This window comes from Melopsittacus undulatus, chromosome 5 (genome assembly GCF_012275295.1).
Source record: "Melopsittacus undulatus isolate bMelUnd1 chromosome 5, bMelUnd1.mat.Z, whole genome shotgun sequence".
Taxonomy (NCBI): domain Eukaryota; kingdom Metazoa; phylum Chordata; class Aves; order Psittaciformes; family Psittaculidae; genus Melopsittacus; species Melopsittacus undulatus.
The window spans coordinates 22571548-22643636 of record NC_047531.1 but is presented as its reverse complement, the minus strand read 5'-3'; positions in this window follow the sequence as shown (position 1 = coordinate 22643636).

The following is a 72089-nucleotide window of genomic DNA, read 5'->3' as shown; positions in this document are numbered from 1 at the left end:
ATGAAGTGGCCATATGGTCCTAGATCCTCCACAGATTGCAGTGAACCTCTTCTTCCGTGTTTGTTCTACATGACTCCGTAACGTAGGTTAACCTTGTGAGTCAGCTGCTGGTTAACTTTATGTTTTCATGAGAAATAAAAATTTCATTTTAGATTTTTCTCCCAGTTTCTATTTATTTGCATTAAATTACAGTACCACTTATAAGGCATTAAACAGACAGCCGTAAAGGCAAATAATACTACTTGCATCCTTCTCCTTCTAATTCCAAAGAAGGAATGATTAGAGTAGGTTGTAATTTCCAGTGTTTACTGCAAGAAGCCCTCTTGCATAGGGCAGGAAAATAAATACAAGTATGGCACATAGCCATGCCTTTCTTGATATGGAATTGAAGCATAGTCTGGCTGACAGCTGTGTTCACAGGAACATAGAGACATTCCTGGTTTAGTAGCTTAAATTCAGTATCTACCTACAACTGCTCCATTTCACTTTCTCTTCATGTTTGTTCTATTTCAGTAGGAAAAAACACAGAGAACATCAGTTAAAGTTCTCTGGATACAATCTCTGCATGCTCTAGAGACTGTCACACTACTAGTGCAGCTGCAGTAGCCCAATGCTGGCAAGATATCAGTAGCTTGCTTGCTTTGCTAAATCTCTATTAATACATGATTTTTTAATTCAGACTACAGATTTCCCAAGCCTGCCAAATGTTTATAGCATTTAATTTTATCTCTAGCTTTAATGTAAGTATATATATAAACTGAAAAATCAAACCTGTTTCTCCCCCCTCATGTTTTTTCACTTAATGGCTCTAGCAGTAGAAGATAAGGTAGACTTCATGAGAATTTATTGCATACTTCATCCAAACAAAAAACACATGTAGTTTTTTTTCAGTTAATTCTTAGACTTGCCTTAGATTTTATATGAATCTGAAACATGGGCAAGTACAGAAGCAGAACTTTTGTACTTAGAGTAGATATGTTTTTCATTCTGGAAAAGTTAAGAATAATAACATAATAAAAGAGGTACATTAATTTCTAAGCAATTATAATTATTTTAAAATAGGCAGTCTAGGTAAAAGGAGGTCCTGTCAGAAAGACCTGGCAGAATATACAGAATGAAGTTTAATTCTATTTGGACATGTTACATAGCAATAACCTACTACAGGATCTGACAATCTATACAAATTGACGTTTTGGCTAAGAGGATAAAAGAGCATCTAACACTTCTCCACACATGTGTCTCTATAGTTTCATTGCCTAGAAAAACTGAAGGTGGATCTTTTCAAGTCCCCAGAAACCTATTCCAGGCTGCAAGGTCTGAAAATCATTCTGTCAGTAGAAAATTTAATAAAAGAAGTGGGAGAGAAGGGGTGATCAGGAAACAGGAAGCAAGAAACAAGAACAATATAAAACCATATTAGAGAAGGAAGTTGAAGAGAAACCTTAAGAAATGGATACAGGTCAAATATAAGGAGAATAAGGTAAAAGCTTCAAGGGCAGAATGGTGAAATAGGTCTAATTTGCTAGCTCACGACAGGTACCTAAGCTCCATGTGTATTTATATATATATATATTTTAATGTGAAGTGACAAGCTGTTACTACAATGCTACTTAGGCAAGGACAAAAGTTTAGCTCCTGCTAAATAATATTTCTCTGGTAAAGGGTTCAGACCAAGTGGGTCCAGATCAGACACATATAGTGCTAGAATAGTAACATCTCAAGAGTAACGCTAAACATGCAATTGTAGAATCTGTATTCTCTTAGAAGATGGATAGAGGAGGTGGTGGGACAAGACATTGGCAGTCCCATTTCTTTAAACTAGCTATGTAATGGGAATCTTTGCCTAAGATACAGGTGGTTACATGTTCCTATTTCTCTTGATTTTGTTTCTCTATTTATCCTTGTAATTTCCTTTTTTTTGCAGACTTGCAGACTTGATTTCTAGAGACAAGATCCTCCTTGTTACTCAGCCATGTCTAAAGATAAAGTCAAACCCTCTGTCCTACTGTGTATAAACACACTATAAAGTCAATGTCCTCCATTCTCTGTTGAACCCCTGAGATGTTGCAATGCAAAATGTAAGTTTAAGTAATACAGTACCACAGTTAGAATAATTTCACTCATTGCGCAACCTATCTTACAAATCCATTCCTTTAGTTATGTTTGGTTAGGTTAAATCTTTCATGGGGGGTGGCACAGAACAGGAGGTTTGGAAGAACATGCTCTGCTCAGGTTCATTCTTTCTTCCTATTTTTGCTGCTAGAATGGCTTTGGTTAGATATGGGTTTCTGTACTACAGTGTGATGCTTTATCAAAAGACTGATCAGAGAAGAAAATTCAAAATTCACTCTGCAGAATATGTGAGGTCCTAAATTTAGCTGTTACTTTTGTTTATCTCTACCACTCTTGGGCTAAATGCAGGTGTTTCCAAAATCACAATGTATCTGTGTGCTACAGAACTGAAGCACATTCTGAGACATTTCAACCTTAAAAGATGATTTTGAGAGGGTTTTTTTCACCATAGAGTTCCAACTGATTTTATCTGCTTACTTCCAGAAATCCCACTGTGGTGCAGATCATCCACTGCCTCTGGTTTCTGGGAATCTGTATGCCTTAGAAGTCTTAAGCGCATGAGAGATACTTGAGCTACTTTAAACTGCCATGTCTTTTATGACACAGTACAGCTTCCTGCAGAGGGTCCCAGGAGCAATATAGACATGTTAATGTAGTGGTGTGCTGCATGAATTTTCTTTCAATGGCTAAGTAGCTGTGAAGATTATTCTAGTCTGAGTGCTTCTTTGACATAGAATTGTAGAATCATTAGGATCATCCACTTCCAACCCCCATACCATGGGCAGGGACACCTCCCACTAGACCATGTTACCCAAGACTCCATCCAACCTGGCCTTGAACACCACCAGGGTTATTTCCATTGTTGGTTTAAACTCATTCCAAGTGTGGTGCTTCACAGTTCCTGCCTGAAATCCAAATGTAGTCAGTGCCTTCTGTTGGCACATTGATAAGTTCCTTCATCCAAGAGCCCTGGAGCCTTGGCAATAGGTGCTAACCAGTTAGGTGTTCCACACATGATCTCTGCCAGAGCATTGTTAGTGCCCTGATCCAGTCTATTAATACCTTAACTGACAATAGTTTTCAGGGTTCTGAATGGCTTTTAGTTATATAGTAGCCAGGAACACTAAGGTATATACCCTTTATCACTAATAATTTTCTCATGCCAGCAACAGGAGTGAGGCTGTTACCAAGATATGCCAAAGGAGCTTGATGCCAGAGCAGGGTTAGCATCCTTTGCCTGGTTGTTTCCATGAAAATATGAGCTGTGGTTTTACAGTCCTTTCTCATTGCTGTTTGTTTGTAAAAGAGGATCTTCTCAAATGTTTGGTAGAAGACTTCATGATATTATAGAATAGCAAGAGCTGTAAAATGCATGGTCTGGATTATACACGGACTGTGATGGGAATGAGACATTTTAAAGAACTAAATGAAATAAAGAAGCAGGTAAAGTAGACTACTAAACTAATGCTTTTATCTGTAAGACCCTTCTGGCAATGTGATGCTGCCAATTTTTCATAGGATGAAAAAGAAGAAAATCTTAAATCTTAAAAAAGGAGTGACTCCATGACATAAAATTTAAGTAGTAGAACATGATCATTCAAATAAAACAGAAAAGCTATTTCAAAAGCTTCTCTTATTACAAAAGAAAGCAACAATTTGCCCTAGAGTCTGGACAAACTCACCATGTATAAGTAGAGCAATTATCGTTTACTATCCATCTTCATTTGCGGTATAGGCACAAAGAATGTCATGCTATTGTATGTGACTTTGTTGATAAACAATGGTGAATGCTCTAGACACACCCAGGCTTTCAAGCTGCCATTGAGCCTTTGACATTTGTATTCCGATTTGTTCAGTCTGGTGTTAACAAAAATGGTTGGGATGACAACACACTGTAAGCAAAGCATAGGCTTTGGATCCCATGCAAATGTTTTGTTTGCAAATAAACACATAAGCCTTCCAGTGAATAAAGTCTTGCATCACTGAGTTTCCCTCCAGGAAGCTGGCAAGGCATTGACAGGGTATGGGAGCAAAGTCTCATTTGTAAACACTTGTATCTGTTACTATTTACATTGGAGTAAAATAACCATAATGGTTTAAGAATAGACCACTCCTAAGTACTGCATAGTATGTTTGTACAAGAATAACAGTCTCTGTGTCCTGATGTAGGACTCTGGGTTATATCTGAAAACTCACCTAAAACAACAGTGGAAAGTTACATTTTCCATATGTTTTGGGTTGGGCTATCTGCAACTCAGTGCTCCTGTTACATCAGATGTATAATAATTTGGGGTCAAATGCCATTTGGAAGTCCTCAGAGTATCTGGCAGTTTCTATACCGAAGGGATTCTTGTGTTGATAGCTTGACAGAATTGAATTAAGATTTGGGAGGATGTTATCTACAGCCTTGGAAACTTCATTTGATTTTGTTACCCACCCTAGGAGTTATTTAACAGCAAGGGTTTTTTTTTGGAGGGGGAGTGACAGGAGGCGACAGGCTCTAAATGCATACATTGCTTTCACCAAGCTATTTCACAGGCCAATAAATTGAACTGCTCTTTTCATGACTTCTGACCAACTCCAATGACAAGAATAATAGTGATTGATTGTTTATTAAGATCTCGTATTGCTGCTCCTTAACAACGTTTCAATATCGCAGGAAAGGAAAAATCAATCCATTTTCTCTTAGAGAAAATGAGTGATGACATAACTACAGGATGAGAAACAAAGTTTCTAAGGAACAAGAAGGAAAACCTGATTTGAAAAGGAATGTTTTCAGAACTCCACTTTGGGAACAGGTTTCAATTCTAAGCTGGTGTCAGGCTTTGCAGAAAAATCCACATTTAATTAGGCTGCTGCTGATTACTGGATTGGAATCCAGCCACTCACCATTTGGCCACTGTCCATTTTTTTCTTTCATGTCGCACACAGTTACTGAATACTAGCAATGAATGTTTAAGGGATAGATGTAACATTTTGATCAGATTTATTATCATAGAGCCATTTGACAGTAAGTTTGGAGACCTGATTTGGATTAGTATTCAAATGAACTAACGTGGAGTTGTGGAACTCACGTTGGAGGCTTCATGAAAACATTTCCTGATTCTTCCAGTATTTTCTGGCTTAGGTCTATTCTGGAAATACTACAAACATAGTAATTTTTTTTCTTTTTTTTTTTTTCTTGCAGTATTGTATTTCTTCCTCCATTCCCAACTGAACATGGTAATGTTAACAAAACAGGGTGAGCCAGAGGAATATTCACCCTGACACTCACTGTAGTGAGGTAATAAGTCACCATGGTTGGAATTTGATTTTACCATGAAGAATCATAATTCAAAACACTGTGACTGTACTGAAAACTTACTCAACAGGCTTTTTCCCACAGTATTTGTTCTAGACACTAACTTCCTCTTCCCTATAGCTGCTTTTGTATCCCTTGTATGCAGGGTGGATCTCACCTGTTCCAGCAAGTCAGCAACTTTCAACATACCCCTAATAGGCTGCAGCTAGTTATCACAGGCTGAAATATGCAGCCAAACATTCCTGTGGTTTTTCACCTATCAGGCAAAGACTGGGCCTCACTGGAGGCCCAGATCAGGGCAGAATTCTGTGTGAATTTTTTACTTTATCAAGATCTGACTCAGCAGCTTGTAACATTACACACATTCTGAATTATTACTTTTTCTGGGTGAATCTAACAGATATAGGTCTCTATTTTGGTACAAGCTCCACACTGGTGGGGTTATTCTATGGTTCAGATTCTGTGGGATAGCAGCAGTTGGCTTTCTGATTCAGACTGAAGGGACTACTGTCATAAAAGGAAATGTCAACTCCCCAAGCATCCACAGCTACAAGACTGACCCTTCCCGAACACCAATGAACTTTTCAGTTCTTCCAGATGAGTACCAATCCCTGTGATGTCCCACTGTCATTCATGGCTGACATATGGTTATGCCCCATCCTCCTGCATGACTTAGCTTTCTTTAGAGATGTGGGAATCTGGTCAGGAAGAAAAATGTTCCAGTGGGTCCCCCTGTCCATTCCTGCAGGGAACCAGGCTACAGTTTAGACATAAGCACAGAGCCCAAAACCATAGCCTGTGTCATCAAAAGTTGTGGGGCTCTTGCTATGTAGGAAGATAATTTTTCCTAAAAAAAAAGCATCTCTAGGGCACCATTTCACCACCCCAGCGTTGTATTATTATTGTCTAAAACCAGTCCTTGCTTCTGAATGGTTGAACTGAATACAGTCAGCATAAAAGTACTTGGAATAGGTTCAGGTACATGCTGGAAACAAATAGCATCTCTTAGAGTTACTGCTGCAGTAGTATCATTTAATCACCTGTCTTTTCCATTGGTACCTAATAAATTTTTATACTCTCTCTAGTTATTTGTGGAAATACCCACAGACACAGTTCTGCTAACAATTCATTATTCACTTAACTCAAGGGGCCAACTTTCCCAAAAGCAGAACTGTCTTGTAGTAGATGTGCCTGTATCCTTCATTGCAGCATTGCCTGGGGGCTGTGGTTTGCCCAGATGAACAAAATGAGAAGGCATTACAATCCTCTGTTTTAAATCCTGAAAACCCATGGAAATAGAGGGGTCTTCTGCTCCCTGTTTTATGCACATCTCTCCTGTGCTCTCTGACGGTTTGTCTCTTTAACATGTAGTACTCTCAAGGGAGCCTGACTCTCAACTTGGTACAGTCAGGGAGAGAGAACAATATGATCAGTATTTATAGCATGACTGATTCTTCATGAGCCTGAAGCACAGGAACTCAGCAGACAGCTGCTGACAGCCTTACAGCATGGACCTTCCAGCAGAGAAGGCTTACTGGAGAGTTTATAATTAATATGAAGTAATCTCTTCTCACCTTTTTTTTTAATATATTTTATTTTCATCGTAACTATTCAGGATGAAGGATTTTATCTGAGCCCAGAAAAGCAAATGAGAACCTTTTGGTTGATTTTCATGAACTATGTTGTGGTTTGCTGGAGATGTACAAGAACCATTCAATACAACACTGTGGGTTTGTTTTATTTTCTTAAAATGAGTTCTTGAGGGTTTGGGTTTTTTTAGTAGCCCACTAACATTTCTAATTAGAGCTCTGCTTTCAAAATATAAAGTGCTTTTTTTCAGATCACCGTATTGGGTTTGGTTTTGCTGGCATTTCTGATATTTTTTTCTGCAATGTGACATCATTTGAGAGAAAAATTTTCAGTAGAGATATATCCAGCTGAATACCCAGCCAAAGAGAAGTAGATGTCTTCTTTCTGTGCCTAGCTACCCAGCAGAGAACATTATGGTATAATGTTTATTTGGGCTTTGACCTTTCAGAGATTTTCCTAGACAGTTGAAGCTATGCCTCGATACCTGCAAATATCCAAGTAAGGTTTAGGAGGGTGATGTTACAAAATGTTTCCATGTTTTGCACTTTAATCAAATATATTCATTTTTCCCATTACTGTAGATCTTTAATGTTGGGGGGGGGGTTATTTTTTCCTAAACTAATTTGAATATAACCTAAACCAAAATCCAGTGAGGATATTTTGATGCAATTAAAAGGTCTTATAAAATTATAACATCAAAACTGTATCTAAAATAATTTGCAGCAATAATGACTTTGTCAAGGCTTTTCCCTTTCTGATTTTCAATTGATCATGAACAGCAAGTTCCTCACATCTATATGTCTCATACAGTATTTATTAGATAGTTTCAAAGAATAATACTTAGGCCTTAAATCATGATGAGTTGTCTTTTTAGAGAAAAAAAAAAACAACCTGTTTTGTTTTTTTTTTTTTTTTCTGAAAGGGACTCTAGATATTTTTCATTGCATAGTTAAAGCACATATTTTGCTTTTCTGGCCCCTCATTAGCAGAGGATACGGTACACTAAGAGACCAGATTCTATTCCTTCTCTACATCTTAAATAGCAATCAAGAGAAAAATTAATGCTGAAAATAGTCACTGTGGTTTCTTCTTAAGCACTTTTCTGTGTTATCAAGTTTCTGTTTACTCAGTAGATGGTATCTTGCCATGGTCTGTTATTGTTAATATAACTAATATTATCAGGTGTTTTTCTTCTTCCACAGAAAAAGTAGTTTGTTGCTTTCCTTATGCACAATTTTGTTTTAGAGGAAATCCTTCTCTAATCTAGACGAGACAACCCTGTATTTACAGAATGAGAAGGTAGACACCCTCAGTTTGCAATATTATGTCAAAGGATATTTAGTGAAATGTTTTAGCATTCACCTCCTCCAGGGCTGTAGCTGATATAGGGATCATGGGTTTTGGGGGAAAAAAAACCCTTTTTACTCAAATGAACAACATTGGAGAAGGCCCTTGGGAGCATCACAATTCTTTCTGCTAAAGACCTCCCTATGGGAAGAGATAAACTGGGCAATGGTTAACCACCAAATTTCTGAACTGCTCTGTGTGCCCTTTTGAGTGCCTCACATGTTTCCACTTCAACAAACATTATGGCAGATAGGTGCCCCCTCCTCCCCAAATTGCACCAAACAAATATAGCTCTTTATAAATGAACAGGATTTATTTTAAACACATAATACTTTCCCTGTTTAGGGTGTAAATAAAGAACAGGAAGTTACCAGAAAAGCCACATTATTATTTTTATTGGAGCTGGTAAATCATAGAAGAGAAAGGGAAAGAAATAAAAATTCTTTTTTGCTAAAAAGGTATTGCATGAGGAGTAAGTAATATTTTAGTTATTCACAGAGTAATTATCATTAACTTAAAATAATGAAGAAAATTTTAAACTTATATTAAGAAAAAAATTCCAGAATTCATCATTTGGCCAAATCTACTGGGTGTAAGAGCTTGGCTAACATTATTCTGAAATGAATTAATTTTTTGTTAGAATTTCTGACTGAAGGCCTGCTGCAGGAAACTCAACTTCAAAGGGACTTGGTATATATATTTTCTTATTTTATCCTTAATACTTGTACACTCTTTTCATTTGTTCACCTTGTTCATTAAACTATAATAAACTGATATTGAATTATGAGACATTTTCAACTGTATTGATAATAAATCTAATTGTTAAATTATACATTATTCTATTCAGACAAATGTATAGAATTAGTGGCAGATGTTAGCTTTACCCAATGATGCCTGTCAATAACCTGCTCTTACCAGGATCACAGGCACCCTGATGTGATCACTATTTGTATTGTGTTCCAGACAACTCTTCCATGAATTTCTTTTAGAATTAAAGAGCGCCTATAGGAGTGTGAATGAACCGTAAAGATCAGGCACAAGTCATATGCACTACTTAAATTGAAGTGCTCTATAAAGGACTGGAGTTTCATGCTGACCTCCTGTGTAAGGATGAAACAATTTTTGCAAACTGTTGCTTGTCTTACTCTAGTTCTCAAAATAGCTGCTGTGAAGGAGTAGCCCAAAGTTTGCAGTAAGCTCACCTCTATAATAATACATGTCAACAAGAAAGCACATGTGTATGCACACACATACATACAAATAAAAGGGGTCTCAATTTCAGCTCGTCTGGGGTATTTTCATACTCTATAATAAAAGTTACAGTTTCAAAGGACTTCCTTGCTTTTTTATTTTAATGGCAGTGGGTTTAAGTGGAGTAGTCTATAAATGAATCGGTGGTGACCAACACTGGGCACCATTTATTTACTTTCTGTTTATAAAATTTAATGTTTGTTTTCCATGCATTCTGCTTCATGAGGATGATCACTAAGCTCAAGAGTTCCTTTAAATCAGCAGTGACTGTGGTTTGGCTCTTCTTAACAATGTAAATTTAAAGCTTGTTTGAAGACATTCCAGACTCCACCGCCTAGTTCTTTTCTCTCTTCTTCTGTGCATATGTGTGTATCTTTATAGAACTGATGCTGATTTTGAGCATCTGACTTCAAAAGCAGGACAAAGTAAAAGAAAACAAAAGGAAAAAAAACAGGGTTTATGTGGCTTCTTAAATTCAGCATACAAAAATGGAGCAAAATGGCAAGTCACACTATAAAGAAAGATGTTGCAATCATTTGAACTGAGGTTTAGCTGGTGTCTATATTACAGATTTCAAAAAATATGTCTACAGAATAATGAAGGAAGAAAAGCACAGAATTTCTGAACATTCACTCAGTCTACCAAATTTCAATTCTGTCCTTTCTTGTTGACAGGACATTCTGACCTCTAAATCACCCTTCCTCTGTCTGGAATCACCCCTGAATCATCTTTGTCAAAGCAGTAGGTGACCTAACAATAAAGAAATGTTCTGTAGGATAGCTGTACACGTTCTAGCATAATTTTCAACAGCAGAACAAGATGGTGCAATTTCATAGTCGATGTTCAAAGCTTTGTTGATTAAGAGCAGGCAATGCGAATACTGATGGAAGGCAACCTAACCTTTGTCTAGGAAGACAGTGACTCAGAGATGGTCAGTGAAGGAGTCAGTAGTATTGGGGAGTCATAGAATCCTAGAATGGTTAGGGTTGGAAAGGACCTTGAGATCGTCCAATTCCAACCCCCCTGCTATGGGCAGGAACACCACACACTAGACCATGTAACCCAAGACTCCATCCAACCTGGCCTTGAACACTTCAGGGGATGGAGCATTCATCACTTCTCTAGGAAACCTGTTCCTATTCCAGTGCCTCACCACACAGTAAAATAGACAGAAGGTTAAGATGGATTTGTATGATCACTTTTCTCACTGGCGTTTTTTGTATAAAATTGAAAAAGTGCATTTTTTAATGAGTATCACAGAGGAAAGGAAGAGAACTCAGCTTCTGAGATCTGGGTCATTATTACCTGTATCAGCCTCCAGCTTGTATCTGCTGTTAAGGATATACCTGGTTTCCAAGAGAGTCTGCATGTTATGGGACTGCGTTAAGAAAGATGAAGTGCTTAAGGCAGCAGCCCTCAGACTCTCCAACACCAGTTGGGATGTCATCAGAGCATTTCTGCTAGCAAATTAGAGGATTTCAGCTTGGAGAGGGTTTTCAGGCAGAGAAGGATTTTTGCACCAACTTGCCATTCTACCCCACTCTCACTGAACGGGAATCCCTATCCTTTGAATCCTGAATATGTTATGCTTCTCTGGAGGCAGACAGAGGAAGAAACAAATTAAGCCCATTTTGTCATTCATCTGGATGCTCATTTTCTTACTTATTCATTTATAGCAGAGAAAAAATATCTTGGATTTAAACTTCCCACTTTCTGTGGAATGAGAAACTGGGTATGGACTGCAGCAGTGCAGGGAAATCTGCATCAAGTTTAGCACTGAAATACCTGCTGCAGCTCTGATTGTTTGTGGGAGGATGACTTTCAATTCAGGACTCACTGCTCCATATATTTAAAAAGCAATTAGCTAGTCTGTACTAGTCCAGTAGCAAAAGCATGGGCCTGTGTTAGTCCTTAGCTTTGGGGCTTTTGTCCCACCTGTCAGTTTTCACAAATGCTTCCTACCACAAAACAACCAGTGACACTGGACAGCAAAACACTGTAACTACAGTTGTCTAATTTGAATACCTCTGCAAACACACAGACATACAAGCCAGTAAACAAGGTAACAAGAGTGTCAGCTGACTTACAGTCACTATTTACACATACACTCTTAGCCTCTGTCAAATGCAATGTAGTACGAGTGATGTCAGCTCATTTCTTCAAGTAGTTTAAATGAAGCCTCAAGATCTGCCTAGTCTTCTTAGTAGAAAACTCTGAGTGCCATTTGAAAATGTTAGAGTGTACCTTGCTCTGTTGCTGTTACTCAGAACTTTCAAATGCTAGCTAAAATACCAAGGTTTAGGTACTTAGAATTCTGTGGCATCTCCGCTGCTGAATCAAGTACTTCAGCTGTTTATAGCATGTGTGTTGTGAATTCATTATTTAAAAATGGGAACTATAAAATTCAGGACACTCAAACAGCTGCCCAGACTATGGTGAAGGAGGCGTCGTAATTCTCAAACCACAAAGATGTCTCTGAGCCCGAGATGCAGGGAAATGCCCCTGTCCACTCAACATTCACACATTTGTAATATTTTTCCCCTTGAGTTTGGAACCAGAGCCAGACCTTTCTCACCATACTTGGTCAGACAAAGATGAGGCTCATTCAGACTATGTCAACACGAGCAGCTAGTGCAGTGCAGTGGATTTTGATGGGGAAAGAGGTGTTGCCAAAGCCCTCATAACTATGTTAAACATGTTTCAGGGATTTACTCTGGCCTGGCTGTTGCCTGGCTCTGGGTGCTGAGTGCTCATTAGTGGCAGCAACATGATGGGTATTGCCCCTGGGACTCATACAATCTAGTTTCATGTGAAGGAATCCAGAATATGTACTTTGAGAGAGTTTCATAACATGTAGAAAAGTATGGTGAAGATCATTGAGAGGTTCACTTCAAGAGCACAGCCCTAACATCAACTACAGTGCTAAGACAGGTGTAACCTCAGTATCCCAGTGATTATGATCAGCTAGCTTGAGAAGATCATACTGGGCTTTAGGTCAACATGAAAAAAAAAATAAATCCATCCAGAATCCATTTTCTAGCCAGTTTCTTCTTCCTGTTCACCAGAATTCCTTTTCCCTGAGTGTTTCTATATAACTGGCATTTGGTTGACAAAAGGGCCTTTGACCCCCATGAAAGTATAATTCCTTTTTGGTAGAAACAGGACATGGTACAAGTTCAGCTGAGGTCCAAGGCTGCCCTTGATAATGTCTTGGAATTATACATACATTGTTTCCGCATGGTGATGCCGATGACACCAAGCTGTGTGGTTCTGTTGATACACTGGAGGGAAGCAATGCCATCCAGAGGGACCTTGACACGCTTGTGAGGTGGGCTGATGCCAACCTCATGAAGTTTAACCATGCCAAGTGCAAGGTCCTACACCTGGGTTGGAGCAATCCCAGGCACAGCTACAGGTTGGGCAAAAAGGAAATTCATGGTAGTCCTGCGGAGAAGGACTTGGGGGTGTTGGTCAATGAGAAAATGAACCAGCAATGTGCACTCACAGTCCAGAAAGCCAACCGTATCCTGGGCTGCATCAAAAGGAGCGTGACCAGCAGGTCAAAGGAGGTGATCCTTCCCCTCTACTCTGCTCTCCTGAGATCTCACTTGGAGTATTGTGTGCAGTTCTGGTGTAGTCAACATAAAAAGACATGGAACTGTTGGGACAAGTCCAGAGGAGGGCCACGAGGATGATCAGGGGACTGGAGCACCTCCCATATGAAGACAGGCTGAGAAAGTTGGGGCTGTTCAACCTGGAGAAGAGAAGGCTGCATGGAGACCTTATAGCAGCCTTCCAGTATCTGAAGGAGGCCTACAGAGATGCTGTGGAGGGACTCTTCATTAGGGACTGTAGTGATAGGACAAGGGGTAACAGGTTGAAACTTAAACAGCAGAGGTTTAGACTTGATATAAGGAAGAAATTCTTTCCTGTTAGGGTGGTGAGGTACTGGAAGGGGTTGCCCAGGGAAGTTGTGAATGCTCCATCCCTGGCAGTGTTCAAGACCAGGTTGGATGAAGCCTTGGGTGATATGGTTTAGTGTGAGGTGTCCCTGCCAATGGCAGGGGGGTTGGAACTAGATGATCTTGAAGTCCTTTCCAACCCTAACTATTCTATGATTCTATGGAGAACTTTTCCTTTTTATGATTCTTCAGTTTTCATTGCATAATGCTCTGACAGAGAATTCTACCTTGTGCACATTCCCTAAGTTAGAAGAAAATTAATGTTTACAGTTGCGCAAAGTACTTCATAAACGGACAGTGTTTGTGAACACTAACTGTTCTATCTCTGGTGGGGTTTGGAGGGACAGGGATAGCACTGTGGTTTTGACCTGTGTTACAAGCAGCAGAGTACCTCTGCAAGGACGCCTGTGTTGGAATATCTCCTGCTTTCATAGCAGAACCCTTTTTTGCTTACACAAGAATCAGTGGCAGCTCCAAGGCACTTCAACAATTACAGTATTTGTGCTTTAACTCCTAAAAGGATAGACCATTCATTGAAATCCTCTACAAAATAAACCCCTCATCATTTGGCCTCTTTTTAATAATTTGTCATTTCTCCCAGGTCCTTTCCATGTCTCTTATGGAAGCAGATGGACAGAACCAAAGTCTGGGAAAGCTCTTGGCTGGATAGAAGCATGAAAATGTTATTCACTATACTCACCTATATCATCATCTCCAAGAAAATCTAGAAAACCAGCAAGGTAAAAATGCAGCCTGGAAGTACTTTATGAAAATCTGTGGAGGTGTGTTTGGGTTTTTTTCTATTCGCTTAAATGGTTGTCACTTTCAAACATCCCTAAACCTAGTTTTTCTGTAAACAAAATACAGTAGTTTTTACAACACTTTACCAGTTTTACCAGCTCTGTACTTATTGTTTACTTGAAAAGTCAGACAAAATTTTGATGCACCAGACATTATATTTTAATTTTTATTTTATTTTTTTTTAAGGAGGAAACTAGGGAAAGAGTGGATACAAAGAATAAAAGATTTAGTGAAATTAAATTATTAATAGTGTAATCTGCACATATTTTATTTAAAACTTGTAATTTATTTTCCACTGTACTAATAAACTAGTTTTATATTAAAGCTGATCAGATTAAGTGTGAAAACATTTATGTAACAGCATTTATGACTCTAGTTTAGAAGATTTCTTCTGTATTTATTATTGTGGAACTTCTCTCTCAGGAAATTAGTTGACAAGGCCTGTCCCTGTAAGTGTATAATCATGTACACAAAGATTGAAACATCCTGCTTTGGTAGGGTATGAATATATGAAATTTTAACTAAAACAATTGATTATCTGACATGCTGGTCTTGGTTTCCTAGAGGGATGGTTTGGGTGGAGTTCTTTACTTCTATGTATAGGGGAGTCACATGCATACATATGTAACTAAAGGAACACTTCTTGGCAATTTAGCACTCATCATGCTGTTTTGCAGACTGACACTAGATATGCTAGACATAAGCATATGTTACAAAATGTCAGTATGGAGTCCAAAGTGAAAATATGCAGTTCTTGATTTCTTGACAAATATCTGCACAGTACAGAAAGGAAAGTCAAGCTCTAACTATGATCCTGATACTCTGTGAATAAGAAGATGTTAATTTATGGAAAGGGTAAAAAGTTCAGTCTTTGTGGACTGTACTGGCAGCATGACATGAAAGTTCAAAATTTCCCAATAGATCAGCTGGCAAGAGTGTGTTAATGGTGTTGTCTAGGAAAAGTATAGGTCTCAGCTTCAATCTTGAGGCCTGGCTGCTGCAAAGGAAATGGGGTATGAGACATTCAGTATAAAATATTTGCAGCTTATTTTTCCAAGGCTATTGGTTGAGATCCATCACTTGTCATGCTGAGAAAATGTAAATCATTTTTTCCCAAGTATTGGCTCCATTCTGTCCCCTGCTTTTCACTGGCACGATCAAGGCTGTGCACAGACTGTCTGTGATATGCTGCCGCCTGGGATGTTAGTAGTTGGCACACTCACTGCACTGTGATGTGATGTCTTAAGAAGGTGTAAGTCTGTGTGCACAATGAAATTGGAAGTATTATAAAGGGAGTCATTATTTTGCTCATCATATAATTAACACTTGAAGTCTGTGATAAGCTATTGTGAAGACTAATATTTTCCCTATGAGACTCCAATTCTTATTCAGAAAAAAAGAAAAGGTATTTAAATGTATCATAATAAGAAAAGGAAAAATAGTGTTTGAAGTGGCAGAATTACAGGTACTGCTTATCTAGATGTTGCAGGGCACATCTTTAACAAGTGGAATTAGGGAAGAATTTTCTCCCTATGTATAGAAGTATTCCAGTAAACACGTTTCAGGGGTTACCTATTTCCTTGAAGCATCTGGGGTTTAATATTAGGAGGATACACGACTAGAAAGAGCATCCAGACACAACGTGTAGTGACTGGCAGGTAGAGCTTTTCATCAGATGTTCATACATTATTGTAACATAGCTGGCTAGGTTCTATACAAATTCATAAAGTATGAATGCCTTACAAAACAAACATGGAAGTATAAGGAGATGGGCTTTCCACCAGGAAGAGCTTTAAATACAAATGAGTTATAAACATTTCTGTTCGCTTTCCTCCTGTGTTTGGCCAGACACAGTGACATATCCTTCTTTCCATCCCTGACAGGTTTCATTGCAATAAGTGCCAATAACAATTATGCTGAGTTTGGCTGAATGCAAGCAGTGACTTTTTTCCCTCAGCTCTTCAGACTTTGACAACATTATCAGTTCATAACAGACCACCTGTTTATTTTGTAGTGCCTGCCAAAACACATAAGTGCTAATGAGGAAAGAGATGCTACTTAATACGTGTGTATATTTATATAATATACATAAATGCATACACATTTATTGTACACATTTCTTTCTGCTGAGGCAGATAGATAAAAGATAAACAACTTGATTGCAAGGTGAGGTTTGCGTTTTTCTTTTTTTCTTTAGTCACCTTACTGAGTTTACTTAGCATCAGGCTGCAGGAAGGAGAGGAAGTGTTATAAATCTTTTCATGCAAAATCGTAAAGGACTTCAGTATCCGTCCTGATTTTAAATTCACAGCACTATGATGTAGACAGAGGCATCATGGAGCAATCCACAGCTTGTATATCCTGCAGTCAGTGGAGCTGCATTATTTACAGCAGCTGTGTTATTTTCTCCATACATCAATTATATGCAAACAAGCATGCACACAACATCTTCATGAAAAAAAGTAGGGAATAAGTTCCTTTGTTTTAAAACATTACAAACAGCATTACAATTTTCAGTCTTTCAAGATATCAGACAATGGTGTGCACTGAGTGAGCCACATCTCTTCCAACCATCAAATCTTTCTCTTTTCTCTAGTTTGCCAAATGGCATTGCTCCTGCTGAGTATCTAGCATATATGTATTTCATACCTGACTTGAAAGGCAGGCAAAGAGAGTGAAAACCAAAATTTCCAAGAGCTTTTCTCCCTGTACAGGGTACCACATGTTACATTTTCAGAGGTTCTGAGCAACTCCATCTTCCATCTTTATTCTTACTTGAATTTAATGTTATGAAGACCGTTAATTGGAAGAAATTAATGGAAAATGGGAAAATAATAGGAAAAAGAATAGCTTCTTAATATATTTGATAAAAGAATGAGTGAAATTTTACAGGTAAAAGCAAATTACAGTAATTTGTTTGTAAGCAATAAGATAGATAAAATGTTTGTTTAAAAACTCTGCCCTTAAACCAAGTTCTGCCATGAACTAGTTAACACCAACAATTCTGATCAAAAGCACTTCCCTTGAGATACTTGGCTGCTTCAAGCGAACTCTTCTTTCTAATAGGCAAAGCCAAAGCCAACCACTCAAAACAGTGATGTTTGACATTACAGGGGAAAGCAATTTGCTTTCGGATGGGTTTCTGAAAACACAATTATTCTGTATATTCCTTTCTTGTGATACAAGTAGTATCTTTTATCCTCAGTCAGATTTTTTCAAATCCTACCAAGTTTGCCAAGTTTGGAGGCAGCTTAAGGACCAGGGAATAAGTAGGTAGGACCCCGGTTATTAATGGTTTGTGTTAATTCATAACAATTCCTAGACACAGCAGTAGATTTTGCACAGGCCAGGGACTGTTCACAACAGTTTGGAAGATAAGCAAGTAGGCATTATCATGATGAACTAGGGAATAGATTCTGATCCATAGTATTCACTAGTCCAGAAATAATACTAAATCACATTAGTGTTAGAATTTTACGTATCTTCTTTATACAAGTATTTCTTTCATCACTCATCAGGAAAGCATCAGAATGCTTAAGAAATATTATAATTCAAGTCTCATGATGGGTAGGATCAGGGTTGAATGCTGCACACACAGTATAATTCCCAGCTTGTTAATGTCTCTGGCAGGGAGACAGGGACAAGACTATTTTCCATACAGGTCTCTTCAGACTTCATAATCTCATGCTGTTGCTCCTTGCAACTTTGTTGTGAAAGACATGTTACCACATTTTGCTGATGTATTCCTGAGTTTTAATGGGCATCATGATCAAAATTACATGGTAAGCCTGTGGCAGGTATCCTGCTCTTTTATATTCTAGTCCAGTGGTTTGGCTGTCTTTCTTCTTAGCACATCTACCAAAAGTGTGGTAGTCTCTCTCCTTGTGGTGGATTGTCAGGGAGTCAGTTGAGATATGTTAATGAACCATTTTTGTTGGTGATTTATATTTTCCAGAATTGTATCAACCCTATACATCATCATAATATATATAAAAAATATTTCTATGTGCAGATGATGTTTAGTTGCCTGCCAGTCCATCTGTGGTCTACACATGTAGACTAGTGCTAAACAGAACAGATGTCATTGGAAAGATAAGTCTCTAAATATACATATGTTACATAGGCTTTCATTAGAAGATTGAGTTTTAAAAACTCTGTGTCTTTTCTTGTAACACTTTACTGAATGTTTCAGTCTGGATCATGATGTCCTTGATTGCCTTTGTTCATAGCAAGATCTTTATAAACTTCATCTGCCTGCTTAGTGGACCAAAGTTATCCAATAAATCTTCCTCACATCTTTTTGCCTCAGGCAATGAAGATAATAATTCTCAGACCTCTTACATTTAAGCCCACAAGGGGCACAGGTGAGGGCAACACATCCCTCCTCTTCATCCCTTTGCAGGGATCATTAGGATAAATTTGCAGTAAGGAGTAATAAATAAGGGTTATACACTGCACTTTATGTGAACTATAGGAAGTAAAGCTGGTACTGTATTTTAGGTACCAATATTAGGAGGTTAGTATTCTTAAGCTTCCTTACACAGTGGAGACCATTTGATCTCTCTAGAGGAATGTCTACTTTTCTACTGACTACCTAATGAAACTTAAGCAACTAATTGCCTAAATTTAGGCTTTCATCTTGACAAATAAATAATAAAGCTTGTATCTGCATGTCACATTGAATGCAGCTTTGCACAGAGACCTGAACACTAGCATTGATTTTACTGTTGCACGTTAGCAACTCATCACAGCTCATGTCATAACTGGTGGCTAGTTGGGGTCTGGATATAAGTCCTGTTTGTGCAGTGCTGCTACAACTAAGAACTGCCTCTCTTCAGAGACAAAGAGCTGAGCAGGACAACCATACTACTTTCAAGTAGTTTAGAAAAGGTTAGATATTCACAATCAACATAAATATGAAATAAATTTGAGAAAAATCAAATACGTTCCTAGCATATTCTGGGGCCTCAAGGTTTTGCACTGAGGTGGCAACTGCATTCTTTCTCTTCTGTATTTTAGAGCGATCTTGAGGGATGCAACAAGGAACAACAGCCTCTTTATAATCCCTTCATTTAGAACATAAAGCTCTACTATTTGTGGTATGGTTTTGTAAGAAAAAAAAAGCTTTTGTCAAATACCATAAAGGAGTTGAGAGAGACTGGCCAAAGTGAGGAGAAAAAGACTTATTTTATTAAGCTGCTTGTGCGACAAAAATATTGCGTTTACTATGGGTTTATTTATTAATGATCTATCTGAGCTTACAATTAAAAACATACATATATTGCTATCCTTTTCAGGGGCAGGGAAAATAAATTAAGCTTAACTAATATTATATTAGGCCCTCTCTTAGTGTGTGGTATTTTTATTTGTTATTTCTGCTTAGAAGCCCACTTGTGAGGTAACACTGAAACAAAGAACTAAAAGAAAACCTCTGCCCCACGGAATTTATAATCTCAATAAGAGTGCAAAGGGGCAGAAGTACACACAGAACGTGACAATGTGGCACAATATAAACACAAATGCAATTCTCTCTTCATTTAGGATTTGAGGCTATAAACACATTCCAAGCTTTTTAATTTCAAATGTTGTAATTCAGGTATCTAAACCAGTCTTCAACCTAAAAGGAATCCTCAGCCAGTCTTTTATACCTTACAGCTGGTAAGACAACAATTTTATTCTAATCCATATTATTAAAAAAACTGTCCAGGTATAGGGTATATTTTTAATGTATATATAAAATATAATCTAGGGATTTAGTAATGTATTTTAGATCTAAAATAACTTTCAATACATTTAGCCACATAGTGGTATGTGAAATGGATAAAATAGTTATGAGGCACATAGAATATCAGTCCCATATAAAGATATTTTAAACAAGGAGTAATAATTTCTGTCGTAGTGAGCACAGCGAGTTTTGATTAGACAATGGTTTGTAATCACATCTACACCAAAGGGCAGACTTTTACAGCTCCAGAACATGGCCATGTGAGCGATGGTTCTGACCCTGAAAGCAGTGGCCATTTGTGCTGTCTCGGGAATTCCAGCAAGGTCACTTGAGGTTTCCAGCTGAGACTCGGTACACAAAGGGCACTCAAATGCTTCTGGAGATTAAGATCTGGATTCATTTCAGGGATTAAGGTATTTATAATTTATAGGCACTATAGTGTCATTATGGTTCTAGATTTTCTTTATAGCCAGTAGAAGTGTATTAAACTGACACATTATTGAAACCCAGAGAACTATTTAGTTAATTTAAATATCAGTTGACCAAATGTATGTTTACTACAGAGTACTTTGAATACTGTGGATGCCACTGCATCAGCTAAAGTCTATTGACTATGTATAAGCTTACATACCATTGCCAAGACAACATTGTGTAGCTCCTCTGAGATTCTCTAGAGTACCCTGTATAGCCTATGGCTGCCAGTGCAGAAAACTATGAGTCACCTGGAGGTCCTTCATCATAATTATTGACTACATACGAATGTCTCACAAACCTTTGGGCATCGCAGCATACATTTCAGAGACTTCATTTTGGCAATGGAAGTAAACCCAGCCTTGCCTGCAATCTCTAACATCACAGGCACATACCAGTGGGTGTCTGAACATCCTTTCCAGAGATCTTACTGAATTTGTCTGAGCCCATGGTGAGGAAATGTAGGTGTTTAGCAGAGAATGGACAGTCAAAATTATCTACACGCATTATCTACACACATTATCTACAAATTATCAAACTATCTACATACACAGAGACAAACTTCTGCCCTAGAGAGAAATAGTCAGCAGTTAGACATTTACTAGGTCATAAACATAAGACATTATGGGTACCAGAATACTCAGACATGCAGTTCATTAGCAATATTATGTCTGTACGCATTTTTAACAAATTGTCTTTTTTAACAGGTATAGTTATTGCAATGTTAACATCCACTAATAGTCATAATCACACTACTCTGTCCCTCTCATTGAAGCATAGTAGAAAGTAGTCAAAGATTTACTAAGGCCAAACTGGCTTATCCTTAATATGGAGCAAAGGATACTCATCTATCACAAGGAGAATTTATGTCTCTATATGAAGAAGTAGTAATCCTTTGGGACAGGAGACTCAAAATCTCTGAATTCCATGTAATCCCACTTTTCCTCACTCATTTTTAATCCTTTCCATGACAATGAGCTGCATAACGAAGTACAGAACCCCTCTGAATCTCTCATTGAATATAATCACAACATGGGTGATTATCTTGGGTAAGTTTAGCTTTTAAATATACTTATATTTAATATATAAATTATATTAAATTATATATATTTAAATAAATGAGACAGAAAAAAATTCTCAAGAGTTGAGAAATCTTTGCTTTCCATTTGATTGATAGCAACTGGAGAAAATAAAGAAGTACAGATATGCTCGGAAAAATCTCTGATGAAGAATTCTGTCTAACAAGAGTGCAGATCATTGTATTTACTTTATGTCAGCAAAAATGTAAATTAATTCACTGAAATATAATGCTTTATTTGAGCATTGGATAGTAGTCTATCTGCTGCTAAACTGCAGCACATAGTCTACTATTTATACCATTAATTTATTGATGTCAAGCCAGACAAGGTTGTGAGTTTTCTAGAATATGTGTTTCCTTTTGCTAATATTTCATATGTGTTCTTATGACTAACCAGTTCTACCATCCAGAAAGAAAAAAAAAACCTCTGTATTTTCCCAGTACAGATGTATGCAAATTATTTCTGTTGAATGAATGTTCAGCTTTATTTTCTACAGTGTTTCACCTCAGTGCCTGTCAGCATGCAAATTTTGTTCTCAGTGGGATTGCTCAGAACTATGCTGGTAAGAGCTGTATTTGTTTATTAATTTAGGGCTCATTAGCCAAGACTAACTGGACAAGGATAAGAACAGACTATGGTGGCCCAATGTAGCTATTAAGTTTGTTTATTATGTACATATAATTGTATACTGATGTAATTTGATACCGTGCTACAGATATAACCTAAAATTCAAAATTTTCTGGTATCTGGTAACAGATCATAAAAACAATCATAACAATCATAAAAAAATCTGGTAACAACATTACATTAAAATAGCACAGAAGTGGTTTAGTTTCGAATGTGGTGTACTTCTCTGGTTTTGGCAATGGTAATGCATAATGCGTAGTAGACATAATATATAATATATGTAAATTCTAGTCTATATTTTGAAATAAGGTCATCACAGACTTTCTTGGCATATGCCTGTCTGGTTAATAAATATATATTTCAAAAATTTTATCACTGAAAAGATATCTAGCAGTGGTCTATGCACAAATTATGAAATTCTCAACACATAGTTTTAGACAGCACCAGTTTTGGGTGTTTTCAGAAAACAGCTGGGCTGCCAATGATCAAGGAACAGATGATATATGATGAGGCAGGAATTTTATTCAGATATTCAACTAACTTGAGCTGACATCAAGCATAAAATTACAAAGATAATTGGGATGAGGCTGGCTATTGGGCAACAGTATCTTCTTAAGGCACTCCTAAACAATTTCCCTCCCTGTCCTTCCACACCTTCTGTTGATAGTTGTTTCTTCTTGTGTATCCCAGCTTGTCACTCCCTGGGCTTTGTCAGTTTTGTTCCTGGGGAAAGAGGGAGGAGACATTGCTATACATCTTGGACAGAGGAAAAATGTTCTAAAAGTTTGGCCTTGAAAAGCACCAAAAAGAGAGAAAGTAAACCTGTGAGGGATACAGAGTGAAAAGGTAGGAAAAGTCTGTTTACAAGATAAAATCTACAGCGCGTTGGCTGAAAAGTACAAATAACAAAGGCCTAATCAAAAACTTTCAGAAATAATGTGAAAAAAAATTGAGTTTTTTCTTCTGATTTCTGGAAAAGCCCTGAGGAAGGATTTCCCACTTCCTGTATGACAGTGATTTAACAGGGAGGAGTTTAGCTTCATGTTCCCTCACACCATCATGCCTCAGAGAAATGTAGGAAATATTTTCACCAAGGCCTTCTACAAAACTCATTTTTATTTCAAGTATCTGATAACCTTTATAAGAACATGAAAATGTGATCTTCTGTTGCCTTATTTAAGCAAAACACTTCCTCAGAACCATAAACTTGGAGAGGACAAACTTATTTGTATTAGTTCTTTGCAGGAAACACTTGTTATTTGCTCTTAGCAAACAAATGAAAAACTACTTGTTTCCTGCAAAGACATCTGTCTCTGCCTCATAGCTTTGCAGCTGCATGATTTCAGTGGAAGCAGTCTGGACAGCATCAAGGCTGTACACAGGGATTCCTTCCAGTACCTCCTTGAGCAGTTCTAAATTGTTTCCTGTGTGTGCCAAGAAGTACTGTGACCAGAACAGAAGTGCAGGATATGATCTGAGACATTCTGGAAAAAAACAGAAAAAAAGGTCTACATACATACTGCTGGTGTACAGAGTGTTTGGCAATATGAATTCTTAAGAGATAAAAACCATTCAGGCTTCCCCTTCTGAAGTATTCCCAGTGTGAGGAATTATAACAATACTTTTGCTTTTAAACACACTTATAGGTGTACACTTAATATAACTGATGATGACTAATAGCCACGATGCTTCCGTGAGTGTGATTGCTCTTTTGCAATATACTGAAATTCTAAGCTAGTGCACAGTTTGAATGCTGAGAGCTATGAAGTGTTTGAGTGGTATTGTCAAAGCAGCCTCGGTAGGTTTTTAACAGTTCTGCAGAATTGTCTGGAATGTGAAGGCAAAACTTGCTTCCTTTAATGGCCTCAAGTACCCTCTGGCAACTTCCTTGCTATCAGAGGATAGTTTAATGGTGTTGAGATAGCTCTGACTGACATCAGTACCTTTCAAATAGCACTGAGGTAAAGTTGAATTACATGGAATTTTTTTGAAAGCTATTAAAACAGAACAATATAGTTTTCCTCTCTCAGTTATGTAACAATCTGGTTTTATTATTTGTAACTTTTCAAACACATATGCTGCCTTTTCATGCGATGTAAACTGAAGGAGAAACCAAACCTGGCTTCTGGAATTTACAGACTTTTTATTTCTCCTGATCATGAAGTTTTGAACTGAAAAATCAACATGTGTTGGCAACAATTGTACTGGGAAAATATTACTTTGACTACTTTCAATACTGCAGTAACATCTATAGTGTGAATTTAAAGCACACCACAAGCATATCGCTAGATACTTTTCTGTTCTTGTAGTACTTATAGTCTAATTTGGAATACAGCTTTATTGTCAGAGGAACAAATAGATAACGTTAGGAAGGGGTCCCTGATGTAATCCTCAGGCTGAAATTAGGGAAAGTGATCTGAAGAGTATTATTGTTAGAATCATAGAATCATAGAATAGTGTCCTGGGTTCAGCAGTAGCAGTCATTTTTCTCCTTAGTAGCTGGTGCAGTGCTGTGGTTTTGACTTTCAGCTTGGGAACAGAGCTGATAACACTGATGATTTTATTTGTTGCTCAGTAATGTTTACTCCAACCAAGGACTTTCTGAGTCTCATGCTCTGCCAGGGAGGAGGGGAGGCTGGGAGAAAGCAGAGGCAGGATACCTGACCCAAACTAACCAAAGAGATATTTCATACCACAGCACGTCATGCCCACTATATAAACTGGGGGCAGTTACCCAGATGTGCTAGATCACTGCTCGGTCAGGCTGGGTATTGGTCGGTGGGTGGTGAGCGGTTGTATTCTCTCCCCTTGTTATTTCCCTTATCATTTTTATTACTGGTGGTAGCAGTAGTGATTTGTATTATACCTTAGTTACTGGACTGCTCTTAACCCATGGCAGTTACATTCTTTCGATTGTCCTCCCCAACCCTTCGGGAGCGCGGGAGGAAGGGTGTGGAGTGAGCGAACGGCTGTGTGGTTTCTGGGTTGCCGGCTGGGCTTAAACCACAGGGCTCGAAGGGCTGAGATAACAACAGATCTGACCAGAGTGTGTCTAATCATATTTGTGATAAGCATTCATTGTTTTGGATTAATAGTCACTTGTCACAATGCTGATTTATTGGCTGGGTGGTCTTTTTCCAGAGGATCATAGAATCATGAAATAAGGTTGGAAAGGACCTTAGGATCATCTAGTTCCAACCCCTCTGCCATAGGCAGGAACACCTCCCACTAAACCATGTCACCCAAGGGTCTGCCCAACCTGAACTTGAACACTGCCAGAGATGGAGCATTTACAGCTTCCTTGAGCAATCCATCCCAGTGCCTCACCACCCTAACAGTAAAGAACTTCTTCCTGATATCTAATCTAAGCTTCCCCTGTTTAAGTTTTAATCCATTACCCTTTGTCATGTCACTACAGTCCCTAATGAATAGTCCATCCCCAGCATCCTTATAGGTCCTCTTCAGATACTGGAAGGCTGCTATGAGGTCTTCAAGCAGTATTGTTGAGTATAAACTGCTAACTGCCATGTCCTGGTGTGTCCTACATCATGCAATCACCATTAGCCAGAATCAAATAAGTTCAAAATTTTCACTGTTTAAATGGTTGTATGGATCTGATGGATGGACAACTCAGTGGATAAGGTATTGGCTGCATGGTTGCACAGTGAGACTTGTGTTCAGCGGCTCAATGTCCAAGTGGAGAGCAATGATGAGCGGTGTTCCTCAGGGACTGGTGTTGGGAGCAGTGCTGTTTAATGTTTTTGTCAGTGACATAAACAGTGGGATTGAGTGCATCCTCAGCAAGTCTGCTGATGACACAAAGTTGTGTGGTGCACTTGACATACTGGAGGGAAGGGAGCCACCCAGAGAGACCTACTTGGTCAGGCTCAAGAAGTAGGACAATGCCAGCCTCATGAAGTTCAACCAAGCCAAGGGCAAGGTCCTATACCTGGGTCAGGGAAATCCCAAACACAAATACAGGCTAGATGGAAACTGGATTGAGAGCAACTCTGAGGAGAAGGACTTGGGGGTGGTGATTGATGGGAAGCTCAATATGAGCTGGCAGTGTGCACTTGCAGCCCAAAGAAGCCAGACTTGCGCTGGGCTGCATCAGAAAGAGCATGGCCAACAGGTTAAGGGAGGTGATTCTCCCCCTCTACTCTGCTCTCATAAGTCCACACCTGGAGTACTGCATCCAGCTCTGAGGCCCCCAGTGCAAGATGTGGACCTGCTTGAGCATGTCCAGAGCATGGGGGCCTACAAGAAATCCGGAGAGAGACTTTTTACAAGGGCATGGAGCGATAGAACAAGGGAGGATGGCTTTAATTTGACAGAGGGGAGATTTAGGTTAGACATTAAGAAGAAATTCTTTACTATGAGGGTGATGAGACACTGGCACAGGCTGTCCAGAGAAGCTGTGGATTCCCCACCCCTGGCAGTGTTCATGGCCAGGCTGGATGAAGTCATGAGCAACCTGGTCTAGCGGAAGGTGTCCCTGCCCATGGTAGGGGAGTTGGAGCTAGATGGTCTTTAACCCCCCTCGAACACAAACTGTTGTATGATTCTAAATGGGAACCTACTTGTTAAACCTTTCTCCATTTCCAGAGAATGACATAGTTCAGTCTTTGGTTTGTTTTGCCATGAGTGGATTTTAATTGCTGGTGTAGTCACTTTTCTCAATATATAACTTATCACAAGGCCTCTAATGCTTTTATGATAGTCATCATAATTGCTGGAGATATCTTCAGAAGAAGTCATTCACATTCCTCTGAGCTGGAAGCATTCCAGAGTTTACATTTTTTTGCTGTGAGAATAGCTATAAAGTGTTATCTGCTGGAAACATTTCCTTCTCTGTTTGAACTTTAAAATTGTTATCTGATTAGCTTGCTGTAAATTGCAAAAGTAAATGCAGTGCAATGTGCATAGCACTCTGATCTTTAGTGGTCATTGGAATTACAAATGCACACAGTGCTGGTTCCTGACCCTACTGCACATCTGACAAATGGCTACTTGCTATTCTGCTTTGCTGATATCCCTACACTGGTATGAAACCTGGCTGACATATATGAAGAGAGGCTTAAATTGTCAGGCCTGCCATTCACAAACAGTGGCCTTTCTATGAGAATTTATTATCATTAAAAACAAATGGAGCAGTTTGCTTGTTGAATTTACCTCACCATTAAGACTCCTAGCAGTTGATACTCCCTCATACTTAGCTTATCTCCTAAAGGGCTTAGAAAGAGTGAATGATCTGGCAAAGGTATATGCAGCTGGCTTAGCTACGTATTTCATGACCCAATTCTCAGTCTGGCCCTGACCTTTTACAGTAAGGTTTAAATGCCCTTCACATTCCAGCTGTTTCACCTTACTAATTATGTCAAAGAGCTGACTTCTATTTTTCACTTACATTTTATGCTTGTACATATGACTACCATATAATGGTATTTTGAAGAGGACTCACACAATGTCTGCCCATTCGTTACTTATGCCTATTTGAAAGGAATTTTCCAGACAGGCTCACCAAGTATGGGAAGACTGGGAAGGGTCTGCAAATTTTGAACCATATTAGCTTTTGGATTACTGAGTCCATGTGCTTCCAAGGACCTTGTTTTCCTGCGGGTGGCAAAGAAACATTGAAGAGACTATACCCTTACAGATTCTGTCCAAGCAGCTTGAAGCAACTGCTTCATGTCTGTCATATCCTTATTACACCAAGACAGCAGCTGTGCATCCAACCTTTCCTCTGTGCAGAGAAACTTCAATGGCAAATTAATTAATGCCCCTATAGCTCATCTCATCCTCTCTTCTTTGCTACCTCCAGCTTGTGTAAACTAAAAAGCCATAATCCCCTAAAGACCTTGCAGTCTTATGCAATGTGAGTGATTTGGATGTCACAAACAGAAGATTATAATAATCTGAGAGTGAACAAGCAGGAAAACATATTGACAAGCTGTCTTGGCTGAACTCTTTATGTCAATACAGATTCCAACACTAGGAACAGAGAGAAGTGTTTAACAAGGGGAGAGCTTACACGTAGAAATTGTTCTAGCAAAATTTCTCTGACCAAAATACAAAATTATGCATAAAAATAACTAAAAAGGAAAAATATCATTAAGGGAGAAGCATTCAAGTGTTCAGAAAAGTGAAGGATTAAGATTGAAATCTTAATGTATTTCGTGGTACATTAAATATCTGGTTTTAAGAGTTTGCAATTAGACGATCATATAATTTTTCCCTTCGTTGGGACTCTGCCTCAGTAAGTTCAAAGGATAGACTGTATTTTTTCTAAATGAGAAACTAATTTATATTTTGTTTTATTGTTCAGTGGGTGGCCCAATATCCTACACCATGCACATTATTCAAACATTGTTCCAAATACAGAATATTAATTTTCTCATGAGTTTTAAATAATATTTATCACTATCACATGTGAATATTTCACAAATTGAGGAATTTATCTTTGAAATGTTTCAGCAAGGGGAGGGGATGATATTTCTATTGCATAAATTTATTGATCTGCATATAACAAGGTTAATAAGGGTCTAAAATTTTCACTAATTTAGAATGTCTCACTAAACAGTCTAGAGTTTATTTTTTCATATAAGTTAGCATTGTTAAACACTTAAAATGTTAACATACAGCTCAATGAAACTCAGGAAGGAGGTGTTAATGCTCAATATTTCTACAAGTTTGGCATGGCAAAGTTACAGTAGGTAACTGGAAAACAGAAAGCATCAAATTAGCCTGTGTCTGTTAGAGGTTTGTACAACATCAGGTTTGTTGGAGCATTAGAGTCCCCAGGATTCTAACTGAAAACAGTCCTAGATCTTCTTGTGTTTTATTCAGCAAACAATGAACAAAGCAAACTGTTCAATGAACAAAGTTACAAGTTCTTTCACAGTTCACTCTTCAAGTCTGATTCACCTTCATAGCCATCCTGAACACTGAAAGAGTCCAAAAAGAAAAAAAAGGCTGTGATATACTGTCAGCATGTTCACACACACAGAAGAGAGTAACTCAGACTGCTCAGAATAAGCATAATTTTGGTGTTTCTTAATCTTAGTTTACAAACTTTTGAAATAGTGTAATTATAGTTGGCTATGTTTTGAAATAGCTGTCTAATATTGCATGTTAGGAAAAAACACAGACATGCTGATCCTCAAAGCAGTTTCTATCCAACAAAAAAATCTACTTGGCAACAAAATATTGATGGTCACTTTCATCCTTTGTATGTCTGAAAACATTAAATTTGTGAATCTTACTGCCAGAGCACGGACTAATCTCTAATAGCAATAGTAAGTGGTCATCCTCTGTAAGAATGCTTGCTGGAAACAGAAGGTTCAGCAGAAACTGTCCTTGTGGCTTCCATTCCTTGACCCAGACATTTTGAGTCTGACCCCTCTGTCCTGTTCTTTCCAGTCTATTCTATTTTGTGATCCAGTTTTCCTTTTTTTTTCTTCAGCCTTACTGTTCTTTCCAGCCACACAAACTCACTGAGTGTGAACTCCTCAGTAAAAAAAAAAAATAAAAAATACTAGGACCTCTAGAATCTGTTAGGCTGCTAACATACTGATTCAGAAAAACACATTTGGCTGTTTTCTGTTTTTCCTTGTATCGTGTAGTCCCAGTCATATGTGTTAGTATCTTTGTTCACCTTGCCTGAAAAGAGTTTTTAAAGTTTTGCATGTTCCCTAGATTTCTTTTGTTTTCTCTAGAGCTAGCATTCCCCCCTTCTTCCTGTTGCTGTCATACACTACAGTGCCTGGATAAGAATTCAGATTCCATCTCTCATTACATTTTTCTTGGCTAATTAATTGCTTGTATGTGTTGAAGCATTCAATAGCAGCTTTTTTCCTGCTCCAATTTATAAATTTCTGCAAAGGATTTGAGAACAGAAACATGAATAGTGTAGCTCTAGACCTTGTCCTAACCCTAGTGGATACATCAAGTAGAGTTCATTAACTCTAGTATATGACATTTCAATAAAAATAATAGAAATACCACTAATTTAAAAGCAGTGGTTTCAAACTCACAAGAATAATTTATGGTCACAACATTATGCTTCTGGCCTCACTGAAACGCATGGAGTTTAGAATGAAATCAGGTGTTCTACAGACCATAGATACTCCAAGGCCATTCAGATTTCACAATGGCACATTCTGTGGAAGAACTATATTTTTATTAATCAGAAAGGATGTCTTCAAAGGAAAAGAACAGGGGCATATTGTTAAAACAACACAGGCATATTGTTAAACTGATATATAAATAATCTCTCTGCCTTTTGTTTCCATCCCCTTTCCCTACTTGCTGGATAGGATACATTTGCTCTACCTTGACAGGTGAGGCTACTGAAAGAAGACTAAAGTTGAACTTCTAAGCCCACAATGGGACATTTGTTTTGTTCTAGTCTCTTAAGTTCCTCCTCTGCTCTTTCATTATTTGTGAAGAAAGCACAAGCAAGATCTGACATGTCAGAAAAAAAAGGAAGATACGACTCAAGACCTTGCTAATGCTGACTGAACCAAATTTTGAACTTCCAGGAAGCTCAGAAAATTCCTGGAACTTTTTATGAGGGAGTTCCCCAGGTTTTCAAAGTCTGTGCTTCCTTGTTACAAGCAGCATCAGAAGTGAAAAGTTGTGAAACTACTCTGGATAGTGTCTCAATATTTTTGATCACAGCAGAAGCAGGAAATTCCTTCAGACATCTCATCAAAGAACAGATAAGTATCAAGGCTCACTGGATCATTTGAAGTCCATCCAATACTACTTTAAATTAAAGATTTTTTTCTATTAATTCTTAAAGCCAGGTGATGTCTGTAGAGAGGACAGGCAATAAATTGCCTCAGGTCTAATCTCATCTCTTTCATGTAATGTTGAGAAAGCTTTTCTGCAGGATAAAGGCAATATCTGAACCACAGAACTATTGTTATCTAGTGGTGAATGCCTACATGTGGCATTCAGTTTCCCCATCTTTTGCATCCACATTGGAAAACAAAGTATGGTATGATCTTTTCCTGCTCTACTGTATTATGTCTAAAACTGCAAATGCCGTCTCATTCTGCAGCTTTTCTCCTGGATCAGAGCTACAATTGACTGTGATTCATTCAGTTTCCTCCAGAAAATTCTGAACAGGATTAAGAATATACTAGTCTTGATGAACCCACGATGCATGATTCTAAACACATACACTGATAGAATCCCCAGACCAATTGAAATGAGCCACTTGAACACTGGAGCTATCAGGTGCTCTACTCTTGTGCACTGAAGATCAACTGCATGAGTTCAACAGCAATATATTGAGGATTTTTATTTTTTTTAATAGAATTCCACCTGAACAAACCCTAGACAAATTCTACACTTCTCACACAAACAAAATTTTAAGATGCAGAAAGAAAACATATTTTTGGCAAAAATGGATTAAAGAAGTCCTGCTTATGACATCCTCACCAGTAACCCTGCTATTGTCACCATTACTAGTTTGGAGAGTGACAGCAATTTATACAGGAAGCATTCCAGTTTAAACAACTTGTGGTCTTATTCTGGTACTTAAAGTAAGTGGCATAAAAAAGCATCTTAAAATATGGAGAGACAGCATGCCATCTATGCTATTTCAAACAGAAATGAATAGATAGGAGAATTATAGGGGTATTTGGAGCCTTAAGAGAACACAGAAAATAACAGCTGATGAAAGAATGCCATTTTCACTGTGTGGTGTAGCTTTAAAAACATAAATGTGTTTCATGTAGGGAAGAATGTAATGTATATATATTCCATTAATCCATCCTGATCTTCTGAACCAATTTAGGCTATTAGCAGAAAGGCAGACATGCTTCTACAAAAAGGTGGTGATGTGGGACTGAGAATAGCTGCTGCATAACTGTGACTGTGTGGTGTTTTAACATCAGTGCCACAAACCCTGAGCCAGATGTATTCAAGGCCTTGCCTGTGGCTTGATGACACATACCCTTTTCACAACAATCGGTGGATTTGTGGTAACAATCAAAAGGCATTTAAAATGCTTGGAATGTGGTTTAGAAACCCGCCTTGGCATCCCACTTTACATGTCTTAGCATAAATGCCTCAACTGTTTTTATTGTTCAGCAACTGCTCATTTATTCTGTAAAAAAAAAAAGAGCTTGGCCTGCAGTATTTGCATTCAACAATACTTGAAACAAGAAGTTAAAGTCTTTTTTTGATTATGCCGGTGAAATATTTCATATGAATAATGCCAGCAGCTGGGTTAGACCTTTTGGTTTTGAGTAAGAGTTTATTCCAGGCTTGCTAACTGAGAAATTCTTTTTTTAGAGAAGGTTTCTGATAAATTGCCAACTTGCAAATGTCTTTTCGATTTATGTTGCAGTTGTACCACATCTTTTATGTATTTCTGATTTTTTGCCCTTATGACTGTATTTTAGTAGTTTACATAATGAATTGCCCCACAATTGATGAAACAGCACAAAACTACTTTCAATAGAACCAAGAAAAGAACAAAGTTAATGTGAAACACATTTAGGAACAAATTACTTCAATTTGGTGGAACAAGACAGAAACATGCGTATAGACTTATGTATAGACAAGATATTCAGTATGCTTAAAAGATCAATTGATGGATCAATGAATAGATCAGTAGATCAATAGATCAACATACAGAAAGAAAATCCTTCCGTTACTTCATAGTTTGTTTAATTTCAAAATTCAAGTATAACACTTTTTTAACATTGAAGAAGCAGCCAATAAGCTTTCTCCTCTCTGGGCTGCACTTTATTTGGCAATTAGTCATTAAGAATAATTTTCTAGATTTTAGTAAGGAGAAATTTATATAAAGATTTGTGAACTCTATCAAGATGAATGACGAGCTTGCTTAACATCAGAGGGAAGAGAAGTCTGAATAAGTAACTAAACTTTATCAAAAACTTTAGTGGATTATTTCTCCTCTACCACAAAAACAGTCAGACAATTTTCATGTCTGAATATACAATTTTTTATATAGAGAGTGGGAACGTCAGCTCTTATAAATTTATTAGCCAGTAAAACTCTCTCTTGTTTTTAAATCAGAGAACCAGTGCTGGGTTAATCACTATGTTGTTAATCACTATGCATCACTGAGATGCAGAATCAATCTGGTTGCTTTTGAGTAGTGGGAGCAGTCAGCCTGGCCACAGCTGTAGAAGTTCCTGCCACCTAGTGCCAGCTCTGTCTGTCTTGCAGGGGAAAGTCTTGTTCATGTAACAGCTATTTAACCTAGCATAATAAGGAAACTAAAAACAAATACCAGCTCAGATTACTATGTCAGACTTCAAAATACAAAGTTCAGCTCTTGCCATATGTTGAGTTAGTCTCTGTACTAAAGGTGAGTGCTTCCGGTGGAAAGGTAAACAGATGTGAATAGATAGAATTTCAGTTGTCCCAGGAATCCTGTTTGTGGCTTAGGCATCCCCTGAACACCCTCCACCTCCAAATCTATACTGATTGTTGTTCTTTCTGTAATCAGATCAGGCCAGAGTCAAGGAATTATACGACTCCAGTACATATGTTGTTTTTAGCTTTTCAGTAGAAACTTGTGTCAGAATTACCTTTACTATTACTATTACTTTTACTATTACCTTTACTATTATTAATCTGAGAATGTATTTTGATATACCAACAGGACTTTTGCACTGACTGCATCTCTTCCAAAGTCTGTAAAGTGACTGGAACATACGTTGTCTATTCTTTTTAACCTTTAAAACGTAAGAATATGCCTACTTTTTTTCTTCATTATTTCATTCAGCTTCAGGAAGGTAGTCTGCCTAGTTTTTGACAGTAAACAGTGTGTCTTAAACCATTTTGATCTAGCAACTCAGTCATTTGCTTTGTTTTATGCTCAGATTATAAGAGAGTTTGTTCACTTTAAGAGGCAGCAGAACCAGTGGCTTTAAGATCCCCTCTTCTCATATGTGTATTTGTTTTTCTTTAGGCTGAAAACCTCTTTCTAAAATTATCATAGCCTTTTTGTCCGTTGATGCAGTGGTTGTGATTCTGTTAAGAAGATCATTTTCAAATTTCAAACAAACCTTGACTGTGGTGATCTAGATAATTTATTTCAACTATACCCTCAAATATTAAAAGTTATCATGAACCTTTTAATAAAGAGTGTGACCTTTAATAGTAACAATAGGAAAAAATAAGACCCAAGCCTGTTTTATTTAGTTTTTTTTTTTTTTAATTACATCAGGAATACGGATGATTCCAGAAATAGATGTTATTATGGTATCACTACACCCATTACTTAAGCACCCTTATGGTCAGAGAAGAACAAGAAAAAGTTCTGCATATATTCCTCCCTTCTTCTGTGCTATCTCTATTTAGCACCTTTTCAGGGCATCAGCTTGAATCTAAGCACCTCTCAAGAGTGTTAATGGCACATAGTGGCAGTTAACAATATCTGTAAAAATCATACACCGATGGAAAAAGTCATATACACTAAATTCAATTTCTTCATAAGTGAAACCATTAACATGAAAGATTCCAGGATACTGAGGACTGAAATAAGAAATTATAGATTAAAGGAAAATATTGTGGTAAGATAAAATCAAATTAGGAACATTTTTAACTATCTGAAATAGAAATGTGATGAAAACAAATTACAAAAAGAAGCATGCTTGAAATAGGGAAGTAGTAATTCCTAATTTTAACATACCTGCATCCATGCTAAAAACACAGAGCACCATATAATGAACACTCTTACAATTTCCATGTAAAATACAAACAATTGAAGGGAGGCAAAATACTCTGCCAACAGTAAAACCTAACCAAACCATATTTTTGGTTCCCTCTACATTTTACTTTCAAGGCCACGACATTTTCTTAAAAGAAGATGTGATGTGATAACCTTCATATTACCTACCTCGAGGATTTTACTTTCTAAGTGTGTGTTGCAGATCATTTTTGTTGGCTTATTTGAGACTGTGATTCTTTACAGATGACTGAGACTTGTTTTCTTGTAGTGCAGAAAGAAGCAAGAGACAAAAAACCCTTCTCCTTTTCCTTCTGATCAGCTTAAAGATACTGGCAAATGCTTTTATTTCAAGAATAAAAACCTTTAATTTGTTGATGAAGAACTGGGATGCTTGTTTTAAAATCTTTCTCTAATAATATTTTGTTTCTCTCACAATCAGTTCAAAATGGACTCTTTTACTGCACAGAAATGAACTTCCAACATCCCTACGTCCTCTGCCATTTTGACTCTGCTTTGTGTGGTATCTTCAGAGCAGTAACTTTAATGTGTCATTGTGATCCTTACCAGACCAAAATACCACATACCTAGACTGGCTGCAAACTGGAATAACCTTTCTGTAATTTCTGACACTAGGTTTTTCTAGGGAAATCACCAGTGCTGATGTCTGCTTAGTAACTGTGCTTGTGCCAAAGCTTCTCTGTTTTCCTGTTCTCAGAGCAGCTTGGAATATTTTACCATAAATACAGTGAAAAATGGTAGTTATCAGTAATTTGTCTTTCACATATATGGTTCAATATCTGCTTGATGCCTAATAATACCTGACTTTTTTAACAACACCACATTCATTTTTATAGACAGGAATATAATTCAGGATGACAAGATCACTGTGTTTTGCAGTGTTTCTATGAGTCTAACTAAAACATATCCTTGTTTCAGCAAAACATTCCAAGAAGCTTGATACAGACACAACAGCAGTTCATAGGAGCTGGAACAAGGTTGCCACTTCTGAAAAATCAAATCCTTAATTTTTTTTTTTTTTTTAATTTATAGGTCATATCTCTTGACCTAATTTAAAATATTACTTTCAGTAAGTTTTCCTTAAAAATATAGAACAGTCTGTGTGGGACTAGAGAACACATGAGAATGGCTTTTACTAAAACTTGAAGTAGCACTGTTCTGGCAATGGCTTTATAGGGAATGACAGTTAAAAGTCTGTGGCAGCAGCATAACAGAGTTAGGTCTTCTTGGCAACTCTCTCCAAATGACAAAAAATAGAAAAAAAAGTCTAATATTCCAGCAAGCAGTGAGAAATTTCTTTTTATCTTTATATTAGACAGAGAAATACAACAGTACACTTGATATAAAATCCCTGTTAGTCTTAAACTGTGATTAATAGCAACCTACATAATAGTTGATGCATCTTCCTTTCCTGCCTCATCTTTGTTCAGTGCAGACATGCTGTCACTTTCTACCGGAAATGACTCATTTAACAAGATCAATCTTCTTTACTGTCCCTTGCCAAGGATCTAGTTAGGTTTTGGTTAATTACATACATTAATTTTATGTAGGTATTCTGGAATCATAACTTCGTCACACACTGCAGAGTGAGTATCAAGCTGCTGGACTAAGTTCAGATGTAGAGAGACCCCAATATAAGCTGCAAACATACTTCTTGGTTCATTAGTGTACTGAATGCATTTAATTCTAAATGGATTTCATTTGCCAGAAATGTTTTCTGTTTCTAGGAGCAGCTGTCATGGCATCAGTTCATAATACTCCACAAAGTTACAAATATGTTTACAAATTTTTAATAATAATATAAGAAGACATATAATATATTTACGGATTAAAAGACTGAAAGTTATGCACAGAAAATTTAATCTGCCAGTACAATTGCTGGCAAAATTAGCAGGTCTTTCTTTGTGACAAGCTTATAGAATTGACCTTGAAACATGTATTTCTATGATAAACACATAAATTCTTACATCTTGCTTAGAAAATTTTAAAAGAAACCTGCTAACCATTTCTCTGTTTTTTTTTTTTTTACAGAGATAAACAAACGATTAATTAACTACTATATTTTTAAACACAAAACCAACTGAATGTTGTTTCTAAACACTGGGAAATCTAACAATAAAAAATGCCATCATGCGTAGTATTCTGAAAGGTATTTTCCATCCTCAGGATCTCCATTAGGACTATCAAAACAAGAGTACTTACAGTAAAAGGATGTGAAAGATTAATTCAAGTATTTAAGTACAATGTAATGGCCACATATTACTGCACACTGACTGTTCTGTGAAAAATGTAGTAACATACCTTTATGTAGTTCAACCAGAAAGATGCTACAACTGGTTTGTAGTTAACATGACAGGGCAACATCTAGAACAGCTTTGCATTATTGTCTTCCTGACTCACAGGCATTCACTTATTATTTTGCAATGTCTGTTATGTTCTACTATCATTTGATTTATAATGAGGAAATGAGGTTCACATACTTTCTGCAGTCCCTGTAACTCTTAGGAAAAGATTGGAGTGCCATAAAACCATCTAAAAGCCTCAGGTTTACCTAGAGGGGAACTTGCAAAGTCAAAAACCAAGGGATGTCAGTGTTGGCAAACCCGAATGTGGAGTTCAGGGTCCTGGGTCTTCAACTGAAAAGATTGGACTGAGACATGAATTAACCAACTAAATTTCATCCAGAGCTATTCTGGGCCATTAACAAGCCCAGAGAGACTAGGAAACCAAAGACAGCCTTTCTGAGCTTCCCTCCCTGTGAGCAGAGTGAGCTGTAAAATGTGCTTGAAGTACAATACAAAAAATGCACTTGAAGTTTCCTTGTCTTTAGAGATAATTGGTAATTTTGCCACTTACTGTTAAAAGGTGAGCAATATCCTACTTTTGCTGACCAGATCATTCTTTAAAAGCAGAAAATAAGTTCTTACATGATTAGCTGCTAGTTTCTGAGCTGGAAAATTGTATCTCATTGGAGGGAGATTACAGTTTCTGAAAATGCCTCTCATCTGTGAATTACTTTGTAACCAGTGCAATGTGAATGGTAGGATATGAAATCACTATTAATGGTGGGTTCACAGAAGCACAGCTGCTTCAGATCCAACTTCCAACATGTGGTGTATGAAAAACAACCTTAATTCTATTGTGGGCTTAGCTTAGTCATTGTTATATAAAATTAAGCTGGTGTTTAAGGTTTTCTTGACAGTATGGTGAGGCCCACAGAAAGTTTATATGATAATTGCTAATTTGAAGAGAGAACTGAGCGTAAGCATCCTACCCAGTTGAAGACTACATTAAACAGGTAGGGCTCTGTTTTATCTCTTTTTGTGGTACTATACTTTCTAGGGTTTGTCTTCTTCAGAATTTCAAGTAAAATACGCAAAAGACTGATAATTCATAACGGTTCTTTTCCAGTTCTTTGGAATAAATGTTGCTTTTAAGAGCTAATAATAGATGAGTTAATTTAGTCTTTGCATGAATTTAAGGAAGTGATTTTGTTTACTGCTAGAATATGAAGAAATCAATGTTAAATTAAAAGCCAAAACTCCTTATTAGGAAATCATAAAATGTATAATTTTTCATTTGTAGACTCCAGGAAAATAAACCAGGATTGTAATTTTGTAATGGTGTGTAATGGTGTATAATGGTTTGTTGGTTGGGATTTTTTTCTTTGTTTTTTTTTGGGGGGGGGTGTGGGGTGGGTAGGGTGCTTTCTTTTACCTGAAGTCAGAGAAGCTTTTAGTAGAAACCAATTTAGCAGTAAATTGGAAACTATCTGTTTGCTTACTTGTGCGAGCCCAACAGATTTGGAACTAAAACATGTTGCTGTTCTGTGGAGAGATTTCTAATTAATTAGAGGAACTCTGATGCACTGGTGAGGAATTTTCCACCTTAAAAGGGGTAGGAGAAGCAAACATACCCATGTTGTCTAAGCCAGATATCACAAATATTACAAACTCAGAACTTATCTGTCAGATTATCACCCATTTCACACTTTCCCCCTGAGCTACTGGTTCCAAGACTAGTTCCATTCTGCTGCATGCCCCAGGGACTTCACTTTGGAAGATCTGAAAGCAGCTTGCTAGGGTCATTGAATTTATAAATCCTGAAAAATATCTAGTCCAGGTTTCCTAATTTCCCTGTGCACAACTAAGAGCCTGGTAGCCCTACAAACTATACCTTTACATCTGTTTCTCAACATTTATATTTTTTCTGATGTATGAAATGTCTTAGAATTAAAGCATTCTTTAAATGTTTGATTTTCCAATAAAAAGGGAAACTAAGGTTTGAAAAACCTTTGAAAATGTATCATTCATACATTACAAGTATCTAGCATGCCATAGTATTGAATAGCATTTAGAAAGAACCAGACAAAACCAAGGTGCATCCATGAGCAGCGCTAGGTATATCAGATTTCCTCCACCATCTGAAATTGATTCTTAACTGTATTTATTCAATTAATATCTTAAAGGGTAGAAATTGATATACTTCCATGCAACGACATTTCACAAGTAAATCAAAGACCTTTGAAAACAATGATTAAAAGACAGTAATCAAGAACCTTTGGGATACTGTAATTTTCAGCTGCTTAGAAAACAAATAGCTGTGGTACGTGCATGTGATTTTTGGTAAATACTTACACTTTAATGTCTTTTCCTTGTTTATTGGTATTTCTCAGAATACATACATAGCTGAATAATGTGTATTCTGTATCTGAAGATGAAGGCAAGATGAAGACAACTCTTATATTCCAAATTATTAAAAAATGTAATTTTGAAATTAATCTATGGACTAATGTAAAAGAAAAATACATTAATTTGTAGAAACTGTAGTAACATTTTGAATTTCCTTCTCCTTCTGTAAGTGATTTGCTTTACAATTTTCTGTGAGCCACTTAGTAGCTATCTACATCTATTTGTTCCTAAAAGATTTTGTTATTTCAATATTTTGTAATTTATTTAATTTGTGTATATTTTGCATAAACCATTATGCAAAGGTGCATCACAGCAGAAATGAGATCAAGGTTAAGTATGGATCCCATTTCCTACAAAGTGTTGTTGATCAGATATCCTAGATGAGTATTCAGCTTTTGTGATTTTAGAGATGCATGAGAAAAGAGATGTGTATGAAAATTGACTGCATGTACCACCTTTTATTTTTCAGTGCTCAAAGTATCCACTGTACCTAGACACATAGTAAGACTGAACTGCTGGCCTAGATAATACTGATAAATATCTTTATGAATGTCTCACCATGAAAAGCTACAGGGACACTCCTTGGTAGTTCACATCAATGAAAGCCATTGAGGTCTATTATTTCAGTATCTGCTGCAAGTTTTTTTTTAGCATGCAGTAAAATGTTGCTTGATACCATAAGGCTTTTTAAGCCCAAAGAGCAGTTACATGCACATATTAACTCTTTGCATTGAAATCACTTATGACTTTTTGATGATAGGATATTATTGAGCATGAACAGTAGAATTCTTTCATAACTTCAATTAAGTAACAAATTTTCTCAAAATACCCAAAAGGCAAGAAATCACATCATGAACTAATGGTCTGTAACATTTGATTTTGAAAATGTAAACATTTCTTTGGTTGTAAGGCTGCCTAAAGCTTTTGAAACCCAACTATTTTTTTTAAAAAGTTCAATCATCTTGAAGATGCTTTACTGATATGATTGAAATAAAGCATTCTTTACTGTAGCTGTACAATGGATTCTGCAGCAATTTTAAATTCTAAAAAAAAGCTGCTAGCTAAAGATTCCTCAAAAGCAATACCAGGGATGCAAGAAACAAAAATAAAAAAGGTGTTAGTGCATATTAGCAGTGGTAATCTGTAATAATATAACACTTCTGCTTTCATTTACATGGAAGACCTCAATTCACCTATTGGTATTTTGGTATTACCAGATACATAGAATTTCTGTATAGGAATTAAATTCACTTACTATTGAACGTATAAATTAAGTTACTAATCAAAAATATTCTTGTTTCACATATGTGGAGCAAAGAGAAGAGTTCTAATTGTAAGATTAACAACCTCGCAAGTTTAATTTAGGACACATACATTTAATTTTAACCTATAAGGCAAATCATAGTAAGTTTAGTTGAACAACTGTTAGTGCCACAAACTAAAATTTTACTCCATTAATTATTAGAAGTCAAGCCTTCTATTTGTGTTTACTCATAGTCACTGATTTTCATTGCAGTTTTGGCTGTACATACAAAAATTATAAAAATGTAAAGTACTAATGAGGGGATGGAATGAGGTTTCTTTCTAGGAACACTGTGATTTAAACATCACATTTTCGTATCCTCAATCTTGACATTTTCTATAAGGCTAGACTTTAACTAGTAAAAAATATATACAATATAGATATGAATATGCATATATTCATGCAGCATATATGTGTACACACACGTATATAAGGATACAGAAATGCTAGGAGGGCAACAAAGATGGTAAAAGGACTAAAGAGCAAGACTTCTGTGATGCAGCTGAGGAAAGTAGGTTTGCCCATCTTGGAGAAGCGGCAGAGGGGTGATCTCATTGCAGACTGCAACTTCATGATGAGAGGGAACAGAGACCTCTATCTGGTGCCTGTTGATAGAACATGAGGAAATTGGATAATAGGAAAAATTTACTCACTGAGAGTGGTCAAGCACTGGAATAAGCTCCCAAGGGAAGTGGTCTTGGCACCAAGTCTGTCAATGTTCTAGAAAAGGTTGTACAAAGCTCTTAGATACCTGGTTTAATGTTTAGGTTGCTTTATGTGGAGACAGGAGTTGGACTCAATGATGCTCTTGGGTTGTCCTCTTGTCTATCTTCCCAAATCAGGATATTCAATGATTCTGTGAATGCCTGTTAAGCTTTCTAATGCCAAAATGGCCAAAATCAGGCAAAAGAAATTAATTGTGCAAAAGTTTGAGTTTCTTTTTAGCTTGTATTGATAGTCAAAGAAGCTGTGAAAAGCAAATGTTAATTTTATACTCTTTTCAGAAAGAATATTGGTAAAGGAAATACTAAACAGGTGACATAGTTATTAAAAAGATTGTAAAATTTATTTATTTGTTAATTTCATTTATGGTACCTAACATTTAATTTATTTTCTTATTTCCAAGTGTACATTTCAGCTGCGAATGTGAGAAATGGTGAAAGTCATTCACATTTTGCTATATAACTTAGTAGGCAAAAAAATATAACTGAGTATTTTGAGGAAAATTGGGGTTGAGAAAGGCGAATCAGTTTCGTAAGTGGCTTAAAAGAAGTGTTAGAATGGTAAAAAAGTCTTTAAGGGAAAACAAATTTCACAGAATTGGCCAGCCTGGCCTCGAACACTTGCAGGGATGGGGCACCCACAATTTCTCTGAGCAACTTATTTTACTGTCTTCATGGTAAAGAATTTTTTTCTTTTATTAAATCTAAATACACTCTCCTTCAGTTTAAAGTTTTATAGAATTGTACACCAGAAATTAAAGAAAGCAAAAAAACCATGGCACTATAATAAAATTATATTATATAAATCTATACTTTATGATTTTAATAAGTATATTTAAAGTGTGCCCAGAAAAATGGAAGTGATAAATTACTATATATCTTCGGTGATGCATCGGAGGAATGAACTGTATAGACATATCAAAGAAAGGCAGAAATAAGCATGAGGAAAAGGCCTAGAAAAGACCACACTGAAACAGACATATAACAAAATCATTTTTAAAAGAAGAAATATTAATGACACCATATAGGAAATTAAGTGTGTGCAGAACTCTGCAAGTAAAATATGAAATGCCTTTGTGTTTGATTAATGCTAGTAATACTCTGTTATCAAAGGAATAGAACAGGCTAATAGAAGAATTTCATGTTCAAGGAAAAGATGAGAGGCATACACACTCATCACAAATCTTACAAGCTAATAAAAATGTATGTGTTTGCTAGATAATATTTAATTTTGCTGACCAGGACACTTTTGGAAATGATGAGGAAATAGTAAGATTGTATTGTAGAACCCCAATGGTAATCTCAGCAGTGACAGATCATTCTTGGTATAAACGAGAATGTAAAGTTGTAAAACGTGCCAATGGCTATTATCTAGCTAAACTAAGCAAAAAATTAACAGCCAGACTACAGGCACTTTAAACTCTTCAAAGTTGGATGCAGTCTCAGCCATAACAATTCTCATGATTTACAGTGGAATCAAAATGTTGCCGCTAATAGTTCATTAAAATTTTCTCCACAGCAAAGGAAAAAGATGAGGGCTTTCTAAGGTTATGATGAAGATCAGAATAGAGAAAATCTATGAAATACTTATTAGAAGCATAGACTTTGTTCTTCAGGGAAGGAATCTGTTGGGTGGGGAAAGATCACAGTGAAAAGCCTGTTAAATTATTAACAGAACCTTTCTTTAATATACTTTTGTTTTCAGAAAAAATATATGATCTGAAGAGAAGGTGTACCCATTTAGTATGAATTTCCCACAAATTAGAAATACAGACACATTGTAAGAAAAGTTGTGAGAATCCCCCCTATTGCTCACCTAAAAGGGAAATAAAAGGAGGATGCCTAGAAGGAAGGAGATCTTGAAGTATCTTCTTTTCATTTTGTCATGGTTTGAGCATGTTTTGAGGGTGTTTTTGTTCAAGGTTTTTTTCCAGCCAGGTGGAGGAGGGGAGTCCGGGAGGAAGGAGAGACAGGACACCTGGCCCAGGCTGGCCAGTGAGGTATTCCATACCATAGCACGTGATGCCCAGGATGGATACTGGGAAAGAGAAGGCTGGAGGGGTAGAGCTCTGGAGGAAAATGGAGGAGGGAGCACGCGGTGCTCGGCCAGGCAGGGTGGAGTGAGTTATGGGTTGATGGCTGGTGGGGTGTTGTATTCTTTTCACTTGCTGTTTGCTGTATCATTATTATTTGTAGTAGTAAATGGCAGTAGGGGTTTTGTGTTATGCCTTAGCAATTAAACCGTTCTTATCTCAATCCGTGGGGGCTACATTCTTTGGATTCTCCTTCATAACTCTCCGGGAGTTGGGGGACTTGGTTTAAACCACGACACATTTAATACAAGATTTTGTCAGAGATACAAAAGGTAGGCAAAAAATTGCCCCACTTAAAAATAAATGTTTTTATAATTTCCTCTGATTTCCCTATTATAACTGTCTATATTGGAATAATTTATTAAATAATTTTGAAATGGAATTTAATTTCTTAAATATTTCCTTTTAATAAGAGCAGCATTGCATGCAATGACTCTTTCTTTAAAAAAGGGAATAACCTGAAATCAAATTATGATTTTTTTTCTCTGAAGAATGAGAGGGTCTCTGAAAGATTTATTCAATTTGCTACTGTTATGAGCCTCACAGTATTTTAAAATGTATTTATTTCTGAAAAACAGACTGTGATGTAAAGGTCTATGCAAAAAGAAAATAGATTCTTACACCAAATATGCTGAGGTGCTAACACATTCCTCCTATATATTGCTGTGGATACACTAATTCTCAGAAGCAGCAGCTGAATTCTGCAAATAGCAGTACATACATAAGCATTAGAACAGACGTCTCCTGCTCATGACTTCAGGCAAAATGATCTTCTGACGTTGTTCACTGCCACAGAAAGTAGAAAATATACACTTAGGTACTCATCCAGGTTAAACAAAATGTGATGTTGCCAACAGGACACTGCTTTCTCAGTGCAGTGGAAGATGACAGAAATATAGGGACTGCTGAACTACCATTTATTTAATGTGTTTCCATAAGAGGGAACGTTATACAAGTATACTAAAACCATGAGAATGGCTAGCATAAGGAGTAAAGTAGTAAAGATTAAGATGTCAGATGTGATATTTGGATATATAAGCTGAAGACTCACAGGTGAACCTGTGTTTCCTCTGCATTTGTGCAGTACTGGATGCTGTTGAGGCTTAATGTCCAGTGGCACGAGGAGAATGATAGGAAAGTTCAGGATAGGAGTGAAGTGTACATATTTAGCAGGACAATTAGACATGTAAGTAATTCATTCAGTCTTCTAATGGATTTACTGGTAGTTTTAAGGTCCTTGTGGTTTACTCGGTCAATATACAATCTAGTTTAAATTAAAATTAGTTCAGAAAGCTGTGTTTAGTCCCTGTTAAAGAAGGGAATGAAAAAATAGACTGCAGTGATGTCTAACAAGTAATGAATTTGTTTTGCTTCTAAAAGTGGGACAGATCTAAAGTTGAAAAGAAAATCTGTAAGGTAATATATGTCTATTGCATTATTTCTTGTTAACAAAGGCTGGGTGAGTTTCTTTCTTCATATGTAGACTTCTCTTACACATTGAACTTCCTCCCTTAAAAACATGGGGAGTATGTATGTAATATTTAGGACAAACAATTGCCTTGTTTCTGAAATAAACATTGCTCTTCCTGACCTTTTTGGATTCTACACACATTTCACTGGATCTATTAAGACTTTATCTGAGTGCATTGTTAGATAAAATTGAAATAAGAAGGATAACTTGATCAAAACTTCACTTGACTATGATTGGTTTGCCCGCAAACAAATACACACTAAGGATCAATGTTTCTCTTCAGCGATTCAAATATTCTGTTTGTTTGACATATCAGTGTTATGCTATTTAATTTTTACTGAAATCTTTGTGATTTCATGAATTTTAATTCCTGAATAAATAATGGAATCCAAGTTATAGACTTCTTTGAGTCAGGAAGATATGGCTGACATTTTACATTAGGCATTATTTACTTTATAGACAGACAGTTTCCTGAAATCATGGATTGTATTATGAATTTATTTTAAGAAGCTGTTTAGGTTAGATATACTAACATGGCATTATCATCACTGAGGTTATTTTCTGCTGTGGTTTCTCCTTTATGAAACTACTTTCAACTGTGTTTACATGAAAGGAGAATATGGAATTTAACTAGACTGCTAGTGTCTTTCTAAGTTTTTTTTCTTAGGATTCACAGATGATTAGGCCTCTAAAATCATCATAAGATCAGGTTTTTACAGAAAAAGAGTATAACAAAATTAAAGGTCCACCTAAAGGGACCTTCTTAAAAATCCAATGAAATCCATTGGAGATATTCACAGGTTCTGGAGATTTACCTTTCTTTCAGACTTGCTATTGGTGTTTATAGTTTTGATCTGTTATCCTTTCTTTATACAGCTTGGGAATAGTCTGTCATTTTTAGAGGTTTGGGTTGTTTTTTTGTTTTGGCTTTTTTTAATGATTTCAGAGCATGGAATATCTGAATTATTGAAGTGCTTTGTGGTAAGTAAAAAAAAAAAAAACAAACAACTAAGGGTTCTTATTTGCATGCCAAGTTTACTGCATTTAATCAGTGGCATGATACGGCCGATTTGACTTTCACTAGCTTAGAAGTCATTCTTTTATTACTGCTATCTTTTTAATAAAATATCTACTTTGCATGGATGCTACATTTTGAGGTTTCAGCTCTTATCAACATGTTGTCTCTCACTAAAGTAGCTAATTCATGAGATGTTCTTTGATAAATCTTTTTGTTTACACTTTTTATGCATCTCCCTTTACCTTCTCATCTTCTCTTCTGGTTTGATATTTATCTGAGCTCTTCTCTATTCTTCATCATCAAATAGAAGACTGTTTATTGATTTTAGTGTTTTTGCTGTATATTGACTTTGAGCAAGAGCCAGATTTCTTGCTTGACATATTTAAGTTAATTCCCTGAAACATCCATATCAGGCATTTGGTCTCTGAAGGGAAATCCCAAACAGCTTAATTCAAGTGCCTCAATTTGTTCCTATTTTCTATTTGTTCTTTTATAGTTAGGATTATTTTTGGTTATGGTTTTTGGGTGTTTTCATTTATATCAGATATTTGCCTGTAAGAAATAGATATAATTGAATTAGTCTCAAAAAATAATTCCTCAAATTGTTCCAAAATTGTCATGATATACTTCAGAAAACATCTTCAATTTGCCTTGATTTTGTTTTGTTTTCATAGGGAGAATACAGTGAGGTCACAGTTATTAGCTACCTATTAGTCCACAATACTTCTTCACATGTGAATGGCAAATGCAGGTCTGGGTAGAGATAGAATCATAGAATAGTTAGGGTTGGAAAGGACCTCAAGATCATCTAGTTCAAACCGCCCCACCATGAACAGGAACACCTCACACTCAGCCATGCCACCCAAGGCTTTATCCAACCTGGCCTTCAACACTGCCAGGGATGGAGCATTCACAACCTCCCTGGGCAGCCCATTCCAGCACCTCACCACCCTAACAGTAAAGAATTTCTTCCTTATATCCAATCTAAACCTCTGCTGCTTAAGTTTCAACCCATTACCCCTTGTCCTATCACTACAGTCCCTAATGAAGAGTCCCTCCCCAGCATCCTTATAGGCCCCCTTCAGATACTGGAAGGCTGCTATGAGGTCTCCACGTAGCTTTCTCTTCTCCAGGCTGAACAGCCCCAACTTTCTCAGCCTGTCTTCATATGGGAGGTGCTCCAGTCCCCTGATCATCCTCGTGGCCCTCCTCTGGACTTGTTCTAACAGTTTTATGTCCTTTTGATGTTGAGGGCACCAGAACTGCACACAATACTCCAAGTGAGGTCTCAGGAGAGCAGAGCAGAGGGGCAGGATCACCTCCTTTGACCTGCTGGTCACACTTCTTTTGATGCAGCCCAGGATAAGGTTGGCTTTCAGGGCTGTAAGTGCACAACGCTGGCTCATGTTCATTTTCCCAAACTAGTCCTTGTGACCTCAATTTAGTAACTGTATCGACCACCAGCTTTACTGCGTTTTACTAATTAAGGCATTCAAGAAGACCAAACTAGTCTTTAAATCAGTTTTTCTTAAAATATGTAGTTTCTCACTGACTGAATGCAAAATTAAAGTGAAATGGGCCCTGACTCAGGAAAGTAGTCTTACTGAACTGCTTCTCAAAATTAAAGCTTTGAAACAAATGGGATTAAAGTCCATGTTTAAATACTTTATTGGAAGAAATTAATTTAAAGGGAACAAGGTATACAGATGAAAAGGAAAAAAAGGAGCCTAATTTTTCATTTTATTAAGGAAGCTAAGTAAACATACTCTACATGAATTAAGACAACTTGCCAAATTAGAACTTGATATGCCACACAAGACTTTGTCAGATTTGAAAAAGAATTAGGCAGACTGTGTGGAAATATAAAATTAGCTTATGCCCCATTAATTTAGTCAATGATTTTTTTCTGTCTCCCATGAGTGTTGTGAGACAATAATTATCTTACTCTCAAATAGCTGGTCATACAGTAATTTAAACTATTTGATTTAACTATCTTTGTTTCTTTGTTAATCATTTTAAATTATAGCCATTAATTAATTTGAATATATCAGATGTGAACTGAAAGCAGTAGTTTGGAGCACTATTTTCTTTGTAATGTACAGTATGTTGTAATTAAAGCTAGATGAGTTCTTAAAAAAAATAACTCCCTCAATTTGTCATATATGAGCACATGGTGAGCTTAATTAATGTCAGTAGGGCAAAATCAAGCATTTTAAAGTGCTAATTTAGGATAACAGTATATGAGCTGCTTTAATTCTGAAATGTTCATTCATTTCTAATTGTGGTTTGTTTCTGAAACATTTCATTGTTTTCAGCACAGAACAATTAAACTTGTAGGAGGAAGTAGTGAATAACACTCTAAGATGCACTTTCTAGTTGTTTGAAAGCATAAGGGCCTTAAAGATTTGAGACAGAAATGCTATAACTTGTGTCTAGTAGATTACAATCAGCTCTCTGCTGTCTGGTGTAATAGAGCACAATTTGTTCAGTTAGTACAAATATCACTACAACAGCTCTTGCCAGGCTCCAAGCAGGACACCAGCCCTTGCTGCACCACTGTGCTAATAAGCTGTCCCTGGGGTGACTTGGTCATTTAGAAGGTTTCTGGCAAATCCACTTGAAGTACAAACAGTTTTTTAACTCCATGTGTATTCCGCAGGTATCTGTATTTGAGCTCTAGTATTTCTGGAAACATGAAGAGCCAGCCTTTGTATGCGAAGTCAGCTTCTAGTGACCACAGGTTATTAAGCTGGGCTAAGTCTGAAACAATTACATCACATAGTCAATTTAGCTTTATTTGATTGAATATATTAACAACCATACCAAACCTAAGATGGCTTTTAGAGGACAAGCTACACCGTCTCATTGTATTAATAGAATTATCCACCTGCCAATAGGATAACACACTTATTGATAAAAAGACTCAGCATTCAAGGGTGTGCTGCATGTTTTACTGCATGGTTTTCTCAGATGTGCCACAAAGAATCCTCATTTAAAAACAAATTTTGCTTTGATTTTGTTTACAAAAATTGGAATGCTTCTGTAATGGAAAAAAAGTACCCAGGAGTTGAATACTGCAAGTTAATTGTTAATCATTGCATCTATTACCTTCAGGAATGCATAACTTTGCACTTCTGAACATTGCTTATAATACCCTGCTCTGCCCAGCAGCTTGTGATTTCTCACAACATTGTTTAGGTTCCAAAATATCAAGAGTCTCAGATAACAAGAGTTAAGCACATTACTCAGGACGGGTCCTTAGGCAGATAACATGATCAGAATGCACTAAGCAGATCTTTCAGAACAGTTTCTAAAAACAGAGTCTGGTTTGCTCTGCTTTGACACTGTGACTTTTTCTTAATTTTTTTTCTCTGAATTCAGTAAATTCCTTTGGCTAAAACATTCTGAATTTTCACTGTTGTGTTACATATTGGTCGGCTGAGCTTTCCACTTCATTGGTATTTGTATTTCAGTAGTGCTATGTACATTTAGCTGTAAAACTGTCTGGAGGCTATTAGAGTGAATAGTGCTATATAACAGAGATAATAATATTTTCATTACTTTTGGAAAATCACTGTGATCCTCACTTAAAACATTTCAGCCACACCAGAGACCTTCTGAAGCACAAAACTGACAATGTGATTTGCAAAAAGTAAAGTTTTTCGACAACTGACAGCCACTTTATTTTTAACCCTGTAATCAGAGGCCTCTGTGCTAAGTAAACTAATTTAAATTAATTTCTAGAATTTAGATTGTTTTTTCACCCCAGAAGAACAGCAGAGAAAATAATGCATTGAATTGGGAATCTCAGTATCTTCTGGATATTCAGCCTTGTTCACAAGTTCGGAGAAATTATTAATGTTATACTAAAGCCAAATAAGGATAAGGCTTTCTTGCTCTTCTGTTCTTTCAGGAGATTCTCTTCCAGAATTGTGTTAAAAGTTAGTATTGTAATAGAATCATAGAATCATAGTACAATATCTATCATGAGAATCAGCACCATTGTTTCCTGGATGTGGTCCTTTTATATATGCCCTGACCCTCTCTACAACCGCATGGGATCAATAAAGGATTTCTATGACAACATTATCCTTTAAAATGTCTGGGTTTGGTTGAAGACTTTATCATAGGACTATAAATGAAAGTAAGTTTAGTGGGAAAAACAGAGACAGAATAAGAAATTAAACACTAGTTCTGGGAATTACAGTTCTCTATCTCCTCTCTTCCACCAAGACAGAAATGCTGTACTTGCACTCTACAGACTTACTGTAATTTTTCCAGCTAAATAGAAACAGAGGCATCATAAATTCCTTCATAAGCAGTTCTTGTGATAGTTCAGTCTAGTTTTACAGATCAAAACATTTTGATTAAGATCAGGGAAAAACATTCCTGACCTAAATCTCCCAAACTTCTGAAGTTCCTCTAGCTTACAAAAAAATACAATTGTTTAAAACAAAACAGAAGAATTCAAAGATGCCCATTGTATTCTAGATGTAATTGCTTTCCACGCATTAACAAAGATCTTTTCAGAAACTGAGAATAAGACAAATAAGACATTGATTTGTAGGTTTTTTACTTCCTTAGCACAAATTTTATAGAAAGCAAAATGAAACATTTAAGGTTCATGTACTTGTCCCTTGTGGAAAAATCACCATGTAAATTAACAGTTTGTGATAGAAAACTGTAACTCTGTTACAAATGGTATTTGCCTTAGCTTTGCCTAAGAGCAGTCCGAGGACAGGTTAAGTGAGATGTACTTAGAGAAGTTTTGGGGTTTCTTAATCCCTGAAAAAATCTGGTGTGAATAATTATTTTAGTAGCACATTTTTGATATCTCTTATACTGTTAACAATTTAAGACAAACCAGACTACATCTCTGTTATGGGAGTCTGCAATGTGAAGGCTGAAATGTTTGACTAAGTCCATGTTCAGTGGAACACTCATTTCTTGTACTGTTGATTTTTATTAGTATTATATCTTCTTACTTCTACATATCATCCTAAAATCATTGCAGTCAATACAAATGCATACAAGTGTCTTTAACAGGGGAACGTTCCTACAGTCATAACAGAGCTTGGACAACAGTTCAAGAGTGAGGTGGAGCCTATTTATGTGCCAAATAAGTTCTAATATTAAGTACCCAGAAAGACCTTCTGATGGTAACAGGGCTTAGTGCTCATATAACTCAAAAAGGAAAAAAGCCACAAAACTACTATTTTTGCATGGTTCCACACTCACTGCCCTTCCTGTGTCCTGGTAAGACACAGTGTATACTTTCAGTAGTTCTAGTGCAGAATTATTCTGAGCTGCACTTGTCCATTTCCAGTTTGTCACATTCAGGCATTAAAAATAATAATCAGTTTCCAGATATATTTAAAACAGGATGATTTACAGCTTTCTTTAGTTCTTACATCTCATCTGTAGGTCTACTTAACTTAGAAACTTCCTTAATACTGACCCAAGAGATAATCTATTAAGGCAGCAAGAAGTCTTTAAGATCAATATCAGAAATGTGTCAAAATCATTGTGAAAATGTCTCAATTTGGGAAAAAAGAAAATAAATGAGAGGCCAGCTAATTTGCTCTTGGAAGACAGTCCTATGGAGCTGCACTTCATTGCTAACCAAAAAACAAGCTAGAAGATATGAAAGATTTTATTGTTAACCATCAACCAATGGAAAAATGCTCCCTTGACAGAAAGAGTTCTGGAAAAGAAAGGAGAAAAGGACATTTGTAGAGCTGTGGGGCAACAGATTAGTAACAATATAATTTTATAAAAAAAAAATTGATCCTTCAGGAGATTCTTCCTTTTGATGTAATACAAGTGCCTGCTCTAATGAGCACTCAGTGACAGTAACGTAAGACTGACCAAAAATTTTCATGAAGGAGTAGCTTTAACTATCTGAGGGTTCTGAACAGTGGTTTCATTACCAAAGAAGTTGAATTTTGTATTAAAAAAAAAAAAAAAAGGATTGTTTTCACCTGAAAAATCGATATTTTCTTAAGGAGGGGGAAAAAAATACCCAAGCAAAAAAAAAAATCCCCCAAAAACCCCCAAAACCAAACAACAAAAAAAAATCCTAAACATAGTAGTTCATTTCTGCATTATCAGTTACGCGTACTTCATTTGGAATATCTTCTCACTTTGTCTCAGCAAGTCTTACCAAAGAAGTTAAAGAGGTTAATTGATGAAGAGGCACTGTAGCCATGTGGCTGTTTGGTCTCACCTTTCAAAAAAGGAAAATTATCATGAAGTAAAGATAATAGAACATGAAAAGAAGGAGAGTATGAGGGATTCAATTTACACTTATGCCCAGTAGCATTATGGCTTGACATTTAACTGAAAATATGAAACATCCTTCTAGGGGAGGTTTCTATCATTTTTGTGAGAGCAATATTTTGTAAAATGTATATTCCAATTTATCTTGGAGAATATTAGTAGCATTTCAGTGACAATTTTAGTGAATATTAGAATTATAGAATACTTAGGTTGGAGATAATCTACTCCTACTCTCCACTCAAACCCAATTAGATCAGTTTGATTACTAACTTGACCAGGCAAGATCTGAATATTTCCAAAGATGGAGACTTCACAGCTTCTTTGGACAAGCTGCTCCTGTCTTTAGCCACCATCACACTGACATTAATTGGAATTTCTAAAGTTGTAATTGCCATTACAATATGTCACCTGCACATTTCTTTACATGTGCATGCACATATATTCCTATGCATATGTATCTGCTGAATTGATATTTATGAACTGTGATAACTTATGTTTTCTTTTTCCTCTATTATTCAGAAAGATGAACAATTTCCTGCTGACAAAATAAGTGTGTTTTCTCTATGAAAAACCTGGGTTAAGGTAAGAAAAGAGCATACTGTTGTACTTTATCGCAAATCTGCTAATCTGTGTTTTCTTCTCCTTTTTGCCAGCAGTGAAAACAAATGGGATTTTCAGCACAGCTCTAGATTCATTCTTAGCTCTGTAGACACTTGACAAATCTGTGATTCTTTTTCAAATAGCATGAGGCTTAAAATAGATAAACACTTCACCAATGCTTCAATTTTCTAGAAAGTTTTATTTTCTTTGTAACTGGGTTTGAAGGCAATGAAAGGCTCAAGGGCTTGCAACAACACCTACAATATATTAGAAGAGATACCCTTTTTTCTCATAAGTGAGAGAATTACACCATCATTTCAAACACACTTCAGTGTATGACATCAAATATTAAAATGCCAACAGTATTAGAATATTACTAATAATAAATTTAAAAATATTAGCAATACTGAATTTATTTTTCATTAACTGAATGCTGTCCACTCTGATAAATCTTCATATTGAGTTAAAAATACTCAAAAGCAATAACTAAAACCGCTCAGTTTGTTGCTACTGTCTCTATCTTTGTTTCTAACTTCGACAACTGACAGAACTTTCAGTTTTAACTTGTATACTCTTAAATGATTGGCTCTGAAAGTGAGACCTACCATGAAAAGGTGAGAAACTGCTCTGTTTCTGACCTGGAAATAGGGTAAGAAAAAGAAATTATAGTAGGATTTAAGGGGATTGCTTGATATTATTCCAGTTATAAAGATCTGAGGCTGCAGTGTAACCATGTTTTTTATGTATATGTATATATATATTTATATACATGTGGCATGTATGTGTGTAATATATATATATATATATATATATAAAACACACAATTGTCAAAATATTATTTCACACTGGTGAAGCCACGGGCTCAAAGCACACAGCCTGATAGCTTCAAACACCATATCTCATAGCTATACCATAATATAGCATTGCAATAGATAGAAAGCATCTTTTGGTTTTCCTATGAAGTTGGACTACTATGAAGGGAATAATTAAAGATTCTGGAGACACAGAGCACCAAAGAGAGACTGATTATCTAGCCAAACTTTCATCTTAGTGAAAAGAATCCCCAATTCCCACCTCTTCTTCCTGGACTGTTGCTGGCACTTCATCTGATGAAATCATTGAAGAATACATAAATAGTCTTTCAAAGAAAAGCTAAGAACCTCTGACGGCAAGTAAGCACGCAGAGCCTCCCTGTTAAGACAAAGTTGCACAATGCATTTTCAAATCCTTCCCTGAATGTTTTTTTCCCCGTATATAGTCAGAAAAACAAAATATGTCAAGGACTATTAACTGCACAGATATATGTCTTACAAAGTTCCTGAACCATGAAGTCTTCCTGGACGTCATTGTATGCTCGACCTCTTACTAAATTCTTTGCTGATCTTTCACCCTTAGGCAATGCCACAACTTCATGTGATACTTACTTTCACCTGTGGTATGTATTTTAGTCTGTGGATTGTTGGACAAAAGACACACCTCTCACTCCAGGTGGGGTTTTTTTCCCTCAAAAAAAAATCTTTCTTAGGTTCCTATGTACATCATGCTTAAGGAGCCAGGGTTCTTAATTTGTGATTCTGGATTTCAGTAATTGACAGTGAACCACTAGGTTTAGAACAGGAAAACAAAAATTAAACAGAACAAGGCAAAACAACCCTCAAACCAAGTCAGCAAACAAATCTTTTGTAGAAAAAGAACTACACTTGGGAAAAAGAACTGCAAATGGGGAGCTCTAGATGGTAACTTTAACCTTAGTTCTACTAGGAGGGAACTTCTAATTCTACTTTAGTGACATTACCATTGGTGTGCTTAGATATACTGCAAGGCTCCAAGTTTCAATATCACACAAAATTGCAGTAAGAAGCTTTCCTGGACATGATGTTAATGAAGATGTATTCATTATTTATACAGTGCATATTTATAATTATTTTTCTACAAGTTAGACATTCCTATCTGTATTTCCTAGACAGAAATATAGGAACAATACACATACATTGAAAAATAAAATTTATTATTTTATTTAAATTAATTCAATTTTTATTTTTGCACTCTTTCCCTTTGCACATCTCAGTATTACAGGACAAAACACAAGGAGTGTATGTACTACACTTGAAAAGAATATTAAAGGAGACTGACCTAGGAGTGGCTTCCCTTTCACCCATGTAATCCTCTAACCAGTTAAAAAATACAATAGTGTTGGAAAAGTCCTTAGTATTATTTATACAGCTAGTTTCCTAATATTTTTTTCTATTGAGCATTTTTTTTATTAATATGGGAATGCCTTTCTTTAACATTTTTATGGTAGATTTCTATGTTTCTGTGCCTTCATATTTTCCCTTACTGGAGACGTTGCACATATGAGTGGGAGAACCTCTAGCTTCCACTGCCACTGATCAATAAATTAGGATGTGCCCATAGCCCACCTACTGTGAAATGGAATCTTAGTAATTCATTCCTTTGCTTGTAGAGATTCTGCTTTAAATTTGGTTTGGCCATTTAAGCTAAGTAATATTTTTGAGTTAACATATATAAGAATAAAGTATCACCTTGTTACTGATTAATATAATGTTCTTTCTCTTCCTTGTAATCAGATCCAAATATGTGTTTTTAAATACTTGTGGGTATAGAGACACTCTACTGATGTCAATGATACATAAAGTATGTATGCATGTATGAGTTATGTACATTTCAAGCCATCAAGTCTTCAACCATTCCTATAAAAACTCCCAGCACGCAATTGAATCAGAATATATAAGGGTCTGTTTTATAAACTTCCCTCCCAGTTCCATAAAATTGTTAACACCTTTGCTTGCAGTATGGCATATAGGAACCATTTAGTGGCTGGACATTCAAACATACTTTTTAGAATAACTAGAGAATGCAGTAGATAATTTATTCTGATAATTTTATATAGACTCAATAAATGCACGCTGAGCAGCTCTCATTCCGAAAATGGTTCCATGGTTTAATTTAGAACTAAAATAGAAATATCTAGCACTATGGTTAAATGACAAGCTGTAGTGAAACAATGACTTGGCTAAGTGTTCCCCTAGAAAACAACTAAAAATCTGTGACTAAGTTCAGTCCCCTTAGTCAAAATTTTCAGTTCATAGCACAGCACATACAATCTCTACCCTGTGCTTTAAAATAATAATGGGAACATCTGCTAGCCTCCTGTGTGGACAATAATTCATGCTTTTTCAGCATGAAAACTTGTGCCTGACATCTTGAAATTTAAATTGGAACTGAAGACGTATACCAATGGAAATGTCAATTACCATTATCATTATCATCACAAGACAATTTGACTCAAATGTTTAAGAAAATGAAGCTGAAGGAAAGCATTTAATTTGGCCAGTGAGGAAACAAAAATAATCCAACAAATCCCAAACTAATGAATAGCCTTTTCTGTAAAAAGGTAGAATAAAGGCCCTCAAAAAAGAAAAGAATGTGTTTTATGTTGGGAATGTGACTTGACATCACTTGCTGAAATTAATCCTTATGAAGTCAAATTAAAATCATGTGGAAAATTGTGCTCCCTCAGTGCAAAGCAGAAAATTCAAGGTCTTATGAAAATCATGTCTCTGACTTCACCATCACTGAATATGGACAAGTTTCTCATACTTACCAGAATGAGCTGGTTTCAAATATGCCATGTACTCAGAATAATTAACATTAGGCCAGACCTTCCCCATGATGGTTGATCCCAGATTTTCCAGACTGAAGTCTTCTTTCCTCCAACAGTCTGTCTCTGGCTTTGGTAAATGAAAAGCAGATAGTAAAGTGTTTTTTTTTTGAGCAAGAGTCCTGAAACAAAACAAAAGGTAGATTGAAAGAGGAAGCCTCATGGTACCAGAAACAGGAAAATGGAACAAAACCAGAACAGGCTAGTACTGTAGGCAAAAAAAAAAAAAAAAAAAGCTTAAATTGTGAATGCTAACAGGTAGCACACAGTTGAGTACATAGTGGGGGGAGGGGCTGGGAGAAGGAATGCCTGAAGCTGAACTGAACTTTGGAGTAGAAATCTGCTACCTGCTGGGTGCAACTAATACTAGATGGGTGTAAAGTTTGGTAACACCTGCACTTAACCAAAAGTGGCATATTCTGAATCCTCCAGTTAATAAAAAGACATGAGATGGATCCACAAACTAGGAAGCAGATTGTATATTGTGCTTCTGTGCATGCATTATTTAGGTGGGAAAACTAAGCTCCTGAAAAAAAAGCTGGATGCCAAAAGGATATTTCCTGAGAAGTCTCAGAAAGAAAATAGGGCCTGGAAAGCAAAAGGTGATGATTCTGACTGGAGGAAACATCCTGAAAGTCAAGGAGGATTCTGGACATCTGAGAGCTGAAACATTGCTGGGAAATGTGCAGGGACCTTGGCAGGTAGTGTCTGGGACAGGAGCTGTAAGCAGTTGCACAGTATGAACTGGCATAGGTTTCTGCCAACCTCCCATGGCCAGCAGGGACCTCTGCAAAGAAGTGAAAACCTAGTTAGACACTGTGGGGGAGCAAGTGAGATAATCAAGCAGACAAAAGTGCTAATCTTGATGGTTCTTATATAAATCCCAGTGCTCTGCTCCACTACAGGTTGTCATTTACTCTGTCTCACCCTTGAAATCTCAGCAAGGAAGATTGAACTTGGAACTAAAAGGAAGACCTCAAAATGGATAAGATTTTTTGCTCACTGTTAATCCTAAAGGAGCACAGATTTATTGCAATTCATAGATACAAATGTGATGAGAAGTTAGGAAGATTCTACTTTAAGATTTTTGCTTTTTTTTTAGCTATATATGAAAAGTATAGGAATATCATCAGTATTATAAAATTGTGGAGATAGATGTCAACACATCTGAATTAAGATGGCTTGTGCAATCTGAATTTACCCTAACACTGTGATTATACATTATAATAACTGTACATGACATGGCTAGATATTTTTTGATTGCACAGCATGGGCATTAGAATCAGCATACACCACAGAGACAATGGAAACTATTCACAATGACAGTCCTACAGAGGTTAGGCAGAGGACAGAGAACAAGGGATTGCTAAGCAAAAAAAAAGCTGTCTCCTATTAATAGAATCACAGAATAGTTAGGGTTGGAAAAGACCTTAAGATCATTCAGTTCCAACCCTGCTGCCATAAGCAGGAGCACCTTCCACTACAGCAGGTTGCTCAAAGCCCCATCCAACTTGGGCTTGAACACTGCCAGAGATGGAGCATTTACCACTTCTTCAGACAGCCTGTTTCAGTGCCTCATCACCCTCACAGTAAAGAACTTTTTGTTTATATCTAACCTGAACTTCCCCTGTTTAAGTTTAAACCCATTACTCCTTGTCCTATCACTACAGTCCCTAATGAAGAGTCCCTCCCCAGCATCCTTATAAGCCCCCTTCAGATACTGGGAGGCTGCTATGAAGTCTCCACGCAGCCTTCTCTTCTCCAGGCTGAAGAGCCCAAAATTTTTTAGCCTATCTTCGTATGGTAGGTGCTCCAGCCCCCTTATCATTGCCCTTCTTATGTTGAGGACACCAAAATGACACATAGTACTCCAAGTGGAGTCTCACAAGGTCAGAATAGAGAGGTGAGAGGCAGGGTAACTTCAGCCTGTTGGTCTCACTTCTCTTGATGCAGCCCAGCATACATATATGGGAACTGAATGCTTCCCCAGAGAAATGCATATTTTATCTTAGTCAAAAGTTGCTGCTAGATGCTTTTCAGGTCATTTAAACCAAACCTAGGTCAGTCGTTCAGTGTCTTTAATTTTCTGGTTGCCTAATGAGATTTCCTAGAGTCTACTTTGATGACTATTTCAGCTACAGGAGAAGCTGGTGGGAGATATAGTTGAATAGACAGAGATAACATACAGTGCTAAATTTAGTTTACAAACAAAAATGTCAAAGTTGCCTGAAGCTGGCCATGCAATAAAAATATTGGACTTCAATCCCTTCACATATTAAATCTCCGTCTCTGCTGGGAATGACATAATCCCTGGTATCACAGGGTGCTGAGAAGGCTTCTGTGATGTATTCCTAACATGATAGTGGAATCGGGAAAGAAAAATCTGTGAGAAGATGAATGGTTCTCAATAGGAATCTGGGTTGTTAGTGTCTAGTAAATAACAAATGGGACCACACATGCTGAACAATGAAACAAAAACAAAGTGTTGAGCAGCTGCTCATTAAGTAAGCATCATCCACTCTGTATTGTGAATGAAAAAGAGGTCCCCTGAAAAAAAATCATTTAATTAAAATTGCATTGTAATTCATACAAAAGACACTATTCCAGTCCTAGCCTTCATATGCATGATTTTTCTGTTTCATAAAGTAATGTAACATTGGGATTTTTACTGTGATACTCATGTTTTTCCATATATTTGTGTATTATGTGTAAACAACAGTTGATAAATTATTAGGTTGTTAAATACTGAGAAATACCCATCTGATGAGATTTCAGTCCCTGTCTTTTCTGCCATTCCCATTTTCCACAAAAGCTGAGCTCACTTCTTTTCTTGTTCTGTACCTTTTAACAACTGGAGATAAGTGTATTTGTGATCTATCTTCCATCAGTACCATAAAATTCATGCTACAGTGGAGAATGAAACAGAGTGTCTGCTGCAGGTCCACATAAATCCATCATATTCTCACTAAACACAGCAAAAGCATATTGCTTTGCACACATCTTTTTTTTCCCACCTTAAATTTCGTATCAGATACTTCAACTCTATGTAGCAGTGCAGATCAGGTTTCTTATAAAATGGTTGTGTCATAACATAATTACCTCAGTTTCAACAAACAGACTATGACACATGGCATACATTATCATTATAAAACAAGTTCTTCAATACATTGTAAGTCTTTCAATGTCATTGGTTTACATCTCTTATTTTGCCTCTGGAATATAGAAGTATAGCACTCAATGTGGGGCCTATATCAACTCCTAGTTCTAACACTGATATTTCTGAATTTATTTTCTATCTTGGAACGCCAAGGAGTAGTATCACAAGATTTAAATATCTTACTTTTAGTCATGTGATTAGTACTTAGGCACTGGTCAGAGATCCAAGGCGAACTTAAGGGAGAAAAATCAAAGAAAACAGATTTTTCTGTCTTAAGTTAAACACTCAGCTGAGATTAATATAATGATGTTGTCACCAGACTTGCATTTAAACAGTCAAATGCATTTGTTTTAATTAAAAAAGAAAGTAGAAAAAAATCAGTTTTGCCTGACATAACCTCTTACTTTGCTCTCACATCATTTCCATTCACTCCTAACAGCTGTGTTAGTTTATATAAAGTAGATGTAAAAAATCCCCAAATTAAACATAATAACCTTGTCTTCCTGTGAGTTGATTTTAAACTGTGCCCAAATGTCATGGCAGGTTAGTCTTAGATTTTTATTTGAGTGTATGTGATTAAAATTATTTGTGATTGAACCTGTCAAAAATTTCTAAACATATAATCTTGACAGTAGTGAAGATATAAAGCCTGATACTCAAGTAAGAAGTCAGGCAAGGATAGCATGAAATTCTGATAATCCAAAGATTTCAATTTCAGTGAATGGTTTGTAAGATTTACTCATGATTTATAAAAGACTGTATCAAACTTGGTAAGCCGTTATTGAGCTGACACTGGGCAGGTCAGTCTTTATATTTCTGCTACTCTATTATATTTGCTGAAGTTCATCTGAGAAGGTTCTGCCCCTGTGTGTGCACCCCACTGTGTATGTGAACTGAACTAAATGCTCAAGTCATGAGGAGCTGTGTTTGGCTTTCAAGTCCTCTGGTTCATTCTTCAAATATGTTTGCTAATACAGGAGCCATCACAGTTACCTCAACTGACCTGCAACTTAGGGACACTGTTGGATCCAGAATGAGCTTCTAAGCATAATGATAAACAAGTTTCCAATATAATTTTCCATAAGTGCAGGTGTTAATGTGAAGAGCCATAAATGAAACATGAAAGAAGATGTAGATACCAGGCAACTACAGTGAAGTATCTTATTTATAGGAGTTGTACATGAATAATCATATAACTCAATTTGTTGCAATGCTATTGAAGTTTGAAAGACTTTTTGGCTTTCCAGCTGGCATTTTTTATGTTGCTCTTCAACATTAATCATGTATCTTAACATATTACAGGCACTTATTTCTTTCTTCCATGGAATCCCTTATAATGATTAAACAAAATTACAATACTATCCAATTAAAAAAAAAGGTAGGAGCAGAGCTGTTCCATCACAGAAGCAGCCTAGTGAGCCATCATTGTCGTTCTCTTTCTCTCCTCTACAGTTTTAGCGAAGAAGAACAATTTGATGCATTTTAGGCAAGAGCATCCATTCTAGTCAATGAACACAGGATGACAGAGCAATTCAAGTGGATTAATTCACTTCCTTTTTTGCTGCTAGGAGTTTCTCCTGGGTAGAACTGTGCCCCAGCTCAGATCACAATTCCACGTTGAAAGCAGGGATCCAGCCACAGTCACTGACTTTTTTCTTACTCTACTGACTTTCAGTACTTTGTTCAAGTAAGTTCAAGGCATTAATATTCATTTCATGGATAAATATCTTTATTAGATAGGTACCTTGCAGGTATTGTTGACATTGTTACTAACAGGAATTACTTCTCAAAGGTAACTATTAGTTTGCCCACTTTTCAGATGAAGAAATAATGAGCTAGGCAGGGTTCCTGAAAGAATCTGTGTAGGATGAAAATTGGAAATTCCCTCCAGAATGACTTTCAAAGATTAATTTTGTTATTGGGTTCTTCCCCGGATGCATATTCTCATTCCCATCAGGTATTTTTGCAGACGACAGGAGACTGGATTGCAGGTCGGCAGTTACATCTCTGCCAGTGAACCTTCTGAAGTGAGAATATTTCCTTCATTGTTTATTAAGTGCTTGACTTTTAATTATAGACTGTGACCTCTCTAACTCAAGAATGACAAAAACATTTTCATCCACTTATTGAAGTGGAAGAAAGAGCTTCCACTAACTTTGGAAAAGGACCTGAATTTGTTGGGCCCTGATCACCCTGATCAACACCAGTTCCCCTTATACAATTTCCTTCCACTGAGAGAGAATTTTTTTTCTATACATTTCTATTATTATGTGTCACAGGTTCAGGTTTGAACAAACTTTTAGTATATAAAAACAAAAACAATTTCAGTTCCAAATTTTAAAATATTAGCAACTATGATAGCTGCACAGACAATTATAATACACATAATCAATGTCATCCTTTTTTTTTAAACTGGATACAAAATCACATCTGTCATGAAAACATTATTATTCAGTGGGTTTTAATTCTCTTTCCCACCTCTAGTACATTTTGTTTATTTGGGCAAAGTCTTCTACAGCAAGTCTGTGATATGATAAATCCTTACAACATCATAACTAATAGTTGAGAATCAGAGCAGAGCATAAACCTAAAACAAATGTGCCATCCACAAACTCATACATGCTCTTTATGTGCTATAATCTTTTTGCTGGCGTCCTCCATCCCAGTCATCATATGGATATGATGACAGGGATGAGGGATGACAGAGTACCTCCAGGATAAGGTAATTGTCTAACACACTTCTAAAGTCCATACTGGAGTTTTAAAGGTTTATACAAAAATTATTTTAAATCTCAGAAGGGCTTAGTATCAAGGATAATTCTCCTTCAGTGTTAGAAGACAGAAGTTTTCATCTGAAATATGAGCTGCCCATTAAATTTTGTGCATGTTAACCTCTGCCCCAAGAAAAAAAAAAAAAAAAAACAACCAAAATCATTATCTATCCAAGTCACATTTTCATCACAGAAATAATATTGAGGACTACATCTTGCATTTTAGCTAGAAATCTCCAATTGCTTTATGCAGTAGAGAAGAGCTGAAAAAAAAAAAAAAAAGAAAAGAAGCTGGTATTACCACTTCAAGGGATGTGGAAATGTCAGCCATACAGGCCATTGTCACTATAGCATCTCCTCATACCTGTCACCTGCTAGATCTGTGCTGGCACAGATTTCACCTGGGCTTTGTTGTGAATGAATGAAGTCCTAAGTGGGAAATAACTCTTCATATCTTCTAGTCTGTCTTAATTCTTTGTAATATACAGAAGCTTTCTAATTTTAAATACAAGTTTTTGGAACTAGTTCATTTCTTGGGATTTTCTTCTGCTTGATCACACCAGAACTTCTGCATGTACACAAAGCACACAGTGGGTGATGATTATGATAACTGATTAAAATAAGTAAACAGATTGGAGGACATTAAAGTTTTATGCATCCCTGCCATCTGTTTTCTCTTCACACTGTACATATTACTATACATATTGTACACAATTGATTTTGTTTCCACTTTGGTAGCAACAGGCACTGTGGCACACCATCAGTGGATTGAATAATTCACACAAATTACTGCCATGACTGCTCTAGATAGCTGTATGTCTCATATTCTGTTGTTTCTCATACAATTCTGGCATTAAACTCATCACAATTCATTTGAATAACGACAGTGAGAGGAAAATGAGAGCAGAAGAGAAGACACCTTTTCCAACACAGAGAACTACTTGTTTATATTCAAACTAGACCTACACATGTAAGGACTTACTCAATTTACTGGTGTAAAGTTATTAACAGGGGAATCAGATCCATAAGAATGTAATCTTTCCACATGATTTCTAACTCTTAAATTGTACTTGCAGCAGATTAATACAGATTTTCTATACAGTTTAGGAACTGCAAATGACCAGCATACATAAGTCCGATAGTGATATCATTATGCTGTGTAGGACTTTGTAAATAAACCCACCATAATGAAAGCATTACCTTGCCTGAGGAAAAGAGTGCTAGTTAGTCTGAATAAGAAAACTGCAATGGGAGCCTTTATTAAGGGGCTGTGTAAGAGAAAAAAAAGAAACTTTCTTCTCTGATATTCAGAGCTTTTTCATAATGTCTGGCAATGCTGAAAAAAAATAATCTAAGCATATAAACCGCAAGCGTAAGAAAGTCATTAGTAAAACAAATTTGCAAGTAGACTAGGTATCAAGATGGTAAAATGGACAAAAGGCCTTTCCTGGTTTAAGCTGTAACAGTTATTTTTCCTCCTAGTATCTGGTACAGTGCTGTGCTTTGGCTTTAGTCTGAGAACAATGCTGGTAACACACCAGTGTTTTAGTTGTTGCTAAGTAATGCTTATCCCAGTCGAGGACTTTTCAGTGGATCATACTCTGCAAAAGAATCCCCTCCTCATAAGAAGGGAGTGTCCTGTCTTGTCCCTTACAAGAAGAGAGTATCCCTCCTAACAAGAAGGGTGTCCTGTCTCCTCACAAGAGGTAGAGACAGGACACCTGACCCAAACTAGCCAAAGGGGCATTCCATACCACAGCACATCATGCCCAGTATATAAACTGGGGAGAATTACCCAGAAGGGACTGATTGCTGCTTCAGTTGGGCTGGTTATCTTTCAGTGGGTGGTGAGCAACTGTATTGCTCATCACTTGTGTTTTTTGAGCTTTCTCTTTTGTGTGTGTGTGTTTTGTTTCCTATTATTATTATTAGTAGTAGTAGTAGTATTCTAGTGTCACTATATTTTACCTTATTTTAGTTATTAAACTGTTTTTATCTCAATCTGTGGGATTGACATTCTTTCAATTCTCTTCCCCACCCCACCTGGGAGGGGAGAAGGGTGGTGTCTGAGCAAGCAGCAGTATCTGGTGTATATACAGACTACAAGCCTTATTTTTTTTCACACTGATTTTTAGTCACAGGATCATAGAACACCTGGTTGGAAGGGACCTCAAGGATCATCTGGCTTAAATTATAGACAAGAGGGCCCAGCACTCTGGCCAGCTGACTCTTAAATGTGGCCAGTGAATCCACCACTTCCTAGGAAGGTCATTTCAAAGGCTAATTGTTCTCGTTGTGTGAAAAATCACAATCAGAATCTCCCCACAAGTAGCACGTGCTACTTGTTTAGGAAGATCCACAATCTCACTGTTAGTTTTTTCTGTGGCCATATAAATGTAACAGAGTTGACCCTTTAATCTGCCAGATAAATACCTAACAAATCTGCATTAATACATTTAAAGACAAAAAATATAATAACTGCTCCTTATGAACTCTGGAATGTTGAGAATTCAATAAATGAATGCTATTTTTATAAGTTGTAATATGATTTTTTTTCATTTAACATATTTGTGGATTCTTAATTGGAATTATCTACTCTGCTTGAGTAATTAATCAGATTAACAATTTTAACAAGGATTTATTAACAAGATTTTTATAATGCCTCCTTTGTAATCTAGTTGAAAGAAAATTAGCCTAATCATAGCTCATCTTTTATGAGCTATCAGGTCACTTTCATGCTTGAATTAAAATTAGTATTTTTGAGATCTTTCTCAATGCAGATTATTTTTACATTGACAAGCTCTCCAACCAGCTTCAGTTTATGGGCCTCTTGAAGCTATCAACAGCAATCATTCCAACAGATTGTGACAAAGCTCTCAGTCATCTTTTATTTAAAATATAGCTGGGATTTGGAGTTTTGGATGTATCTGAACTGTACCTGTGGTCTTATCCCAAAACTACAAGGTAAAGACCCACAAGTTTGATCTGGGAAAAAACACAGTGGATTGTAAAAGGTTCAAAACCACTATAAGCTCAGCTTCTAATAAATTTATTCTTTTTCAGGAACTCTAACATCATAATGGGACTACCACAAAGAAAACTGTTATTAGAACAATCTGTTTAATAGCTATCATCATAATATACTTCAGGTATTGCAAAGCTTTATTTCTGTTTGTTATATACTCAAAAGGTAGGAGTCTCAACAAAGTTTTTTAACTTTTTCCAAAAAAGGGCCTGCAAGACCTCTCTGGCCTGCAGTTATTGGCTAGGATTTGCAGACATGGGTTTCTCCTGCAGTTGCCAGGACTATTCTTCATTTTGTAAAAAAGAAAGAAAAAAAAATCACAATAACTTTTTAGTATCAAAATTTATTTTTTTTAATTTACTGTAGGATAAAATGTATTGCAGAATAGACCAAGTGACAACAATGAAAGTGAATGAAGTCACATAATAGTTATAATTTAGTATCTCTGCATTTTTTACTGTAGATTTTATTATGACAGAAAAGAAAAATAACTAAAAAATACTCCACCTGATCAGAGGCCTAACAGTGATGTAGTAAATATCCACTTCAAATGGGTTATCTAATGGGAAGAAAGGAAAGCATCAGTGCCTGTAATAAATATGTGAGAGCTCATGGTCAGTGGGAAGGAATATATCTTTAATATTTGTTACAGTACATCTTACTGCATTATTTAATGCTGCTTTTAGGTAGTCAAGTCTCTTTTTTTTTGGGTTTCTAAATGATAGAAGCATATGCTCTGGAGAACAAATAGCGAAACTGCGAGATTTGTAGTTGGCTTTGGATACCATACTGGCCATAAACCTGTTGAGTTATAAAGACTGCTCTTGCTTATGAAAACCACAAAAACCTCATCCTACTGAAGGATCCTGTCTGTCAGAAGTCAGAGGAGATGTTTTGAAATCAGGATGTTTTTTGTTAATATTTAACATTTATGGTTGTATTTGAGCAACATCTTGTTTTCGTTTTCATGAGTGACCTGCATTTGATTTCTAAATGCTCAATCATTTGGTGAAGTGAATTAAGCTTCAGCAAGTTAAGCCTCCTAAAGGTAGACAATGACACCACTGACTTGGAAGCAGCAGTAAATTGGAACCTGTGGTATGATTCACAGCCACTGATATGGGGAAATGAAGAAAATACAGAATATTTGACAGAAGATGCTGGTGGGGGAGAATTAATTGGACAGACATTATGCACAAGCATGATACTGCTTCAAAGGTCCCCTCTGACACAAACAAAAAAGTGGTGGATGGGTCCAAAATTACAGTCCTTCCATCATCCTGATAAAGTGCATGACTTGTACCCTGGGGTAGGAACAGCTAACACCTGCCTGCATTTACCTGAGTATATACAGAAATTTGTGAAACCAGCTGTTGCATGGTTGAAAGGCAGCTGTTATATGATGGTAATGCCCCACTTTCTGCAGAACAATACTGTGTCTTTGAGACTTGTTAGTGCTTTGAGCCTTTAGTGCTGGGCTGTGTCCACAGTGCAATGTTCAGCTCAAAATAAAGTCCATATATCCCATCCTGTACACAACATTTCCCCTAAAATGCTGCTCACTGTAAGGCAAGTGAGGCAGAATCAAGCCTTAAATGAATAGCTGAAAACAAGCTAGTTCAAGAAGATAGCCCAGAGCATCTTCTGCTTTACAGAAACTTATGATACTGATAATCTTTTTTGCAAATGTAGAGAATCCACAGACTTTGTAGCAGGCAGAGAGAGAGGCAATCAGGAAAATGGTTCAGTCCATAGAAATCTGTTTGTATCTTTACAGATATTTCATCAAAACTGCACTTCTGATTGGCCACACTGTGTTTGGGTTTGGATACACAAACATCAGTTCTGCATTTTCACATGCTACTCCAAGGAGGAAGGATAGAGCAGCTCTGGATGTGGCAGGCATGGGAGAGTCTGGAGGGTTCAGCATGCAGAAGAGGAATGCTTGCCTGACTTTACCAGTAGTGCCACAGCTTTATTACCGTCTAATATAGGCACAATAAACAGTAACTGAGAAACAACAGACCACCAAGTGACCTGATCCCAGCCACAAACAGCTTTGCTGTCTGTACTACAGATGATTAACCGTCCTATTTTTACTCAATCCTGTTTGCTAACTCACTAAGCCACAGACAGTTAACAGAAATTATTTTTTACCCTTTTAAGCTACTGACTATAAGCTCATCATTTAGTGACAACTGGACTCAGAAATGTACAAATGAATATATACTGACCCTGAATTTAAGTGACCTATTTATCCAGACATTGTAGCTCGAGACTTGAAATAAATTGAGTTACTTAAACAACAACCCACTGTCACTGAACTTAAGTAACTAAAGCAGGGTGAGAAGCAAAACTTTTTAACAGACCAGGAAGAGAATGTATGTAAAAGCCTAGCACACTTCACTAAAGCAGGTGTATTATCCTCTTGAGATCTCTAAACACTACAAATGAACAAAGCTACGCCAGTTCTCAGAATCATACTCTGTAATTTGAAAATCAGCTTGTCTGCTTCAATTCCATTTTTCAAAATTAGAGGACAGCAGGGACAAAAAACATTTTATTATACAGTAAAAGTGCTTTTTGGCTAAATCTTCTCTCAGTCCTTTTCTAATTTAATTGCAGTTAGTTTTCCCCTCCATATATTCCGCTAACAAACGATGTGATCTAGTCACTATCTGCATCCTTGTACCCTCAAATTAGTATTTATTCTGCCATTGCTAGATATCCCTAGAAATTTTCATTGGAGACACTAATTTGTAGGAAAAAGAGCCCAGCACATTTCCTCTTAATATAAGGCCTAGAACTGTCACTCTCAGGTCTATTTTCATTACCACTCACATAAGCTGCTAGAGAAATACAACATATAGAAGGCTGTGGTCTTACTGCCCTTGCCACGGAGAAATGAATTTGCATGTCGTTTGTCCTGCAACACTGTCACTGAGTGTCTAGCCCTGCACTTGTGCACATGTCACCAGCACAGAGTTTTAAATAGGACATTCAAATGATCACTCTATCTACAATCTCTGAAGAGAATTTTGGCTTGGGAAATACCGCACAAAAAGCTTAATGACTTGCTCAGGACTGAAAAATAAATTGGTGTGAAAAGCTGAGATTAAAGTTTTCAAAGTCAGTTCTAATACAGTAAAGAGATTTCTGTATTACTTTCAGACTTTATTTCTCCTTCACTTTCTCTCACCCTATTATTTTTAAGAGAACATCCGGCTTCTAATATAAGGGATTTTCTTTCTTCAGATATCTTCTGTGAGACTGACAACAAATGCCATTCATATTTAAAAAATTAACCAGTGAAAAAATTAACCAGTAGAAAGTCTGAGACAAAACTGAATTTTACTTTTAGCTAAAGCATATAATTTTCTTTTATTGTATATTAAAAAAAATATTTTGCATAGCATTGAAGAATAGTGACATTTTCATTTGAAAACTTATCAACCAAGAAATTTTATAAAACATAAAATGTATACAGGGATAGCTCAAAGTTTGATATGCAGATATTTCAGATATCAGTAGTTCACAGGAACTATGACTGAAGTTCTGCATGTCCCAGTGAACATCTCTGTAATGAGGTTTTCATGGGTTTCCCTCCTGCATTTTTTATTTCTGAGGCAGGGAGAGAATTCTATAATCCAAAATCAGATTTACAGACTACCAAGGCAATTCCTCCTCAGTGAAGTGAATATTTTTGAAGAAATATTAAATTCTGGTTAAGAAACAAAACAAAACCAGTAAGATCAGGAAAGTCAAGTTGCCTAGTGGTGACATTTGTCATCCTCCTTTCTCGATTAGAACTCTGAGAATCAGCAATAACCATTCTTGGTATTGATAGTCTTCTGAGGAGAGGCTATATCTTGACATTTGTACTACTTTATTCCTAGAGCATTTTGAAGGTCATAACTCATTGAACAAGCAAACAAATATTCATGCTGTCATCTCAAAACAGTCCCAACAGTATGTTTCTTAACCTTCCCACTCTTCTATACTTTCAGTTGAAGCTCTTTTGATGTTATGACAGATGAGTAATCTGATATATAGAATATCTGTCAGTTGTCATCATACCTTCTTTTTTTTTTAGCGTGTGAAATTATCTGTATTTTCATTTTCTAAATTCAGACAACGTGTTTCAGGAATAAGTTGTTGGTCAACTGTATTGTCATTTTTGTGCTCCTATATTTGAGCATGTATTCCTATACCTATGAATAAAAGGTAGCCTTGAACTGAGTTACTCATGTACAAGTTTACCTCATGCTCACCTCATACTCTCACTCTGGTCCTGTTCTTATAATCTTGGAACACATGAAAATACAAACTAAACCAAGATTTAAGGTTATTTATAGATATCCTATTTGCAGACTACACAAGGACACTAATCCAAGTTACTTAAGAGTTTGCCCTAATCTTATACGCGACAAAAACAAAGCAAAAATGCCTGAGCATGCTTTCTCCTCTAATTCAAATGAAATGTAAGTAGCAATCATGATTTTAATTTTTAACATGATCATATATTAGATTTTTAGCACCTCCAGCATAAATCCGTAAAATTTGAAGAGAATATTCCTAGTTATTAGTATCGTTGACAGCAGAATCTATAACTGGATAAAGAGTATTTCTGCAAGTGTACCAGGGTCATCATAAGAAAACTTGAAGTAAGTAATTAATCCAGTTAAAGTTCTCATACAGATGATTGTTGTCAGGTGACTGGAATTCACCTGGTTCTAGCAGTCCTGTAAAGAATCATGCTTACACTAAACCAAAACAACAATTAAATTGAGTCACTGATTTGTATATGGATACTACCATTCACTATGAGGAAACAATATTGATCAGATTCAGATATTGACTCAACAGGTTCACTCTTTGGTGGAGCACATCCCCTTGTTGTATTGTTCCTGCTGGAAGGCTGTGGTGCTTCCAGCCTGGACTTTGCACACTACAGTGGAGCTCCCATTGTTTTGCTCACCTAGTTCATCGGCTTTGTTTTTGTGTATACAAGCCACAACACACTGTGCAACCATGAAGAACATATGGTGCATCTATTATGCCATAGCTGGTCCCTTTGCCCTGCTTTGATCCCTGCAGCCTGCCCGGCTCATCTGATAAACCTTCAGATGCCAAAGGTTCAGATTTGCAAAGATCCATTTATTGGGTGTTTAAATGTGACTTAGAGCCTAGCAATCACATGTCTTATGTTGTTTTTCCTGTTCTGCCTGTCAGATGCTCAGGATTCTAAGCTTATAGGCAGCTTCTTTTAAGAACCTCTGCATGTCTGACCAAACTAATCTGGGAATCTTTTGCCCATGTATTCCATTCTTCAGAATCTTAATCTTATTAGTTCTAGTTATTTCTTTAACTGTTTCAACATATATACATATGTGTACAGTCAGAGCATTTTGCATACTTTTTTTTATAAATACATGAACTTTTTAATAGAAAAAAGACTTTAATGAAGCATTTCTTACATTCATAAAGCTGATATTTCATTCTAATACTCTGCTAACATCTCCAGCTTACAGCAATTTTAAACATACCATTTGCACATCCTATATATATCATTTGTTGATTTTATTTCATGCCTTTTTTTTAGTAAGTGCTTTTAAAATTTGACTATGAAGAATCTTTTTTCTTTTAAAAAATGTAAATTAAAAAAATCTTTAAAAATAATTAAATAATATTTATAAAGCTAAAGTAATTTTCGCAGTTTTAAAACCTTCTACTGCACTTGCTGCTTTATTTATCTATCTATTTATTTATTTATTTATTTATTATTTTGAATGGAAACACTTCTGGTAAGTACCAAATGGCTTAAATAAATATTCTCTGAAGTTACGCTTTAGAAAAGTTAGAGAATAGCAGACAAACAAGTAAAAGGTCATTCTAGATTTCAAGGAAGCCAGTGATTTTAACAGAGCTTGAATCTAGTTCTCAAAGTGAAAAATAGAGAAATACCCCTACAATCTTCAAAGGAATGAAGCTGTCACAGAAAACATGTCCCAGACCATTGTATTTCTCTATACCTAAAAATTTCTACCACTACATTTCCAGTAAATTGAACAGCCCCACAACACTTCTTCATGTATTCAGCACAAATTTCTAAATTTTCAAAGCTGAACTTATCAATGCTTTCAACTATCTATGGAAAGTACATCTATCTTCTGCTTTACACCTTCCATATATGACATTTAATTTTTTAAAAATCCAGCTTTCCCAGTAGACAGATGATAAGGGTGAACTACGTAAGCTACTGGAAGATGACCTCTAAGTACTTATTTAGCCTGTATATAGCCTGTATGTAAAAA